Raw genomic sequence first — 72,089 nt, forward strand, 5'->3', positions numbered from 1 at the left:
TTGGTGATGTAAGAATCGTCTATCTAACACCTTCTTCATAGAATTTTCTACCAGGCTAGTTAATACTATTCTGCTAACTTGTTCTGTGAGATGGAGTGGAAGGATCGTTGAACTGTGACTCAAGAAAGACTGAGTTGTAGTTTCACTCAGTTTACCTAAAAATAGTTACCCTCTGTTGCCCTAAACAAACCATCTGAATAAACAAATTGGAGTCTAAGGTCTCTATCAGCTAAATCTGCGTAATTATTTTACTGGAAAGAACATGATACTCAGATTTATAAATATACACATATGATACACATATATTCACCCATATACAAGACATAAGTTGTTAAGTGCTAAGTGGATTTTTCTCCAAATTATAAACCTGTTTCACATTTGAAAAGAACTTTAAATTCTGTAACATTTGGAAGAAAAAAACCAATAAACATGAGTTAGAAAAACCCTGTGCCTGGTCTTCTGATATTAAGAAACACCTTTCTAATGAACAAAGATATTCAAAATATTCAAAACAAAAATATTATATAACTTTAGAATTATTTATTACAAGAATTAATAATCATACTTTTACAAAGATTCCCAGTTGTACTCAGACTATTGTCAAAACTTCAAGGAAAAAAAAAAAAAAAAAAACAACTTCAAGGAGTTACCAGATACCATACATCTATTCACTGCTGAAAAAGCCATTCATTTATCTGACATATAAAATTTGTTCAGAAAAAAGAACTTGAATACAAAGCCAGCTATTTTTAAACCAGGAAATCATAGTGAGATCAATAAGAAAAATATGCAAACCTAAAGAAATTTTCAATAGAGGTATTTAGAATTTCTTATTTTTTTCCTAAAAGAAAATAAATATATGTATACATATTCAAATATATGTGTATCATTCACTCAAAAGTATTTTTAATAAGCTTTTTATATTAGAACAATTTTAGACTTATTGAATCACTGTGAAAATACTACAGAGAGTTCCCATATACCCCATACCCAATTTCCCCTGTTATAAACATCTTACATTAGTATGGTACATTTGTCACAATTAATGAACCAATACTGAATCACTGTTATTAACTAATGTCCATACTTCACTCAGATTTCCTCAGTTTTTACCTACTGTTCTTTTTTTAAAAATTAATTTATTTTATTTTATTTTTTGGTGTGTTTCTGCTTTATAACAAAGTGAATCAGTTATACATATACAAATATCCCCATATCTCTTCCCTATTGCATCTCCCTCCTTCCCACCCTCCGTATCCCACCCTTCTAGCTGGTCACAAAGCACCGAGCTGATCTCCCTGTGCTATGTGACTGCTTCCCACTAGCTATCTATTTTACATTTGGTAGTGTATATATGTCCATGCCACTCTCTCACTTCGTCCCAGCTTACCCTTCCCCCTCCCCGTGTCCTCAAGTCCATTCTCTAGTAGGTCGGCGTCTTTATTCCCATCTTGCCCCTAGGTTCTTCATGACCTTTTTCTTTTTAGGTTCCATATATATGTGTTAGCGTACGGTATTTGTTTTTCTCTACTGTTCTTTTTTGATTCCAGAATCCTATCTAGGATACTAAATTACATTTAATGGTCATGTCTCCTTAGGCTTCTCTCGGCTGTGACATTTTCTCAGACTTTCTTTGCTTTTTGATGACCTTGACAGTTTTGAGGATTTCTGGTCAGATATTTTGTAGAATGCCCCTCAACTTGGGACATGAGTACACAGGAATAGTGTGTTTTAAGGAGGAAGACCACAGAGGCCAAGTACCATTTTCATCACATCATAGCAAGGGTATAGTATCAGCATAACTTATCACTTATCACTTGTTAACCTTGATTACCTAGCTTGATGTAGTGTTTGTCTGGTTTCTCCATGTCAAGTTATTCCTTTGTTTTCTCACTTTCCATACTGTACACTTTGGAAGAAAGTCTCTAAATGAAGCTAAAACTTAAGGAGTATGGAATTATGCCTACCCCTCCCTAAGACTGAAGTAGTTACATAAATTATTTGGAATTCTTTTCAATGGGAGATTTACCTATTCTACCTTATTAATTACTAACTAGCTAACTGATTAATTAATTAATTTACATCAGTATAAATTTATGGATATTTATTTTATACTTTGGATTATAACCCAATATCACTTTACTTATTCTGTTGCTCAAATTTTTCCACCTTTGGTCATTGGGAACTCTTTTGGATGCCCCTTGTATCTATTTGATATACTCCATCATTGCAGGTTTTAACATTTTATGATCACTTCCTTAGTTCCTGGCACACAAGATGATCTAGGCTCATCTTGTATATTTCCTGCCCCCATCCTAGATTCAGTTATTTCTCCAAGGAGCACTGGTTCTTTTCATTGAAGAATGGTATTAGAAACCAAGATCTAGGTGCTGGGTATCAAGAGAGATCTAATATGCAATTTTAAATGTCTTTCAAATATTTTAATCATAAAATTAATAATGGAAGTTTAGTTTCTATTCATAAGCTGCACTTATATAAATAATATATTATATAATTATTTAATAATGTTGGATCTCTATAATTTTCACCTGCTCACAATTCATCTAAAGCAAACCCCTCAGTGGGATGAAGAGCATCAAAGACTTCTAAATATTGAGGGGAGCTTCTTCAGTTACCCAAGAGCTACGTGTACACAGTGTACTGGAATATTTCCCTGCAGTGATTATTTTAGACCACATTCCAGGGAAATATGTCTTCACATACAGATATTGAGAGGTACCTGTTGCCTCTATGGGCACTGCATCCTATCACCTTGAATTAGGAAAACACTGACAATTTTGCAGAGTCCAGTCTAATTATTATATCTATTCAGAATTTATGCTTAATTCTCTTATACAGCTCTTTTATGAAACTACTCAAATATGCCAGGAAGTAGCACAATAGACTTATTTAAAAGTAAGTCAGAGCCAAATTTAAATAAATGGTCTCACAATATATTGGAATGTAGAAACTTAAAAGAATTTTTTTAAGTGTTTTATCAGAAATATTATATAACTAAGAGTTTTTTCATACACATCTGAATTTATGAAGTTAGTTTCTTTGCAAGCGTTTCTGAATGGATTTCACAATAATAATATGGAACTAGAAAGAGTGCTGGCTTGGAAATTAGGAGCCCAGGGTTTTGACCTGGAAATCTGGGCATTTTCAAGCTGGGTTATCTTCAATAAGTCCCTGAAACTCAGAGATTTTACTTTCCTCTGTAAAATGAAACAGCTGAACCAGATGATTTCAAAGTCCTCTTTAAGTTCTTAAATGCTATGATACCATTTTTCTGAAAATTTGCTAGATGTTAAACATGTCATTTTATGAGTAACATGAAAAGTCACAAAATCACAAATACACACACACACACACACACACACACGGTATTTTTCCTATCTTGGTGTAAGAGCCTGACTCCATTTTTGATGTTCGACCATTGACCTACTGACAAAAGCATTTAGGCTTCCACTCTTCCTTTCTCCACCAATACATATCCGGTACTTCCTTTTATACTTTCTTTATAAAAAAAGCTAGTCACTGGTGGCAAGTTTGAATACTGCAGCCCTTGCCTTGGATGGAACCATCGTCCAGCCCCACTCACTAGTCACCAAAAAGGCCCAACTCTTACTATGCTTTTTGCACATGCCTTTCCACCCTGTGTTGCACCTACCTTTCTCTCTCCAGAAGTCCCTTGTGTGAATAATAAACCTTCTTTCAAATTCTTTGCTGCTCGAAGTTGCATCAGCCTCTGCATCCAATCTATTAATTGGGATGAGATCCATTCCATATCTGTGGAGAGATCACAAAACATTTGTTAATAAATGTTATTTCACTTACCATTTAAGAACAATTATATAATCCACACTATGTTCTCATAAGATGGCCTTGTCTCAGCACCTTGAAATGAAAGATAATTTAACTACCTTTTCTACATCAGAAAAAAAAGTAATTACTTTGTTGTTGCAGTTGAAGTGTAGTGTAAGATTGCTTTTGAGAATGTTATTCTACTATCCACTCGATTCCACTCATGGTTACCTTTTTAAAATGTATATCATTAATAGATGAAAAAATGCACTCTGAAGAAGATTTTCTCCATGGAGCTTTATCTGGGAAATTACCCATTATCTTAGAGATCAATGAACAGGGTTTAATAAATATGTTTGTTGATGCTTTTATTCAAGGTAAGAGCATAAAACCAAGCAAGAAGTTATGTCACATTATTTCAATATGATTTTTCTGATCCTAGAATGTTATTCCTTAGGGGCAGGAGCACCATTATATGGTTAATTTTCATTTCCTTAAAACCAATAAGGACTTATACTAAATTTTCAACCACACTGGGAATTGTCAGGACTTTGATCAATAAGATACAGCTACTGTAATTAAAGTCTTCACACAACAATTCGTACCTCATGGTTCATGTGAAACTCTGGTACCTGACTCTTCAGTCAGGACCAGAAAGTAAAAAAATCAGAAGCTTTGTGGAACTTTTGATGAAATGCCACAAAGAAAAAAGCAGAGTAAGATAGCTTCAAGGTACTGTGAAAAAAATTCTATACAGCCTGACATGGATAGCCAGGGCAAACTAAAAACTGATAATGACTGATGATGATAGATAAAATATGACATCCTATAGGAGTATTCCTTCTAGTTCCTCACTGGTAAAAACATGGTAGGACCAAGGATTCATGTGAGTCTTAAAATGCTAAAATTTTATATGTTATTTGTTTTGATGTATAAGCATTGTTATAATAATTATTTAATTTGCACAAATAATTATAAATTGAGTATTTTAATACAGAAGTTATATGACTGGATCATGTTAATATATTTTTTAATTCACTGCTATGATTACTCCATTATTTAGCCAAAGTGCAACTGTTTTATGGTGATAGCTTCCCAAATTACAGGTTTGAGGTCTAAGAATGGTAATCAACTTGAATCTTACGAGTAGTGGATTTCAATCAGAATTTTTTAGTCAGTTCTTCTTGTTTGTATACTTACAATCAAAGTCCAGAGTCTATTTTCTGATTTTTCTCTTTATCTCTTATTCTGTTTTAATTTGTTTCATTAGATGGAGTCCATAAATGTTGTTCAAAGTCATAAACATCAAGAAAAGAGCCATAAAAGAATCATTTAATTGAACATAATGGTGAGAACAAAAGATTTAATTAATCCCATTTTTCTTCTGCATAGTATTGGTTACAGTAGACATAACCTGAATGTGCATTTATAGTGATTCAACATAAAACATCTCTGAAGTTTTTCTCCCTCTGTTCCTTGGAAAGATCAAATTACAAGTAAAAAGTAAATGTGAGAGTGCATATTATGAAGTTCTTAAGGACAGTAAATGAGTTTTTGGTTTTTTTTTTTAAAGGGAGTCAGGTAATGTAGTAGCAGGTAAAAGCTGGAGTTTATGAGTGACAACTAACTAACTGTAAGGGTCTATAATTACTTGTGGGCATGTAACGTATTCTTATCTTTAGCCTCCTAGGGAACAATATATTCCATTAGACTTACATGAAATTTATGTTTCACAAGCGCATGAAGGTCAATAAATTCAATAGATTACAATGATGCTGGATTTAGCAGAACTCATAGAGTCTGGGTATATAATAACTAGAAAAAATTTAATTTCTGCAAAATACCTAGTGCTATATATAAAGTACTACAGAACTAAGGTATCTTCAGTCAAAATCAATCATAGATTTCTTTTTCTAATTATGAATTCTATTATATTATCTTCCCTCAAGGATGGGCCCTGGAGACATTACTTGGCATATTCTGAAAATTTGGTGTAGTAAGTTTAAATTAGAGCACGAAACACATTTTTCCACTTAAAGTCAATATTGTTCATAAATACACACTATGTTTATTAAAGACATTTTTAATAAATAAATTTAAAATAAATTTTGTTAAAGATTAACAAACTATATATCATGTCATTGGTAAACTGTGCATGCATCATAAATTTATTTCTCCAAAATGGTAATCCACTCTGATTTATTGATACCATCTTATAATTCTTTCTTTTCTATGAGGTCAGTCATTCCCTCTCAACCTAACATCCCTTCTTGGAGAACCTGACCCACGCATCATCTGGAATCAATAAGACTGAATGCTGTACAACTTCTGCATCAATTCTTCCTTCCATCATCAACCCCATTCACGCTGGATCCAGATGGTTAGTTTATGATAAACAATTGACTGACACTGAGCCACCCAAACAAATTTTCTAGCCTAAGTGTTTGAAAATGAGACAAAGAGTTAGTTGGCTGTGATGCATTTACTGTGAGGAGAATCAAGGGTGAGGACTGCTGCTTTTTGGGCAGCAGTAATGAACTGGTCTGCAAAAAGACAATAAAGGAAGAATATGCACGAAAGGACAGTTTGAGATCAGAGCGAAATGAATCCTAGGAGAGAGAGCAAGTGAGTGGAAAAGAAAACTGCTCCACGACAGTCCAATTTCCACTAAAGTCAGCTTTCTTTCAGTAATTTTCTTTCATTATATTCTTTATATTCTTAAAATGAAAGTTTTCTAGACCTCCACTAAATAAGTTTTAGTCCCTGTATCCAAACTAAGGCTAAAATACCAAGATAGCAACGTGGTAACAGCACAATGTTTGGCCATTGTGAGGCTCATTTGTATATTTACTGCCTAGTTTGGTGTGAGTTATGCAATCAATAGAAAATAGAAATTGACCCTTCCTTTTGACTATTTGAAAATGTTTAAAACTTCTTCTCTGTTTTATCAGAAACATGTAAAGAATTATAAAACTGAGTTAATGAGGAATTTTTATCAGGAACTTTTTGGGAACTAAACTTCAAGAGCAAAATTGGAATATAGATCAATCTATACGCTAATATTTATACCTATATTAATAATTCATTATAATTTGAGTGATTCTATCTAGATACTCATGCTTTCAGTGCCACCCACCTTCTATAGACCTCAATTCTGCCATCAGAGGCTGACTAAAGCAGAGACCCTCAGAGACTCTCATTCTCCTAGAAAGTTACCACCAACACCCACAACTTCATAACAACAATTATTTCCTCTCTTAATCAGTCCTGTAAATGCTCTTGATGATTTCAATATACTTGGAAAGGATGCTTCCAATCTCGTATCACCATTTCCTGATCTCCTTCTTGCCAATGATGTCATCTCCAATCCCGTCTCAGGTATCTACCTCCATGGTCATAAGATGGGTTTTGATAAATATAGTCTTCACTCTTTCAGGACCTACACAGTTTATACTGTTTCTCACCTCTGTTTTGTTCTTAAACCCTCCACACATGGCTTAGGTTCCATGGCCCATTTTTGTAATAACATCCTCATACGCCTCCTCAACTCCCTTGCCAAACTCTTTCTTCATAACATTATATTGACTTTTCAGTCATGATTACCCAACATCAATTTTGCTGTTATTGCTACAAGCAATCCAACTAAATTTCCTTAGTCAATTCACTCTCTTACTCTCCATGATTTAATTTCATAGTTTCTCCTTCCATCTCAAATACCTGTTAATCCTTCCCCTCTCCTTGCTCTCAACTCATGAATTAGCCTCAGAAGCAATCAGAAGAGAATTGCTACATATTTTCCACCACACTCCTATTACTTTAATGATTCTTAAGACCCATGTAAAGCCAGCCTCTCTAATTAGATCCCACTCTTTTCCTGACTACCTAAAGGTATCAGTCTTTCAGGTTTCTCCTCTCTCCTGAAATGTCAGTTTTTCTTTATACTTAAACATTCCCATAAGCTTACAAAGATGCACAGTATTTTCCATCTTAAAAGTAAAACAAAAAGTGACCCCCCCAAAAATTGCAAAGGAAATGGCCTGAGGTCATTTTAATACTATATTTCCAAAGAGTAAGTTGAACCGAATTCTTCAAATAATAAAAAATAAGTTCCAGGAAAACAAAAGCTAGCAGACTGTGAAAATTATTCATAACCTATCTCATCCTATGAACACATGTTTTACATTTCATTCATATACCAGTAAAGTTTTATAAAGCATAGTAGAGAGTGATTACAAAATCAGCAGTCTGTAGAAATATAAGGATAACATGAAAGTTAGTAAAGGTATAACATGAATAATTTACTGGTTGTAAAAGGAAAGCATCATATTCTATGCCAATGCCTCTCTTTTCACCTTTTACTGAACTAAGATTAATTTTTTCATAACTTTCATATATACTTAGAGTGAACTGTGATGTTGGTCCAGTCCATCCACAATCTTGGTAAAGCAGTTTTTATTCTTTTAGAGCTGGTGACCACTGTAAGTAGCATATTTTTACGTCCCTATTAGTTTTGTTTGTTTGTTTGTTTGTTTGTTTTGCGGTACACAGGCCTCTCACTGTTGTGGCCTCTCCCATTGCAGAGCACAGGCTCCGGACACGCAGGCTCAGTGGCCATGGCTCACGGGCCTAGCCACTCCGCGGCACGTGGGATCTTTCCGGACCGAGGCACGAACCCGTGTCCCCTGCATCGGCAGGTGGACTCTCAACCACTGCCACCAGGGAAGCCCTCCCTATTAGTTTTGACAGGTTACATGTTTTGATAATTGATTATAAAAATAAAGAGATAAAAATAGATATGTAACAAAATTCAGCTTCTAGAATCTGAATCCAGAAGTAATACTTAGTACTACCTGCTTGCTTTGCTTACTTTGATTTTTTTCTTACTTGCTTACTATATTATTTGCTCACATACATAATCGTTCTGTGACAAATATAGTTAAGAAGAAAGATATATATGTTTGGATATTACACAGCTGGGATCTTGTTTGGAACACTAATCAGAGAATTTGATTTATCCAAATTCCCTCCAAGGATATTCGAACTTTAAATAAAGAATGTAGAATTCCACTCCATTTACACTTTCAAAGGTATTTCATAGCTAAATCAAAATATAACATAATTTTATATTTAAAAATTGTTCTATATTGGGTCCCGACTATATATAAAGAACACAAATAAGGGTTTGTAAAAAGCCTCTAAATGGACTCTGGTTTTGGGCTCCACATGTAAGGGATTTAGAAGTCACCATTCTGTCCTAACAACAAGTAAAAAGCTGACCAAACTGAAAAATCGATTTTTCTTGGAGCCAGAAGAGAGGTGAAGACACCGGACAAACCACTGCACCAAGACTGGAGAAACAGGTAAATACATGGCATCATGGCACACCTGAGCAGAGCTTTTGAGCAGAAGTGAAAACTGCCTTGCAAGAAATGTTAAAAGAAGTTTGTAGTTACCCCCAAAGCACACACTCACGCCCCCTCCAGTCACCTCCCCTTTCCACCACAATGGGTCCTAACTTCCAACCACATAGATTCACTTTGCCTGTTTTTGAACTTTGTATGCATGAAATTATATAGCATATTCAACTTGTGAAAACCCATTGAGCTACACGCTTAAGATTCATGTGCTTTTTAGTTTAGTTAACAATACTGTACCACTGTCAACTTCTTGGGTTTGGTATTTATCCAAAGGAGTTGAAAATTTATATCCACACAAATAACTGTACATGGATGTTTATGGCAGCTTTATTCATCATTGCCCAAGTCTGGAAGCAACCAAGATATCCTTCAATAGGTGAATGGATAAATAAAAGGTGGGTACATCCAGACAATGGAATATTATTCAGTGCTAAAAAGAAATGAATTTTCAAGCCATGAAAAGATACAGAGGACACTTAAATGCATATTACTAAGGAAAGTGCCAATATGAAAATACTATACACTATATGATTCCAACTATATGACATTCTGGAAAAGGCAAAATTATGGGAGACAGTAAAATAATCAATAATTGCCAGAGTTTGGGGGGGATAAAGAGGAAGAGCACAATTTCAGGGCAGCGAAAATACTATAACGATGTTCTATGCCTTTATATACTTGTCCAAACCCATAGAGTATACAACACCAAGAACCCTAATGTAAATATGTACTTTGCATTATTAAGATGTGTCAATATAGGTACCTCACTTGTAACAAATGTACCACTCTAGTGAGTGATGTTGATAATGGGCAAAGCTGTACTTGTGTGAAAATAGTGAATGTATGGGAAAGGTCTGTACCTTCCTCTCAAGTCTGCTGTAAACTTAAAACTGCTCTAAAAAAAAAGTCTTAAAAAAAGGAAAGAATGCAGGCAATTCTCCTCATTCATTTACAGGAAATAGCAATCATAACTCTGGTTTCAGCATTCTGTTTAGTGCACAGAGTAAGTCAAAATATGCAACATGGTGCCACTTTCTTTGACATATAGATTACTGTTAAATGTAAAAAAAGTCTCTGAAATCTTAAATTATATATTAATATAATCATTCTAACAATATTTATATGTTTTTAGGATAAAAGATTGCCACTTTGAACAATATAAATTATTTTCCTCATGAAATATTAAATAAAATCATTTTTCTTGGCATCGTGTCATCGTAAGTATCCACAGTACATCCTAAAACAGTGCTTAATTTAACACATCACTAGGCAAAAATCTTCCAAGTAAAGTTAAATATTAAAATTCAAAAAGCTTAAATAGGTAAATCCTAACAGGAACTGCTAGAAGAGACAGTCAATGTTTACAGTATTTTGAAAAATCATTAGTCATTAAACTCCTAACTTAAAACTTTAAATCTCTTTCTGAAGGATTACCTCAGAATGACCCTTTATATTTAATATGGCATTTTTTTTAAAGCTTGCACCCTACCCTATAAATATAAAAGGATTTACCAGCCAGGGAATGATTAAAAACTTCCAAAGAAAGGAGCAATGGGAAATTACAACGTTTTAAGATGTTTCAGCTCTTTATCATCATCATACTTTGTGTTGTCTTCCTAGTCATAAATACAAAAAAAAAAAAATACTTAATGCAATTTAAAATCAAACCCATTTGGGGACTTTATATAGCAAAATATATGCATTATATAAATAATCATTTTTATGCCAAATAAACTAATAAATTATTACATGACATTATTATACAACAAACTTTACACCTAAAAAATCTGAACATATTTAAAGTATTGTTATAATTTTCAAAGGAAGGGCTCCTTACAATCAGAGAGTATTAAAGATATATAGAATTTGTTGACTAAGTATCTACTATGAGTAGATACATCCCTACTTTGGTTAGTGATTTACCTCTTTCTAATAGATTAGATATAGTATAACCTATATAATTTCCTTTCAAGCATTTTTATTATGAATTGGCCAGTGGCTTGAAAAGATAAATTAAAAGGTACATTCTTATATAATTTCAGCATTCTTTTCATCTCAGTTTCCTTTGGAAACATGAGAATTTTTCACTTGAGACAATATACTTACAAAAATTATTTACAGCTCTGATTTAAGTTGATCTTACACAGGGATAAGGTTTTAAATAAAATATTTTCCAAATTATCTTTTTAAATATGCATTTAACATTAATTAGTTGAAGGTATTTTGGAATATTAAAAATTATAGTACCACTTTAGTACATAGATTTCATTCACTTCATTTTTAATTCATAAATGTTAATAATAATAATAGAACCATTTAACTTTTCAACCTATAATTCAAATATTTTCTGTATCTGTATTAAGGGTACTATTAAACCAATACCCGCACTTAACTGGTTTCTCCACTTCTAAATCCATCCTATCCAATTCTTCCCATAGTCCAAATCATTTAAATAATCCTGTCCATTAAAGAATATTTTGATTGTACTCTTTTCCTGATCAACTATGGCTCCATAATGTCTATAAACTTAGTCTGTCGTCTCAGTTTCTAAACCTGTCTAATTGAATCAAACTTCTGAAAGAAACCAGATTTGATATCATCTAAAAACATATTGGTTTCACATCCTAACTTCTACTTTTACCATTTCCCCGTTTTAAGTGTTTCTCTATTGTCTTAACCATGCCCATTCTTGAAAAAACTCAGTTCCCTGCTTTTTCATGAAGCACCTTTTCTCTATTACAGTATGCATTTTCTCTTCTTCTGAATTCTCACGACCTATATGAAGATCTTGGAATATGCATTATTATTTTGTTAATTGTTTTTTAATTTTACCACCAACTCCAATCTAATTTGAAAAACATTAAGATTAGATAATATGTCTTATATCTCTTCACGTTTGCATTATCAAGCTTTTAGTAGGACTTTATTAAGGTTAAATAATTGTTTAGTCTAATTAATTACCCAACTCATCTGTGTTTTGATGAATCCACTTTATAATACACAGTATTCTATGTGTGATTTGACTTCTAATGCTATTAATGCTATTCATCTAAAGGTTTTAACTTGCTAAAGAGGAAGTGTTTTAGTAATAAAATATAACTCTAAAAGTGGGACTCTTTAGCTTGTGATGATATAAAAGTCTTAATTATTACAAATATCAATCGTTCATTACAACTGGGAAAAATAAACAACCTTTAATTATAAGAATGATGAATGACTTCAACAATTGTCTAAGTTAGACAAGTTTTACAAAAGCAAACTAGATCTAAATGCATCCCATATGTCTTGATTCTAACACCAAAGAAAAAGAATTCTTAAAAAAGCATGTTTTATACATGGCCTCATGCTATACTAGTACTACCCCTTGAGAGTGAACTGTGATACTGAATAATGTTTTGGCATGGATTATGGAATGAGCTCATTATATTACACAAAACATACATCAGAAAAGATATTGAATTTCTTATTGGTTATAAGAAGCTACAGTGAATAGATGCGTCTTGAGAAATACCCTTAAAAAGTTTAAATTATCTTTAATCCAATCATTAATCCACAGTTAATTCAATTATAAATCCAAAAATATGGAATCATTCATATGCAAAGCAGGATAAAGAACACTGGAACAAAATTCACTTTCAATTCCCAAGCAGTAATTTCCAATACCCAAAGTCTTGATGTATGGACTCCCTTTCCTCTGCCAGTTTTGCATTTGTGTCTTTGACATGGGTTTTATTTTGTAATTTTTGACAAATTTTTGATTTTGCTAAAACCACTAAAAAATTCAGGTAGTCCTAAACATAACAGCTATTAATTTGAGATTTGTTAAGTATTTACAGTAGTACATTTGGGACTATATTATCTTACAGCTATGTTTTCTTTACATTTTATTTTCTAAATAATTTTTGTAAATAAGAGCCTTTTCCAGAGCATAGGAAACCACCCTAAAGTAAATGAGTTGAGACTACGCACATTTCACAGAAGAACCAGACAATATAGTGATACTTATTGACAACTGAATCAATTAAAGTTCTAGATATTTCTTAGGATGCTTATTCTGTAGACTGACTTAATACATAAGACAAGGACAAACAGAAATTATGTTGAAATGAGGCTCAGATTTCCATTCTAAAGAGAATAGACACAGCCAGTTTCAACATATATGTTATGATATATAATAATCAAAACATGACTGCCAATTTAGGGTTACGAAGACTATTTTAAAATCAAAGAAAGTGAATCTAAGGAATTTTGAATGATCCTGCCATGACCATAGAGCTGGTAGTGCATATACTTCCAGAAATAAGGTAGCCTTCTATTGATGAATGTGTTCAGGCTAAATGCTTCAACTTTTTTAAAGTGGAAATCAGCCTAAGTTGAAAATACTCAGCTCATCAGGGAATCTTGTATTTGGAACATATCTTTTTAGTGCCCTATAAAATGTATTTTATTAAGCTGAGCTTGATACTATATTATTAGCTTACATCCTAAGAAGTTTTGATAACCAACCAAGAAAAACCATGTTGTATTTAGTATAGGCAAACATTGCTGAGACATGTATTACCCACCGAGGTCATATGCCTTCTTATTTCCATTTGCCCTCTAAGTTTTCACACGTAGAACTCTATCCTCATCCTTCAATTCTCATGATAGACTTAACTTTCTTTATTGATGGCCTTGCAGCTAGATCAAAGAAAATTTGTTTTCAGTCAGCTGGAAGAGAGGCTTGGTGCTTTTTGGTTACCAAATCATATATATATATATATATATATATATATATATATATATATATATATATATTTTTTTTTTTTAAAGAACTCTATTCATATTTAAGGCAGCCTTTTAGGCTTATTTGTGTATTCAACTGACTATACCACTATACCACAAAACCAACCAATCACCTCTTCTCTCTGTGTATACTCTCTCATGAGTTTCTCTAATCAATTATCTAGCAAGTTTCATGTATCATGGTTTTTATTCCACAACTGTGACAAAAGCTAATAAACTTTGTTTTATAAAAGCACATTTGCATGAGTAGGTTTCATTCAGAGTACAGTTATTAATAAACAAGTGTAAATGTCATATCTGATCCTTCTATTTTGATAGGGAAGCAGCGGCGACATATCTAAATTTAAAAAGAGGACACTGGAATGAACATTGGTGTGCATGTACCCTTTCAAATTATGGTTTTCTCCAGATATATTGCAGCACTATTTACAATAGCGAGGACATGGAAGCAACCTAAATGTCCATCAACAGAGGAATGGATAAAGAAGATGTGGTACATATATACAGTGGAATATTACTCGGCCATAAAAAAGAATGAAATAATGCCATTTGCAGTGACATGATGGACCTAGAAATTGTCATACTGAGTGAAGTCAGACAGAGAAAGACAAATATATGATATTGATTATATGTGGAATCTAAAAAAATGGTACAAATGAACCTATTTACAAAACAGAAACTGAGTCACAGATGTGGAAAACAAACTTGTAGTTACCAAGGGAAAAAGGGGAAGAGGGATAAATTGGGAGATTGGGATTGACATATACACACTACTATATATAAACAGATAATCAACAAGGGCCTACCGTATAACACAGGGAACTCAACACTGTGTAATAACCTCCATGGGAAAAGAATCTAAAAAAGAGTGGATATATGTGTAAGTATAACTGGCTCACTTTAATGTACAGCAGAAACTAACAAAACATTATAAATCAACTACACTCCAATAAAAAATTAATTAAAAAATAAAAAGAGGACACTAGGGATACAGATATCCAAAGGACTCACTACATGGAATACAATCAATTCAATTTAGTACAGCTGGTTTAGGCCTAATGGAAGCTTTATCTGAGAGGATTTTTCTTTTCTAGAACTATAAATGTGAATAGCTTTGCTCTCAAATTTTCCTTATTCTTTTAGGGGGTGGTCTTAATTATCTTAATCATCATTGTGTGAAAGACATTGGTGTTATTTGTTTCACTCATTTCAACCCAGCACCTAATTTATCTATCAGCTACCTCCTCAAGCATAGTTTAAGACTTTCTCACAAAATAGCAAAAAGCAAAATTGGAGCATAAGAAGGAAACCTGATTAGAAATAGAAAGAACCTCCAGGATGCAGGTGATCCAGAAGAGAAGAGGTGACTCTATTTAGGAAAAGTATTGGTTAGTCATGACCCTGGTTATACTCTCCTGCTGCTGCTTCTCATATGCATAAAACAAGATGCTGCTTCCTTACGTGGGCAAGAATAGTCTTTTAATTGCTTATCCCCTCAATTTTTCCATCCATTAAACATGAGGCTCCCAGGATCAGCAACAGTAGAGGAAGAGAGTTGCTTGATATTCCAATGTGAACCACAATAGACCAATGTAGAAACAACACACAAATATCTCTTACTGAGTTATTAATGAAGGTCTAATTAAGCTTGCAGAAGACTTCCAGTAAGGTAGAGTATAAGTATAATGATATTCCATTTATGCAGATTATCTACTCCTTTGATCATAAATTCTAGGCCACAATTGGTAGAGGGGAGGGCACTATATTACAGTGATTTAAGCCTTCTAATGTAGCAAATCACAGGATCAATAATGGTAATAAGAAAATGGCTTATCCATTATACAATGAAAAAAGATAAAAGACCCTTGATCAATTTATGTTTGAATGATGGAATAATGATTATATGCTCTGATGTGAGAGCAGGCAGAACTCTATTGTTAGGAAACTAGGAGTTTCCTAATAGTGACTATAGTCAAAATTAGCCTAGAAAGAAGTTTTCACAAAACTTTATAAGGTTTACAACTAAAATCAGATTTCATCCATTATTATTTGTGCTATTTTTATTACATGGTTACTTATTTTAATTTGTTAGTTCAAAAATCCATTTTAGAAGGCACTAGTCATGTATAAAACATTGAAAGTAATCATATTTCAAACAGTCATATTTTAGCCTTTCCAAATATATTTATTTAACAGTAAAATAAATCAAAGAAAAACACAGTATGCTTTCACTTACATGTGAAATCTAAAAAACAAAAACTAATAAACTTAACAAAACAGAAACAGACTCATAGATACAAAGACCAAACTAGCTGTTGCCAGAGGATAGGGGGTGGGGAAATGGGGGAAATAGGAGAAGAGGATTAAGAAGTACAGACTACCAGTTTTAAAATAAATAAGTCACAGAGATGCAATGTACAGCACAGGGAATATAGTCACTAATATTGCATTAATTTTGTATTGTGCATACTGAATCATATGCTGTACAACTGAAACTAATATAACACTAAGTCAACCATCTTCAATAAAACATAAATTAATGAATAAATTAAATAAATAAATTAAAGGTACCAGGATAGTTAGACAATAGATGGATTTATTTTGAGATATTTGTTGAGCTCCCAGAAGTTTCTTCACCAATAGTTTTAATAGCGTTAGTGTGCTATTAAAATATAAAACAATATTCCTGGTATCATGCTCACTGCATAGACCTTCTCCTCAAACTCTTGCCAGAACTTTTTGAAAATTCTGTGTTTCAGGATTACAGCTATATTTCCTTTTGTTGAATTGTGCACGGCTTACCCTTCTCTTTTCAGTTTTCAAGAATTGACCATGTTTTCTTATGTTTCCTATTGGATTGACCTTATGCTACTTATAAACAGATTTTAGAAAGATCTATGTACAGCTGATTCACTTTGTTATACAGCAGAAACTAACACAACAGTGTAAAGCAATTCTACTCCTATCAAGATGTTAAAAGAAAAAAAGAATGATCTATGCACACAGAACATAGCTATATAACTGGTTGTGTTCTCTAATGACCAATGTCAGAGCAATACATAATGACAGCCTTAAAAATGTGCAGCTCTCATGGAAAATATTATTTTAGGAATTAAAATGTTGGGAGTAAGTAATTTTATATCTTAAACATCCTATTCCACTGAAATATTATTTACCCTATAAAGAACTCATTTTTTTACATGAAGTGTGCCACCTGAAATTCATTCATGTGTTAAAGTGTTCATTCAACCAACATTTATTGCGTTTGTTACTGAGCAAGTTGCTAAGGGCTTCAAAATTGAATAAGAGTGACATCAGGAAAAATGGCAGAGAAAGGACCTCCAAAATACATCCTTCCATGAAAGTAATTTTAAAAGGGCAAAACCTGTCAGAATCAACAGACCTCTAGAAAGTTGTCAAAAGCTTACATTAACCCAGGTAATACCCATTCAAGAAAACAGCTGATTCCAAGTAAGAATACTAAAATTGTGGCATTTTAACTTACCCTAGTCCCATCTTCCACTCCTCCGCCTAGCTGCAGGCAAATAATAAAAGTCCATATTCCTGGTACTAAAAGAACCAGGACCTCATTCACCAATGGACCTCATTCACAAAGAATTTTAATTAATTATTTATTCAGATCTGGCTGGTAGCTCCCTGGAAGAACAGCTCAAAAGACTTATCTTTTTTTTATGCCTAATTCAGAACTATTCCAGTGCTAAAGTCGCTTCCAGAGGGCAGGGGAAGGCCATTTTAAAAACATATTTACAGGTTAATTTTAATTTCTTAGATGCTGCTGCCAGAGGAAATAGATAACAGTTGATAAGTGATGCTTAGGAGGAAAGGCTGGGGAATGATATGTCTTTAAGGGCTTTGAAAAACTCCAACATATTCCTGGGAACCTGGAAGGTCACATGCATGTTAAGAGCTGTTAGCAAGCTCAGGAAAGACCTGATGAGGTTCTAAGGTCTCATCTTCTGCTGACCTTGAAGCAGCCAACAAATTAGATAACCTAGATGAAATGGACAAACTCCTATAAACACAAAAACTACTAAAACTGACTCAAAAAGATATAGAAAATATAAATAGACCTATAACAAGTAAATAAATTGAGTTAGTAATCTAAAAAAATTCCACTAGAAAAAGTCCAGGACCAGATAGCTTCACTGGGAATTCTACCAAACACCTAAGAAGAATTAACACCAATCCTTTTTCAAACTTTTTCAAAACAATAAAACGGAAAACATCCTGACTCATTCTATGAGGCCAATATTACCCTGACGCCAAAGTCAAAGACATCACAAGAAAACTATAAACCAATATCCCTTATGAATGTAGGTGCAAAATCTTCAATAAAATACTGGGAAACTGAATCCAGAAGCATAGCTAAAGGATAATACACTATGACCAAGTAAAATTTATCCTAGGAATGCAAGGGTGGTTCATTGTATAAAAATTAATCAGCATAATACATAGTATTAGTAGAACAAAGGCAAAAAATCCACATGATTATCTCAGTGGATACAGAAAAAGCTTTTGATAAAAATCAAATACCCTTTCACAATAAAATCACTCAACAATTTGAGTGAATAGAAGGGCACTTGCTCAATATAATAAGTGGATTTATTAAAAACCCAAACCTAACATCACACTCAACAGTGAAATACTAAAATCTTTTCCCCAAGAATCAGGAACAAAACAAGGATGTCCACTTTCACCACTTCTATTAAAACATTGTACTGAATTTCCTAGCTAGGGAGATTAGACAAGAAATAGAAATAGAAGGCATCCAGATAGGAAGAAAAGAAGTGAAAGTATCTATATTCACAGATCACATGATCTCATATATAGAACACTCTAAAATATCCAAACACACACCCACACGCAAAACAGAGTTAATAATGAGCTTGGCAAAATTACAGGATACACAATTAAAAGAAAAAAGTTTCATTTCTTACATTAACAATGAACAATCCCAAAAGTGAAATTTTAAAAACGATTCTATTTACAATAGCATCAATAAGAATGAAATAGGAATAAATTCAACCAAAAAAATGCAAGACATGTACACCAAAAACTATAAAACACTGTTAGAAGATAGTAAGCAAGATCTACATAAATGGAAAGACATCTCATGTTCTTGGATTAGAAGAGTTAATAGTGTTAAAATGGCAATACTCCCCATATTGATCTATACTTTCAACAAAATCAATACCAAAATTTCTACTTTTTGTTATTGTTTTTGTTGCAGAAATGTAGAAGCTAATCATGAAATCCATATGGAACTTCAAAGGATATAGAAAAGCCAAAAAATAATCTTGAAAAAGAAGAATAAAATTGGGCTCACACTTCCTAATTTCAAAACTTACTGAAAATCTATAGTAATCAAAATAGTGTGGCACTTGCATAAGGATAGATATATAGACAAATGGAATAGAACTGAAAGTCCAGAAATAAGCCCATACATCTGTGGTCAGTTGATTTTTGACAAAGGTGCCAAGACCATTCAACGGGGAAAGAATAGTCTTTTCAACAAATAGTTCTGGATATTATTATAAGCAATCTCCCTAAAAGGGAGTAATAAATATTTCTATTACATTTTTACCTAGCTCTTTTGTATTTATCCTGCCTGACCATTTTTCACTTCTTCACTAAATCCATTAATCCATCCTGGCTCTTATTTAACAATATAGGTTTTAATATCTCATTTGTGGAGGTGGAAGGCCTTTGGGGATTCCTCACGGTTAAATTACAATTTCTCCACACACTGAGGCATGCTTCTTCATGCTCAGTATTTTCCAAACTACAACTTGCCAGGTTGATTACTACACTCATCTCTCTTCATCTTTATTCTGAGACTTTAACTTTGGGCATGTCATCTTTATGAAAAACTATCAGTTATGTCCAAGTGTTATTTACTTCTGTGTTAAATATTTATCACTCATCTTTCTCTTTACACATGTCTGTCAGGCAGCACTAACTTCCAGTCATTTGCATTGCAGATTATTCATTCTTTTCTATTGTCCCAATGGTCAACTAAATACTGGATTTTTCCATTCCATTCCCTGCACCCATGCTGTATGATGCCTTTTTCCTTAAAAAGTAGAGAGGAGAAAATCAGTGATAATTTTATATCATCATATTACATTTTCCTTTATAAATTGGTATGTTCTCACTGACAATGAGTAGAAAAATGTATTTAGAACAGGATACTGACCATTTCAAAATGGTAGAGTGTGGATATTTTTATATAATTTTCACAGGAGGACAAGTATATATATTCATTTGGTGAACAATTTGGAACTATCTCTCAAAATTTAACATGATATTCATTTTGATCTAGTAATTCCATTTCTCGAAATTTATTTTACAAAAGTACACACAAACATTTACGTTGAACGTTTTGAACTTTGATTTTTTATAATGTAAAAAATTAAAATGACCTAAGTATCCATCAAAAAACAAATGATTAAATAAATTGTGGTATACCCACATTTTAAAATAAAACACTATGAATCCAATTAAGGAGTGTTATACATAATGAAGTGAAAATTTCAAAAATATATATTTTTTAATGCAATGGTTATAAAATAATGTATATAATAAAGCCCTATTTATGAAAAGCACTTAATTTCATGAAATGAAAGGTATTTAGATAATAGGATTTATATTAAATTGTTGACAATAACCCCTTTGGATAAGACAGTGAAATTGTGATGAAGCAGTGGTGAATAAGACTTTAGTATATCTTTATACTTTTAAATTATTTGAAAAGTTTTAAAATATTCATAAATTAATTAGGCTTGCTGAAATTAGATTAATAATAAAATATGTTGAAAGAATAAATATGCTTATGTGACATTAAATTCTGCTAGAGAAATATACATAGGCAAATAAGTATAGGCATTCAGTGTTTTCAGCTAAAAATTCAGTTGGTAATCATCACCCTAACTAAATTCAGAATAAATGGCTGATTCAGGTACTTTTCAAAACCAAGTCAATTCCTGTGACATCATGTAGTCATGCTGACAGACTCACTACAACTTTTCAAATAAGCATTTTGTTATAGTGCCAAGAAAACTTTTTTTTTCACATTCCCAATTAATGATCCATATAATTCAGATCCAGCAGAGACTGGATTTCTAAATGCACAATGAGTCCAACTGTCTCCATTTTCACAGATTACAAAAATGAAATTTCTAAAGCCAGGGTAGAAAATAAGATCCAGTGAAGGAGCATCAGAGAAAGAATCAGATTCCCAGACATCTCCCTGTATGTACAAAGCTTTTACCTCTGTCAGCAGTAGCTATCAGGAGCATGGTCTGACACTCCGTTCTCACCTGAACTTTTGGTGAGACAGGTAGGAAGGGATAGAAAGTATAGGAAAATGAAGAAAGAAAGTGTAACTCAGGAATAGCAGCAATCACGAACCAGAATTAAAGAAGGACACAAGGAATCTATCCTAGTTATAGGCATGTGTGATGTGCAAGGGAGAAATAAACGTTCAGAAAGTGTGTTTTCTGTTTTTACACAGAAAGTGTGTAATTACCTCTTAATTTCGAGCAAAGCAAGGGTACAACAAAAGAAATTTTCCCAAAAAGATAGAAGGGAGGTCTGTAATCCAGTTTCCCAAACTTAAGTTTTTGGCAGAAACCAGCTGCGAAAGCAGACCTCAGACTGGCTTTGATAGAGAGCACTATCCTCCTGAGATTCAGAGGCCCAGGTAGAGACTGGGGTGGGGACAGACATCGATACCCCACTATGGCCAATTTCACCCCAAGTAGCTGTGATAGGGCTCTGATTGCAGCAAAGAGTGGCAATCAACCTCTGACATGGGTCAGTAAAGCATGTAGGAAAATCTCTAGATGCTACCAAAATAATATATATGTATCTTTGGATGTACCATATAAGATTGGTAGTAAATCTAAAATTTAAACTAGTCCTTCATGCTCTCAGTATAGTACATATATTACCTTCTCTATTTAAATATATAATATAAATACTTAAAATATAAAAAACCCTTAATTCAGCACTTGGTTTATGCTGCAGCGAATCAATCCAACTGCTCTAGCATCTGATCAAGCCAATGAATGTTTATTTTGTTGCACTGAATAGGCCTTTTACTGTGAAGATCCAGTAACCAGCTCCTGGGTTTCTCCCACTCTAACTCCCAACCTGAGTAATTTACTCAATATGAGAAACATTTCTTTTAATTTAACTAAAGACTATGATTATTCTTCTCCCCTTGGTTCAAGGCCATTTCTCAATTTTGTAATCCTGCTGAAATACTACTTTCTTTTCCCTTTCTTCCTCCTGGTTTTCCTGATATTTTATGTCTTTAGATTTCCTACTCTAGTGTTCCAGCCAATATTCATTTGAGACATCCTAACTTAAGAGTTTCAAATGGTGATTGCTTGAATTTCCTTTGTCAATATTACCTCCGAATTTTGTATAAAAAAACTACGATAGACAAGGAATAGATATGAGCATGAAAAGGAGCCAGGTGTGTATAGTTAAAACAACAGCAACATCATGATGTACTTTCCTAAGTTTAAAAGAAAAGAGTAGAGTAACAAGCAGTTCAGTAAAATAGTTAACTTTATCTTTATAATAGGCTAAGTGCCACAAAGAAGGAAATACTAATGTAAATTACTAAATAAAAACATCCTCAGATAAAAATGTGTTAATTAATTTGAAGTTTTGCCTAACTCGTGACATGTGTGGGAAACAATCCAATTTGAAAGTTGTGGATAGAAATGAATTATACGAATTTTAAATAAAACTTCAAATATCTATATTTCAGGAGTGTCACTTAGTTATGGTAACTTTATAAAGAGCCATTTTAATTTTGAATAAGTTTAAGTATTTTGTGTCATATATCAATATTAAAATACTGATTCCTATCCAAATATACAAAATTATATATATTATACATATGTATATACTATTGTATGTACTATATATATAAATATATATTTCCAAGTTAACTTCAAAATATGAAAGATGCAATAAAATTGTAGAATTATGAAAATGTGTGGAAGTCTTTGATTAGAGGTTTCAATTTCTCTAAAAACTATATAGATATATAGATACCAAATATTCTCCAAAGCGCTATTTTGATTGATGGGCAAAAATAAAAAATTTTCAGTGTTAAGGGAATTACCTACATCAAAATTATATTATTCATATCTAATAAGAAAATATTTATCAAGGCTGGAAATTTCATATTAGTGATTAACTAATAACACTGCAATGTTCAGGTAGAATAGTGCTCTTTATGTTGTTTATTATAGATCAATTCTCATCCACAGTCGCCTTATCTAAAGCTTGAATTATGACATGTTAAAGAGAAAAAGGACAACGCAATGATATTTTAAAAATATGTCCAAAAAGATTTTTGACACTCCATGCTTCCAGAAGTGGGACTTAACTCCCCTAACTCTGCGTATGGGCTGGACTTAGTGACTTGATTCTAATAGAATGTGGCAGAAGTTATGGGTTGTATCGCTGCCAAGGTTAGATTATAAAAAGACTGCAGCTTCCATCTTTAGGGTGCACTCTCTTTTAGATCATTTTTTCTGGGGGAAGCCAATCACAACCTTGTGAGATTTAGGCAGGGATGGGGGGGGGGAAATGGAGACTTCCACCCAACAGACAGGATGACCTGAAGCTTGTCAACAACCACACGACTGGGCTTGGAAGCAGTTTCTCCAGTCCTAGTTGAGCCTTGAGATAACAGCAGTCTCATCTGACAGCTTGACTGCAACCTCCTAAGGAACCCAGAGCTAGAACCACCCAGCTGAGCTGCTCCCAGATTCTTGACCCACAGAAACTGTGAAATAGGTGTTTATTTTTTAAGCTATCAAATTTGGGGGGATGAAGAACTGTACTTTTTAGCTCATCAGGGATGAAAGCATAGTATTGTTATTTTTCAAAGTTGATGGATCATGTTTGGTGGGTTAGTACAGAGAAAAATACTTTTTTTATTAGTAATTTGAATTAGTTACCTGTTTAATTACCCAAGGCTTTATCAAACAAACAAAAAAGCAGGCAAAGGGCATTAAATATGTATGCAGTGGTATGCTATTTTGTTTACATGGGGCTTAGTACAAAATATTTAAGAGGCTGCAAATTAGTGATTTAAAACAAGGAACACAAATAAGCCCTGTTACCAAATACTTATTTTGAACTACACCCATGATGACCAATCGCAGAACAAATTGAAGGCCAAAGATAACAGACTGGATTAGATAACAGAAGGTGATTATTTATGTGAAAGATGTAGACAAGCACTTGGGATGTATTATGTGCCCAGAAAGAAAACAAGGTAGTTAACTATCCACACTATCCTGTACATTATTTTTTCCAAGTTTAAAACTTAGAGCTCAAAAACTTCCATCTCAGAGGTACAAATCTTCCTCTTTGTTTTAAAAAGAGCAAAATGTTTAATCATAAGAATGCAATATATACTAAACATTATTATCTTATATTGAATATTTTGATTTTTTTTCTAGAATTTTGCTGATAGAAACAATACCGCAAAAGTCCTTCTTAAATATTTATCTTTTGGGAATATATTAATTGGGCAAATACCCAGCTGTGCTTTGCTGTGAATAAATGTATATGGTTTATAAAATACGAATATTGTCAAAATGCCATGTAGAAGGACTGTACCAATTCATATTCCAACTACAGTGTGAGAGTGACAATTTCTCTACAGTTTTGCTATCACTTATCAAAACTCTTAGCATACTTGCCAATCTGATAGATAAAACCTATTTTAATTTCTATTTAATTATTAGTGGAATTAGTATTTTCTTTTATATGTATAAGCCACTGGAATCTCTTTTTCTATAAAGTGCCTGACCATTTCATCATTCACTTATGCTACTGGATTATTTGTTTTTGTCATATCAAGTTATATGAGATTTTTGCTTCATAAACTATTAACTGAGTTTCTTGCCAATCTTTAGCATTACAAAGGGTTTTTGTTATTATTTTTATTGTTTGATATACAGAGGTTTTTTTGGTTTGTTTGCATTTTAGTTGAATTGATCAATTTTTTCCAAAATGTTTTCTGAATTTTGGTATCTTGCTAAGAAATTTCCAAGCTCTGAGATTATAAATAAATAAAGAGAGAGAAGGGCTAGTGTTATATAGGACTAGGAATCCAGACCTGATTATATCTCATGGAAAGAAGTAGAGTAACTACTGATGCTATCTCTATCCAAGTAAATTTTATTGTCCCCAAGCACAAGAAGCCTGGAATTTTTTCTAGAACCTGCAGACTGTGCATTCAGCAACCAATGAGCACCATCCATCTCCAGGGCCTTTGAGTATGTCTGTAGTTCTATAGGCACTGGGGGAGGATCTCTCTTTGGCAGTTGCCCAGTGATTATCCAATAGGACTGATGATTACCACTGGCCCAATATTTTGCTCAAATTATTCTTTCTAGACAACCATCTTTTTCAATATCCCAGGAAATTCAAATTTTCCCAAAGTCAGTGATAGGACATAGACATCTAGACAGACAATGACAGTATTATAAAGAAAGCCTGAATTTTGTGGGAGTGAAGGAATCTAGCATATGAGGTCCAGCTCATTAAGTCCGTGTGTAGTGGAATACACAGTCTTTTCATAACCTCTTACAAAATATCAAGTACGTTAAAAATAATTTCTTCCTGTATTTTCTTTATTCTTCATATTTCTCTTGTCAACTGCCTTTTATCATTTTATTTATAATTTACCCCAGTTATGTTTTTTTCCATAATGCTCTCAAGTTCTGACAGGTGTGTCCATAGTCTCACTCTAGCCCTTCCTTCATTCCTTTCTTCCTCCTTTTCTTCCTCCCTCCATTTCCTTTGCTCTGATTTTTTTTTCTTCCAAGACAATATTAAAAGGTCCATATAGAGAAGAGCATGATAGGACACAGTGAAGTATCAAGATTAATATACATGATAAAACCTCATATTTCAGTCTAGGGCTCAGTATATTACTCCTTTTGTACCCAATATTTAATCTGAGGCAAAATAGCATGAGAGAAGAATAAAGGATTTGTTTAGACAAAATTAATCTCTGGGAGTCTATGCTGTCTTACCAGTGAATTTTGTATTAAAACAATGTCAGGACTTTGGGTGAGAATTAAGTAAGATCATACTATAATAAAGTGATAGCAGTTTTGAGAACTCAGGCCTTTTGATTCATAGTTCTATACTTCTGTTGCAAAACACAATTGAGTAGTCTAAAAATAAACCTAAGTAATCACCAATATTATTCTGTTTTATTAAATTTCATGGGCTCAAATTACAGAAAATATAAAAATTTTCTATTTAACTAGAGTATTAAGTAGTGCATTACTTTTTTTAAGTAGCTAAACAAATCTTATTTATTTAGTTGTTTTTAATTTATTTTATTTTTTTATTGAAGTATAGTTGATTTACAATGTTGTGTTAGTTTCAGGTAGTAGTGGCATTACTTTTAACAGAAGTTATTTTCCTAGATGTAAACAGCAAAATATAAAGACTCCTTAAATAATGATTTGCACTGAGTTTTTAAACGTGTGTATGTAATAGAAATACTACAAAATAATATTTAGTTCAAAAGTAAACATTTATTTCAATTTTGTGTTATATTCATACTGACATTGTAATTCAATTATTTTTCTAGATAACCATATGCTATTTTAAGATAACTGGATATACATGAAAATTTTTAAAAATCCAAGTCCCCTCAGTTCCAGAAAAACAACAACAAAACTTAGTGTGGAATAAAGGTAATTCCGTTTAAAAAATAGAGAAAATTGCCTTAGCAATTTTAAATTGTGAGAAAGTAAACAATCTTCATTTTCAGCAATTTCATTATCCAGTCAATTCATGAAAAGGACCACATGTAAACATTACCAAATGAATCCTCTGAAGTCTGACTGGACACACTGGTAACTGAGTCACTTATCCATGTTCTAAATTATGAAGTCTGGTCCTTAATTTAGAAACCCTTCCTGAGTGCTTCTTCAATAAAGAAAAGAGCCAAAGTTCATGTTTAATACACATATAGACTAGCCGCCTTCTCTTATTTTGAGAAGGGAATGAGAAGGCAATGACATTTGCACAAGAGCAGCTTTGTCTAATATTATTTAATCTAAGCAATTACCCTATGGGACATATTATTAGCCTCATTTTCCAAGTGAGGAAAGTAAAGTTAAATAATTAACTCAGGACAGTTTCTGCAGCTGCCTTCCAAAAACCTTTACAACATGATCCAATTACTAACTGGTTCGTTGCATTTATATATGTTTCTTTTGATGGCCATCTTCATGAGAGGCTGGAATTATGAGTGGATATAAAAGTAGAATTTGATGACAAAGAGAAAGCTGTACAGATGTGGAAAGGATAGAAAACCTTTTTAACACTACAACATTTGAGCTGTGATACTTAAGTAATTTGGAGAATAGTAAACGGCAACAACTAAAGGTCAGTTTTGTATTCCACTTGTTTTTCAAAAATGTTCCATTTGATCCAGTATTTTCACTTCTGGAAATTTGTTCTTATGAAAGTGCTTAAAATACAAAAATAAAAGGTCAAGTTACCCATTAGAGCTAAATTTGGAAATTCTTAAATGTACATTAGTACAAGAATTTTTAAGTAAGAAATTGTACTATGACATTATGTAACTATTTTAAAAGAATTAAAATAGAGTTAACATAGAAATGTTATTTTGTCATGTTAAGGTAAGAAGTAGGATATAAATTTATATATGAGGAATATCACAACCAAGCATGTAAAATAGTTTTAAAAGATTAAATGAAATATTTATAGTGGCTTTTTTCTGTTTTAAATCATTTTGTAATTCTTAAATTTTTCTGTAAAGGGAGTATGTTACTTTTAAAATTGGAATTTTTGTGTAATCAAAAGAAGTATCCTTTTTCTTTGTTTTTTTTTTTGCGGTAAGCGGGCCTCTCACTGTTGTGGCCTCTCCCGTTGCGGAGCACAGGCTCCAGACGCGCAGACTCGGCGGCCATGGCTCACGGGCCTAGCCGCTCCTCGGCATGTGGGATCTTCCCGGACCAGGGCACAAACCCGTGTCCCCTGCATCGGCAGGCGGAATCTCAACCACTGCGCCACCAGGGAAGCCCAAGAAGCATCCTTTTTCTTTATTTTGTAGATTTGATAAGGTGTTTAGAAATTTAAAAAAAATAAAATTGTCATTGTCATTGTCTTTACTGTCATTATTGTCATTCACAAATATAAACTCTTTATTGTCTTTATTGTCATTCACAAATATAAACTCTCTCTGAATTATTTCTTTCAGATCCTATGAAAAATTATTTTCCCAATAATTTTAAAATAAATAAAAAGTAATACATCACTTTGATTAATGAGTACAGTAGACTCATTAATCAAAGATGCTGTTTTCAAAAAAGAGTCCAAAGGTATGCTCTTTACTTTAAGACATGGACAGATAATAAAGACATGGACAGATAGTAAAAGTCCCATGCCACCAAAAGGATGTTTAATATAGAAAAACTGTGATGATTGTGACTGGCTTTGTGAATTACCACATCAGTATATTTTGTGATCTGTAATATAAATAAATACACATACACACACACACACACACACACACACACACACACTTTGTATTTCATTTGCTTCTTGTTTGCCCGTGAAACTGTCTTTTCTTTTTTAAAAGAACTCTAGGCAGTTCTTATTTTTCTTTTTAATTTTTAGCCTATTATTGCTCTGTGTGAAATAAGATGATGTGTGATCTTAAAATGCCTGTTTAATCAGAAATCCATAATTTTTCAAATTTAGAACTTTAATTCAAACATATAGGTCCTTGGAAATGGCTGCAGATATTTATGATGTCTACAAGACAGCTGTGGATATAGATAGATCGAGAAATAGGAGAAATTTCTCTGAAAATATTTTCAGTGCTATTTTAGATTCAAAGTCAACACATATTATATTCAAAAGAATAAAATTGACTTTCAACATGGGAAATAGTGTCAAAGGGAATTCAACCCCCCTTTCATAAGGTGCAGAAGATGTTAATCAACTTTACTGAACTCTAATTTACATATAATAAAATGTACCCATTTTAAATGCACAGCTTGAAGAGTTTCATCAAATATATATTTCTGGTACTCTTTACCACAATCAAGATATACATATAACATTTCCATCACTCTATAGGTTTCCTTGTGCTCTTTCCCTGTCAATCCCCGACATTCCCAGTCCTAGGCATGCACTGACCTGCTTTCTGTTCCTATAAACTAGAGTTGCTTTTTCTAGAATTTCATGTTAGAAGCATATTATATGTACTCTTTTATATCTGGCTTCTCTCACTTAGCATAATGATTTTGAGATTCATCACTGTTGTGTGTAGTTCAAACATTTTCATTGCTGGTTGGTATTCTTTTGTATGGATATACCAGCTTTTGTTTATCCATTTACCTGTTGATGGACTTTTGAGTTCTTTCCAGTTTTTGGCCGTTGTAAGTAAAGCTGCTATGACTATTTGTGTAAAGTCTTTCTATGAACATATGTATTTAATTCTCTTGCATTATAAGAGTGAATGTTTAACTCTAGGAGAAACTTGCAAATAAATCTGCAAAGTGGTTGTACCATTTTACATCACCAGCAGCAACGTACAAGAGTCATACATACTGGTAAACACATTTTAGCCATTCTAGTGAATACGCGGTGGTATCCCATTGCAGCTTCATTTGCATTCCATGATGTCAAACACTTTTCCATGTGCTTACTTGTACATCTTTTTCTATGAAGTGTCTGTTAGAATCTTGTGACCATTTTTAAATTGGTTTGTCCTTTTATTATTGAGCTGTAAGAGTTCTTTGTATATTCTAGATATAAGTTCTTTCTCAGATGTATGTGTTGTGAATATTTTCTCCTAGTCAGTGACTTGCCTTTTCATTTTCTTCGTGGTATGTTGTTTCAGTTGCCTTTGGCACTTAAAAATGATTTTTGTCATGTTGTGTGGTAACATTTCATGTGGTTTTAACATATTTTAAAATATTTATCATTAATATCTTTTTCTGAAAAGTGAAGAAAATCAAGTGTTGTGAAACATTCATTTATATATCATTTAATTCTTAAGATCTCATGGGGGTTATCCTGAAGTTAAAAACATAATATTGTGGTACTGAAGTGAAAGATTCAGGTATCAAATCATTGAACATATCTCTAACCTATATAGTACCTATTATTTCAAGCAATGGAATATATCTCCCTGGAGACTAGCTGCCTTAAGGCACAGTCACCATACTGTATTTCAAAGTTATCTGAAATAATGCATTCTCGTGCATGTTTACATTATGTGTTAGCCTCATTTTTTTCTTTTTAATTTTTATATATCAAATATATAAAATTTACATGGTTCTAAAGTAAAAATTCTATTAAGAATATTCTTATTTTTAAGACTCTTAAGACTCTCTTAAGGGTCTTATTTTCATCTCCAATATCATATTTCAATATTCACATATGAATAATCTTATTTTTCCTTTTTATAACAGAGCGATACCATTCTACTTTTTTCTGTTCTTGTGTATCTTATGTTTTATTCAAATAAATGCCCTTTCAATGAGTAAAGATTAGAACAATTACTTTGGAAAAAACAATACAGCATTTGGGCAACTCCTGGAATTCAATATTCATAAATTTTGCTGAATAACACAGTTTTGATAATTATTACAGATTCACTTTAACCTAAAATAATTGATTCTAAGGAGATAGTAAATTCTTACTTCACAAGAGGACACATGCAATGTAATCATAAAGGTAAATAATAATGACAGGTAACATTTTTGAGTGTTTACATACCACCCAGCATTCTAAATAGTTTATGTGCCTTATCACTTTGAATGCTTACAATCACACTATGATGTAAATGCTATGATTAAACCCATTTTCAGCTAAGTAATGAGAGGTTTAGTTACTTGCTCAGGGTCACAGAGTTGACCAGAATCTGAAGTCTCAACCTGTAATTACAGTGCTTAATGATCAATGCTAAGATACAGAAAAAATAAACATATTTTAAGATATATGTGGTAGTAGATTAAATATATATGGAATAGATTGGTAGCAACAACCAAAAGTAAGATTCAGAATTAAAATAACATCTTATAATTTTAACTAGTTTAAACCATTTTAAACCACACTGACAGATATTTATTGTCAATATAAATAGCAATTAAATTGCATATAAATATTATACATGTATATTTTATGAAAGATCTACACTCTTTTTACTATAGTTGAGTGTACATGTTCAACTAACCTTTTATACACACTCTCTAGCAAGTGCCAAATAAATCCAGATGTAAGAAAATTACATGATCAAAGTTTAAAGAAATAGAATTCTTAAATAATATACACAATAAAAGATAGAACACAGCTGTATGCTGTTGCAAAAGAAATGAGCACACGAGAATAGATTTTCTCCACTCTATTTTATTATTATTATTAACCCTGTAAAATGAGATTCAGTACTCCACCTTAATATTTATTTTCTTGCTAGAATTGTACCAGATGGAAGAATTTTATATAACTGAAAACACTGATTGGTATGTCCTTCTGTTAAGAGTATTGTCACCAATATAATTCTACTTTCTTTTGTATCTCAAAAAATATTATTTTTTCTTTTTATGTCATGCCATATAACACTTTTTCTATTGTTATTATGTCATACTACGTAACCCTTTCAAAATACTCCTTTCATATATTTTGCACGTCTTTACAAAACCAGGCCACCTATGAGTCATATGTCAACGCTGAATATCAAAAAGGATAACCCAAAATGTAGTCACATAACCTAACCAACCTGCCAAGCAAGAAATCAAGGATATAGTAAAATGGGAAAGGCCTGCTATTAGAATCTTAAATAAATATTTATGGGAAATAGTTTGGAGCAAGATGTTTACAGAGGCTCAAAAGGAATGATATAGCAGACATTAACCTTAACATCACTTTATTGTTCAAAGGACTATGGGGAACTGAGCAGTCAGTGCATCAACTGAAGGGTGCAGAAAGTAGAAGTAGGGATGTACTTCATGAAGCAAAAATGCATAATCACATATCAGAGGTTCTTTAAACTTCAGATGCAAAGGAACCTTTTCAAGTTCAACAGTGATGGAAGAATTGTTTGGCATGTGTCATCTTTTTTTTTTTTTTTTTAGGTACGCGGACCTCTCACTGTTGCGGCCTCTCCCGTTGCGGAGCACAGGCTCCGGACGCGCAGGCTCAGCGGCCATGGCTCACGGGCCCAGCCGCTCCGCGGCATGTGGGATCTTCCCGGACCGGGGCACGAACCCGTGTGCCCTGCATCGGCAGGCGGACTCTCAACCACTGTGCCACCAGGGAAGCCCGTGTCATCTTTTATATAATCCCTATGTACAAAAGATTCACATATGTGTTTGTAATTATGGGAAGCTGCAGATAGATTTATTAAAACTTTTAACCTACATTTGTTTCATCAATACTTTCCAACAGACAAGACTATACTACCCTTAACATTAGCAAACATAAATGAAGAATTCATACAATACCAGTGATGACTGGTGTTCAGGTATTTAGACTTCATGATATAAATTAACTGACTACATTTTTGTTTTGTTTTGTTTGTTTGTAGCTTATCTTCTTTACCCTCACCTACTCCTTTGCTTAACATAATTTATTATAGTTTGTATTATTTTCTTATTAAAAGCTATAGAGACTCACTAAAACAATGACAAGATGCAATAAATAAAGAATATATTAAACCCATCAATGTTAACACCTAAAGATAATTATTTTTAGTTAACAACCTGTTATATAGGCACATATATATGTTCATATATATGTGCGTGTGTATGTATGAGTTGCTACTATAAAAAGGTATGTATATATGTGTGTATGTATGTATGCATAGTCTTATTTCTAACAAGGAGATTATTCTGAATACATTTTTGATCATTTAAAAATGAACAGCATAACATGCACATATTCTCATGACAATAAATACAAATCAAACGCTTTATTCTTTAATAGCTTATAAACAATAGTGTACAAACTATTCCTATTATTAAACATGTTCTCAGAATAATTAAGTGAAATTAGAATTGTTAGATCAAGGGGTTTTTACGGCTTTCTGCACACTTCTTGGTTTTTTTTTGCTTCTTGAAAGAATTTGCCCTCCATCTTATCCCCTCACTGAAGGTGTAGCAGGATAATCTTTCCTCTGCATCCGTAATAACTCTTAACAATTTTGCCAATATAATACAAATAAAATATTTTACTTTAACTCATATTTTTATTATATCTTTTCAAGTATTTATTGACCTTGCTGTTCTATTTTTGGTGTGTTTATTAGTGTCTTTCACTCAAAAATTTTTTTTTTTTTAAGCTGGTCAGGAGTTAGAGTTTTATTATCAGTCTAGGCAAGACTAAAAATTCAAAGCAAATTCAATTTTGCTTAAGGGAACATTGTAAAGTAACAATTCTTCATATTACATGCCTCATGTGATCCATTTCAAACCACACAGAATTACACCTTTATGTGTCACTGTTCCAAGAGACAAACAAATGTGAACAGCTGAAACATTTAAAAAATGCACCAAGCTTATGAAGTCTCAAACAAAACTTGAATTTTCTGTACATACACCTGTCGAATGAAGTTATTTCCTGTGCACCACTCCTCTCGTAAAGTGGTCTTCTGTTCCCTTTCATTTGACCTGGATCGGCTAGGAGACCTACAGAAAGATCGGGATGGCTTGTGATTTCTATCCTGGGACAGTGATCCCTCTCTTCTCCTATATCTAGAAAGGGACCTGCTCCAGCTGCGGGAGAAGCTTCTCCGTCTTGGAGATCTGTGGCGAGGTGGAGGACTCCTCCTCCGATAATCATCTCGAGGTCAACGACCCCAAGAAGGAGGCGGCCACGATTTCGACTTATCTTTTCCCCATTCGACAGGTCCACTCTTACTCGGCAGCCACATAGTGTTCTCCCGTCTAGTTCTCGGACAGCATTGGCTGCATCTTGGGGATCTTCAAATTCAACACAAGTGAAGTCAGGAGGGTTTCTAGCAACCCACACACTTCGGAGTGGTCCATAATAGCCTACAGCTCATTCCAATTCAGTCTTGTTACCATTGTTTCCAAGATTACCTACATAAACTTTACACTCCAATGGACAGGAATCACGATGCATTTCGAGATCTTGGGTTAGAAATGCAGAGGCTCAAATCCCCTCCTGCGTGGCACCCGCAGATGCTCTTGCACACCCATCATCCACGAAATGGCCTGGCAGGCAGATTCTTAGCCACTGCGCCACCTGGGAAGCCCAGTGGTGATGTTTAAGAAGAGACTCCTCTCTTTTTAGAAGCACTTCTGTAGATATTTCAGTAATATATCTGGGATCTGTTTATCTTTTCATCCTCATCTTTCTCATCAGGAAGTTGTGGTTTTACTCTTTCAGGTTCTTTCCCTTCTGGTGTCCGTTTGCTAGCTAGATCTTTGGGTTCACTTCTATGCCTCTTTTCAACTTAGTCTTCTCCTTCATTCGTTTCAGGCTGAGCTCCTCCTGGCCTCTCATCTCTGTCTGGCTCCTCCTTAGATTTCTGTTTAGGTGTTAGTCCTTCGGTTTGACTTCTGAGTCTCTTTTCTTCCTGGAGGTGACCGGGGTTTACTTTATCATCTCTTTCTTCTTCCACGTGTGTTCCTGGTCTTACTCTTCCCGGTTCTTCTGCAGGGAGCGGTCCAGCAGCTCGCTCTCTGGATGTAACTCTACGTCTCTCTTCCTCCTGGTCTTTTTCGTCTTCATCGACAGAATAATCTGATTTTGCTTTTTCAGGGTCTTCCTCAGGTTTCTGTTTGGCAGGGCCCCTTGTGAAATGAGATGTGATGGTGGTCTGCCTGGTAGTTTGCCTTGTAATCCTGGGGCTACATGAGACTTCAGCTGATTTTGTTTCTCCATCGGACTTGCTTCTCCTGGACATGCAAAGTTTGGAAACAGGTCTGGGGGACTAGTTTTTCTCTGCTATTTCCACTCTGCAATCCTCACCACTTGTCTGGCTCCCGTTTTCTAGACATCCATTCACTTCCCGAATGAAACCATGAGCTCCGTTCTCAAGGACAAATCTTTATTTAAACGGGATTTGACTTTAGCCCGGTAGCCCTCCTCTGATAATTCTTCTTCATGTAATTTGGTTTCCAAGTCACATAACTGATTCTTTATTTCTGTCTGCAGAAATTCAGGCAAGAGATTCCATTTCTCCTTCACGCATTCCTTTTCTGTTAAACTATCTCTTTCCAAATCTCTGAGCCGGATGGGCGCGATGATTTCGTGAGCGGCATTGTGGAGTTTGTCGTAGACCGGCAGCGGCCACGGGTAGATGGCGGGCTCGGCCCCCATGGGCGACTTGAGCCTCAGCTCCAGCTTCTCCGCCATGTCTGCGCGCGTGGCCGCCGCACCAGGCCAGTCGGGCGGTGGTCGGAGGGGCGGGGCCTTACACTCAATTTTAACCTGGAATATTTGTCATTTTTTTTGGTTTTGCTTTGTGAGCGTTTTCAGAGACAGAAATTTATTGTTTACAATAAATTAAGCAAATGATTTTTCTAGTTAATTGCTTTGATTTTACACTGTTTGTAATTTTTTTGCACACAACTAATGTTAATTTTTATGTAGTTAAAACAATTAGTGTTTTCCTTAATGGTTTCTACTTGTCTACTTATGCAGTTATTCTTTAAAAGGCCATATATATATAATATTAATTTTGCTTAATCATAAATACTCTCTTCAATCATCTGGCGTAAGTTCAACTAAATTTTTCCATACATAATGTTGCCATTCTTTTAACTGTTTACTTACTCCTAATATGTACAATCTTGCTGGATACTGAACATCACATTATTATAGCTTTTATTGAAACTATTTATTTATTGAACACTTACATTGAACCAGGTTCAAAATTGTTCTAAATTCAATTAAAAATCCCCATAAACTATGAAGTACACAGTAAAATTCCGTTTCACAAATAAGGAAGCACAGAATCAGATTGAATAATTTAAATAGTTGAAAGAAGTTTTGATATCTAGTGTATTTAACTGTGTTTTGTTAAACACAAATACTGCTTTTTAAAGCTGTTTTAGGAATTTTTTAAAAAATCTATAAATGGATGAATAAATAAGTAAAATAATTCTAATGATGTATGCTATAATTTATTCAGTTAAGTCTTTTTTTTAGTCTAACACTGTAATTCTTCCCACCAAACATAAGGAATTGCCTTGAATGCCATACGCCTAAAGTTCCACACTAATTTTTAACATTAACCAAATAAATCTGCCAATAAATTATCAAATAAGAAAGAATGTTCCCCCATTGTGTGATAATTTACCGTAAACACAATTATTAAAAGAATATAGTAAAATTTGGAGGGCAGATTTTGCATAGAGCCTATTATTCTATAGTGCATAGTTTGTAAGCAAATAAGATTTGTTAAATCAGCAAATATGGAAGCATTAATGACTTTATTAATTTACGTAGAATACACCATTCTGAGAAAGCCAAATTCAGTTTTGACCCTTTACTCTCAATGAACATAGGTAATTTTAAGAAATAAATTAAAATAAGTCAGTGTTAAATACTAGGATATCATTTGTTTATTGGAGACTGTTGATCCAATTCCTTTCTCCTTTGTATCTGCAAAGCACCATTTCAGTACCTTTTAAAGTTAACGTGATGTAAGCTATCCACATGGCAGGGATATACAATAATGCAAAGCAGATGAATTTCAGCCCCATGGGAATTTGCAGTGAGTGAAAAAGGGTTTTATTATCCATCTAGGCAATTGCATAGATGAATGTCAGAAAAGCTGATAATTTTAAGCTCATAAATAAGAAAAATGTAAGTAAACAACTTTATCCCCAACCTTTTCTAGTGATGAAGCAAATTTTAAATGATTTAATAGATTTGATGCTTCATATCATTTTCTACAACTGGAAAAAACGAACAGTTGTTTAAAAATAATGTTATAGTGGAGAAGAGCAGAGAGAGCTAAATACTTGGCTATGACCACATGCATATTCTTAAATAGAAACCTAAGAATAAGGCAAGAAAACCCTACAAAAGAAGCCTGCATAACACAGGAAGAGATGCCAGTTTATAATCTACTTGTTTTAGAATAGTCAGTTACTGTTACTTTGCTTCTTACCTAATGAATAAAGAGATATGGGAAAGGAATTTTAAGTATAAGGAAGTTTAAAGATATTCGTATGCAATCCTAAAGAGCCGATGTTATTTTTTCAATTATTTTACTGATGAATAAACTAAAGTTCAAAGTCAAACAGCCATTAAGTGGCAAAATCTCAGCTCATGTCCATATTTGTTTAATTTAAAAATGTTCTTCCACTTGGCCATAAGAACACTTACAGAAGATTCCATAAAAAATAGAACTATGAATATTTGTTAGCTAAAACATACTCATTTTAATGACATTACAATAAATGTACATAAAATAATATCTATTATAATGTCTAAAAATACATTAAAATAAATGTGAACAATGAATTAGATTTTTTAAAAGCATCAAGTCATTATGGCAACCTTCAAAATTTACAGTCCTGGGCTTCCCTGGTGGCGCAGTGGTTGAGAGTCCGCCTGCTGATGCAGGGGATACAGGTTTGAGCCCCGGTCCGGGAAGATCCCACATGCCATGGAGCGGCTGGGCCCGTGGGCCATGGCCGCTGAGCCTGTGCATCCGGAGCCTGTGCTCCGCAACGGGAGAGGCCACAGCAGTGAGAGGCCCGCGTACCGCAAAAAAAAAAAAAAAAAAAAAAAAAATTTACAGTCCTTTACTTGCATGCAACTATTATTTACTACTGACTACTAAATATAGTTGCACTCCTCCCTAGAGCACTTTATTCTCTACATGCAAATAAACATAAAAACAATGTGTTTCTAACCTAAACATTCTGATAAACACAAACGAAGCACACCAAGAGCTAGGACTGGTTCTTCATCATTTAACTAAAATTTTGTAACATTTTAAAAACAACAAGCATAAAAATAATAGAGAATGTTCAGAGTTAAAATATCATAGTCATCTTTTAGTTTAAAGCTGTGGCTTTATGCTATTCTACATTATATTGTCAGATTCTTATTATAAAAAGGTCAAAGTCAGAAAGAAATACATATATACACATATATATAGTAGTCAGAAGTATGTACTTGTGCATAAATCTAATAGAAACATAATGTGTAGAATGTAAATTGTAATCAAAATGTAACATTTTTGTCTCCCATATTCCCTTCAAATTTATTTAATTGATAAATCTTGCTGTGCCACTGGGAGAAATTTAGGTAGGTCTCATTGACTTTTCTGTTAACTTTTTGGTCATCAAGGGTCCTATATTGATTTTTAGTCTCTGAAAACAAAGATTAAATCAAAAATTAAAAATATCTAGTCCAAGATGTCATTTAACATAAATCTTCACTATAAACTAAGACTTCTTTTCCACCTTGCCAGAAGTTGGCGTTCTCTGACATTTGGAAGAAGTGCTTGGCTTTTTTATCTTCCTGCTCTGCCTACCTCTAAGTATGGCAGAGAGAAGGATAAGGGAAACAAAACATTTTTCACTTGAACTGATCACTGTTGTTTCCTGTTATAAATTAGTACTGGGCCTAGCAAATGTTTAGAATTATCTCTTTTTCTACTGGGACACTAAAAGTTCTTCTGAGATTCCTGGGGTTTTCTCCCACCTGTGCTTCTTTTGACTCATATATAAGTAGTTCAGAAGGTGGTTTGCAATCCTTCAGAAGCCCCTAGAAAGCCCTTATATACTTCTGGCTTCTTGCTGCTTGAGTCTCTTTGTCTCTGTACGTAAGTGACCCATCAGCCAGGTCCCGAGAAGATTCCACAGTGGCGTTGGTCTTCTAGCGCATAGCTCACTTCTGGTTTATAGGAAATACACAACCTCTTCTCCAACAAACTCAGAGTACAGTCTGATTCCAACCTTAATGCAACTGACCTGGCCCTGAAACCACAGAACTGATTGGCTCTCTTTATCCTCAAGATTTCCTGGATCAGATAATCCCCAAATTACAGTGGTCACACATTAAGTTCTTAAGTGATCCACTTAAAGCACCACCACCTGCTAGGCTTCATGCGGCAAAGCTGGCAACTACCTCTTTGGGTGGAGGAGGAATACAGCTTATAGAAAAACTTCAGGAAATTCACTCTCTTCTACATGATCTAATCCAGGTTTCACATATTCTCGATTTCACTAAGTGGTCTAGGATTCAGGGACCCAGTTCTAGAAACTTTTCTGAGGCAAATCCTACTATTTCCCTGACTAATGGGCATTTCTTGAATCTATGAATATCTGTAAAGAGATAAGTGTGTATGCATAGATAGATAGTAGGTAGACAGAGTTGAGATTAGTTAGTAGTTGAGATTTCCTATCTTCTTAAACTCTTCCCCATCTAGAATCCTCTAGTTTTTTTAGAGTAGTTTAAAAAATAATTTTCAAATGAAATATGTGAGATATATGTTTTCTGAATTTTTAAAATTTCCTTAAATATGTCCACGTTTACAAGGAAAAATAATTTGCCTGGTATATGATTCTTGGTTTGCAATAGTGTGAAGATGCTATTCATTGTCTTCAAACTTTCACAATTTCAAACGTGAAGTCTGATGCCAGAAAGAGAAAATGAAGACTGATACTGTTTTCGGTTTAAGTAATCAGGAGAAGAATACAGTTGACATTTATTAAGATGAAGAAGAAATTCGGGAAGAGCAAGTTGGGGAGAAAGACTAAAGTTTTGGTTTTGGTTTTAGATGTGATAAGTTTGAGATATCAGACATTTACGTGAAGATTTAAAGTCAGCAGTAGGAAATCTGAGCTCAAAATGCATGAGAGAAATTCAGCAGGAAATATTTGAGATTTATAAGCCTATAGATAATATTGAAAGCCATAAGACTAAGTGAGATGAGTTACTGAGTGAATGATGATAGAAAAGAGTTGAGTTTCAAGGACTGAATCCTGTGTCATATCAATATTTGGGATTAAGAGGAAGAGCAGAAAAGGAGAGATCTGAGGAGAGGGGGCTAGAGAAAAACAGTTTAGGGCTGTGTACCAAAAAAAGCCAAGTGAATAAAGATTTTCAAGCACTTTATCAAATTATGCTTTTAGGTCAAATAAGGACAGATAATTGAGCACTGGATTTATTGACACAGAAATCATCAGTCTCTTCATCAAGGTCAGCCTGGGTAAGTGCTAGGGGGTGAAAGTGTAATTAGACAATGGTAGGAGGGAAGTTGGAGACAAGGAGTGTAGATAATTCTTTCAATGGGTGTTGATGTGAAAGGGAACAGAAAACTATGCCCTTAGATCCCTCTTTGCCAAGCTCAGAGGTAGCAGAATTTGCAGGTAGGTAAATCCTGAAGGAAATTAAATCAGCTTGGGAGTCAATTCCTGACTGGAAATTCTTTTTCTGAGAGGGAATTTGGGGCAAAATCTCATTAAGGCAAAAAAGTTTTTCTGAGACTTTAACCTTATAAAGTAAAGTGACTAACAAAGAGCAACTATACCTGCAGGAGGAAATCAGGTCGAAGTTGCATGGTGCAATTGTGCTAGAAGCTGGAAATATCAGAGGCTAATGTAGCTCCACAGAATTTTTTAAGTCCCCAGAGAAAACTCAATGGAAAATTTTAATTCTACAGATTAATAGTAGAGCCTTTTAACTTTCCAAGGGTTTTCACATAATCTATCCTATTTGTTCCCCATGACAAACTGTGAAACAAGCAAATTTTTATTTTTTCCATTTTACTAATGAGGAAATGAGACACAAAGAATACATAACATTTGTTCAAGATCACAAAACCAGCAAATTGTAGAACTGGGATTGAGACCAGGTCCCCTGATTATAAATCTAGCACTGTTTTCACTAAATGAAGTTGCAAGTCATAAATGAGAAATGAGAGACTGCCAAGAAATTGCATAATTTATATATCAATTGGTAAAAGTTACATAGGGACACTATGTCCAAAATTTAATTATGTTGAACTTGTAGCTATTCATCTTACCAACAAACTAAAATGATATATCAATTAAAGTTACTGTGCTCTTGTTTTCCACTCTGGAAGACAGACTATGACTGCCTAAGTAGTTAACAGGGCACTTTGTGTTTGTGTATTAATAATGCAGACTTGAAAGATTTCTCTACCACCCGTTTCCACACTATTTCACAATTTAATACCTGCATAGCTCTGGTGCATTAACTAATATTGACTCAATTTTCTAATCTTTAAGTTAGGGAAAGTTTTATCTACTACAAAACATGGATGCAAATAAGAATTGAATATTGAAAACTAAGTACAATGTTAGTTAAAAATGTTTATCAATAAATGTGTTTCAATTTGGATCCCAAGGCATACCATAGTGGTCATACTGGTTTAGCCTTAACTGGAATATTTTGAAGACTCTGCCCTATTTCATTCATATAAATGGTGAGTCAATCAGGAAGGAGAGTATAGAACAATGAAAATTTTAAATTGAGAACTTGAAAAGTAAATGCAGAACTAACAAAATTGCAAAGCAGGAAAGAAAAGATAAGCTAAACAACTCAAATATTAAAATACATGAGTAATAAAGGGAAAAATCATATACTGCCAAATGAGTTATTTCATCTCAATAATTTTTTCTGACACCTTCAGTCAGACTTTCCAGAAATTCAATGGGACAAGAAAAATATGTAAAGCTAGACCTCAATTGTATTTTACTCATGATTTACACAGATAAATAATCCAGGTTCTCTACCAAAATCCTGGTCACCCTGAATTCTTCTTTTTTTCTCATAACTTCCATTTAATTGTCAGCAAATCCTGTCAGGTGTAACTTCAAAGTTCAGTTGATCCTTGAACAACTCTGGGGTTAGGGGCACTGCCTTATGCACTGTTGAAAATCTGGATATAACTTTACAATTGGCCCTCTACCCCCACTTCTGCATCCCTGGATTCAAACAACCATAGATCCTGGAGTAGTAAAGTATATATTTAGTGAAAGAAATCCTAGTATAAGTGGACCTGTGCAGTTCGAACACTTGTTGTTCAAGGGTCAAATGTACATCCATAATAAGGCCATACCCACCTCACCACCTCCACTGCTAATAACCTCTTCCAAGCCACCATCACCCCTCAGTCTCCTGTGTGCTCTTCCTGTTAACCTACTCAACTCCAGCTGCTCTGGCCTCATTTCCCTCCTTTAAAATCCCCAGGCTTAGGACTTCAGGGCTTTTGAGTTGCCTTTACCTAATCTTAGAAAGCTCTTCCCCAGATGATTACATAGTACCTTGCCTCTCCTTCTGCAGATACTTGCTTCCCTGTGAGACGACCCTTGCCCCACCTCCTTGTTTGAAATTGCGGCACCACAGTCCCCTAATCTCTGCTTTAAATTTTCTCCTGAGTCATTAGTACTATACTTAAGTATTTATTTTATTTCCTTCTCTTTCTAGGATGTAAAGTTCTGTAAGGGCAGGGATTTTTGTCTACTTTTTAACTGCTATATCCCCATGTCATAGAATAGTACTTGCCCAGTAGTAGATAATGAAAAAGTATTCTAGGAACACATTACCCTTTTTAAATAATTAGAAAAAAATTAATTTATGAAATAACGTAGATATTTACACATCTATTAGTTTCTTTTCCCACTGTATTTTCATACCAAACTATCTGCCATTAAGTATTTTGTGGAAATAATCTTAAAGGAGACCTCTACAAAAAAATTAATTTGTAAGTAACTTATTTTTCTCAATATGTATAGTATATTTATATTTTTATCATATAAAATATCTTTAGAGGAATTTTCATCTTATCTCAATATTGTATATTAGTCCTAAACTAATAAACACCATCTAAACTATAAAACTATTAGGTCGGTGTACAAAGTTGTGGGAATATACCAAAAAGTAAATACCAGTGAACCAATGCCCCAACCTGAAGGCATAAATAATATTTCACAAAGGCTGTTTCATGCTTTCATCATTGATAGATTAGACATCATACACAATTGAGTTTCAGAGATAGAAGCAATGGTTGGCAGAACACATATTCAAAATTTAAATTGGTCTTCATTATCTGGAAATAGGATCATAAATAAATGTAACAGAATTAAGTTACAAGATCATTGTAGTACATCTTAGGGTGGACAAAAAAACTGAATAAAAGAGGACAGAAATATAATTTTTAAAAAGCAGCAAAATTGTTTAATTTGTACTTTATTTATTAGCCACTATCCTAGACAAAGAATAGGATAAGAAATGAGTAAGCCATGGCACCTAGCCTCAAATCTTCTTTCCCATTGCAAGGAGGCAGAAAGAAACACCAAAATAAAATGCAAACTGCAAGTTCAAAATGTCCATAAGTGCTGAACTAGAGTAGTGCAAACAATAGGAACACAGTGGGAAAAAATAATTATGAATGAGATCATCAATATGTGATCTTTCTCTTAGCTCCAGCACAATCAGTCATACCATTATCATCCCCATGCCCTTAATCCTAACTACCGCGGGAAGAAACAGATTGTTTCCATTAAGCAAAAGGATTGGATTCCTACTGTCCAGCTCTGCTCCAATTAGCAATGAGTAAGGAAGGGAAGAATAACACGAAATAGCATGCTCACAGAAGTAAGTTCCTGAAGGTGGATGGTGTGCAATTCTCCCAGAGAGAAGTATGAGCAAAGCAAACCCCAAGAATATTGATGCTTGAAAAAGTGCTTTTATGTATTATCTATGAATGCTGAAGAGAAGAGACAAGGAACTGCAAGAATTCAAACCATTTGCTTGCTTTTTCTCCCTTAATGGACACTTAAAAAAATCTGTATTCATGGGCTTCCCTGGTGGCGCAGTGGTTGAGAGTCTGCCTGCCGATGCAGGGGACACGGGTGCGTGCCCCAGTCCGGGAGGATCCCACATGCCCTGGAGCGGCTGGGCCTGTGAGCCATGGCCGCTGAGCCTGCGCGTCCGGAGCCTGTGCTCCGCAACGGGAGAGGCCACAACGGTGAGAGGCCTGCGTACCGGAAAAAAAAACAAAACAAAACTGTATTCATTACTTATTCAGTCAGTACCCTAGCTCAATTCTGCTGCCCACTTGCACAATCAGCAGACTCCTCAGCCCCTGAGAATGAAAAGATGTTGTGCTTGAATCATGGAGAATGCTGAAGTAGAAAAACAAATTACAAATTTTAAGATATTTATTTGAAACTTGAGAACAATCTTGGTTCTGTTCTTGGGAATGAGAAGCTTGACAGGGAAGATTCCTGGTTTTGACCTGAACCTCACTGTTATCTACATAAATAGATTTCACTTGAAAAAAAGAGATTTTTTTTCCTATAAGATCAAAAATATATTCAAGAGATAGTAACAATATCTAGTGGAGCTAACAGAAAATGAAGCAAGTATAAAATGTTAGACAAGTGTTTTGGACTGAAGACTATGTTTTTTAAGAAGTCATAAAGCAGACTTTATAAAGTTCAAGCACTTCAAATTCCCGTTAGCCTCAGGTAAGTCACTTAGAAATCTCAGCTGAGATGGTTTGTCATTCTGTTCAATCATGAGGAAACGACTAGATAATTCCTCAATGTTTCTACCAGAACTGTTATTTCTGTGAGGAAAAATTTAAAGTATCAAATCAATTCTTAGAGTAACAACTTACTCTTTACTATTATTTTAATTTTTGACTCTATAATAGGAAGTCTCCTCTATGGTTCTAAAAATATCTTACAACTGCATTTTCCATAAGTCGTTTGAAGACATTTATGTTTGGACAGTTAACAAGTCGCTAGGGAGTTTGTGGATAGGAAAAAGCACAACCCTAACAGTAAGCCCATGTTTTTATAAAGGATGCCTGGTGTTTTAAAGTTGTGGGCTGCAAAGTTGTGGTTAGTGAAGAAATTAGTCATGAAAACACAGCATAGCACAGCAGGGATTTATTACGCATGAACCACTTCCATTTTTTGTTTATTTGAAATAAGCTAGATGATGAAAGTGTTGAAATTTCCTCGTGGCGCATAACTTTAGGGGAGTGCCCCTCTCTCCTCCTCAATACATCATGCTGATTGAGATTATTCGGAAGATATGATTACTGCCCAAAACTGAAAGTAAAGCAAGGATTTCAACACATGGAAAATTCCAAATCTGCAAACTTGGAAGTTACCACACCCATAACTGAATATTCAGTTTGTTTTTCTGAAAATCAGCACACATGTACATGACTTTTAAGATTAAAGTAGACACCACTCCCCAAACATGAATGTGAAATGCAGAATTTGGTGCAAATAGGCTTACTCAGAATTACAAATACTAAATGGGAGAATTTAGGAAACATGTTCGTTTTCTCCAGAGGAATAAATTTGAAGTTCCTGTAATACTTTTAACATACTAATAAGCTTTGAGGAATTGCATAAAGGGCTTAAAATTTTTTAAATGCTTCAAATAACTCTTGAATTTGTAGCTAATTTGTTTTTCTCCTTCTGCACTCTCTGAGCAAAACATCTCCTTTCCAAGAGTGCATTTGTGCATCTCTGCTCTTTTATTTCAACACCACCTCACTATACTCAGAGAATAGACACCTTACTTTAGATAAGCATATGATAAAGGATTTGATATCACATTATCACCTCCAATCATATTTGGTATTCTGTGAAAGAAATTATTTCTCAATAGTAACTAATATAGGATAATAATCTTGAAAGTCTAACATATCTTTATGTTAGATGGACTGAATGTGTTCGGTCAGGTGTGTTTGAACAGATATCCCCCTCCCCCTGAATTATCCTCTCAGCTAGGAAGTGTCTTCCATTAAAATGAAGATATTATTCTAAAAGTTCCTTTTTAATTTTAGAGAGTATATATCTTACCCAAAAATGGTAACATTAAAGCAGAAAGACTAGGCATTAAGTTTATATGAGTCAAGGCTAGGGCACCATGAGAACATGAAAGACTGGAAGAGAAGAAAAACTGAAATGGGGAAAAGGTTTAGAAAAGGAAATTGAGGTATAAAAGGTTATAATGCAAGATTATTCTTTATAACATCTATTCCTTAATTGAGACAGTGCAATGCATCAATAAATCATGAGATATTAATACAGGAAATAGTTTAACAATGGGAAAAATAAGCTGATGATATATATGTAATGTATGTGAATCTCAAAGAAAAGATGTTGAATAAAAGAAGCTAGAAACAAAAGAGTACTTGGGCTTCCCTGGTGGCGCAGTGGTTGAGAGTCCGCCTGCCGATGCAGGGGACACGGGTTCGTGCCCCGGTCTGGGAGGATCCCACGTGCCGCGGAGCGGCTGGGCCCGTGAGCCATGGCCGCTGAGCCTGCGCGTCCGGAGCCTGTCCTCCGCAACGGGAGAGGCCACAGCAGTGAGAGGCCGCGTAACGCATAAAAAAAAAAAAAAAAAAAAAAAAAAAAGAGTACTTACCGTATGTTTTCACTCATATGAAGATCAAAAAGAGATGAAAGTAGTCAGTAGTGCCTGAATTCAGAAAAATCATTAACTTTGGGAGGGAGGATGATGACTAGAAGGGGTGGTGTGTTAGGGGCAGAGAATGTTATCCTATATAATGATGCATAGTTTTATATATATACAACACACACACACACACACACGTGTGTGTGTGTGTGTATAAAACTAATTTATCTTAAGTACTCTGACAGCCAAGTAAGGCAGACAGACTTTAAGATGTCCTCCTTTGGTCTCCACCTTCTGCTATTTATGTTCTTATGTAACTTTCTCCCCTTGAATATGGATTTAACCTATTGACATGTCTTTAATGAATAAAATACAGCAAACCACTTTTGTGTTTGTTACATAAGATTATGACTTTTGTCTTGCTAGCAGACTTGTTCTTTTGCTGACTTTGATAAAGCAAATTGGATGTTGGAGAGGCCCACTGGCAAGGAACTGAGTATGGTGCCCTCCAACCAACTGCAAGGGAAGAATGAAGCTGTCAGTCCCAAACCCCTAAACTATGCACAGATCCATGACCCACAGAAACTGAGATAATAAGTGTGTTGTTTTAAGATGTGTCGGGGCAATTTGTTATGTTGCAATAAACAATACATCAAGCAAAACAAGTCTTTAAGCCAAGTTAGCCAATGATCTACCAGTTCTGAATACCTGAAAAGTATAAAATGGTATAAAGCAGATTATTTGAAGTGCTTTTTCTTGCACTTATGTTATGACTGTTAGAGGTACGTGTACAAATAGTCATACTTTGAGTTTGCCTTGGACTAAGGAGTTTCCCATGATGTGGGTCTTTCCGTTTTAAAAGCAAGATAGGGCTTCCCTGGTGGGGCAGTGGTTGAGAGTCCACCTGCCGATGCAGGGGACACAGGTTCATGCCCCGGTCCAGGAAGATCCCACATGCCGCAGAGCGGCTAGGCCCGTGGGCCATGGCTGCTGAGCCTGCGCGTCCAGAGTCTGTGCTCCGCAACGGGAGAGGCCACAACAGTGAGAGGCCCATGTACCGCAAAAATAATAATAATAATAAATAAAAATAAACAAAAATTAAAAAAATAAAAGCAAGATAGTCTTGGGCAAAACGGGACAGTTGGTCACCATACAAATTGACAATATAATCTTTTTAGCTGTGTGCTTTGTTGTTAAAACATAACAGAGACTTAATATTTGTTATGTGACTTAATTTTCAAAATTAATATTTCAAAAATAAGTACTTCTAATCTAAACTTAAGAAAGGCATTAAAAGAAAGCTATAAAGATTTTTTTTAACTTTTTCTTCTCTCTTTTCTTCTTTTCGTTCTCTTTCTCTCTACGTGAAACCAAGATATGAGAAATCAATTATAATTCAATAAAGTAAAGCCTTGGGGCCCTATTTTAGAGAATCTGTCTGAATACATTGCCTTTAATGATGACAAAGCCTTGCTGAGATGTCATGAATCAAGAGAGTAAAGGTCAGTTTTGACCAGAGTTGTCATCGCTAGTCAGTCTCACTGCAACAATTTCCATTGCAGTGACACTTAAGGGAGGATGAGATAAAATAATGAGCTCTCCAAATAATTGGTCTTAAACAGTAAATGGCATCTTCTATTGTAAAACTTGTAGAAAAGACTGAGCCACTTTTTCAGGATCACCCCCATTAAAACACAATCTATCTCTCTGTCTCTCTGTGTCTGTGTCTCTGTCTCTTTCTCTCTCTCTCTCTCTCTCTCTCTCTCTCTCACACACACACACACACACACACACACACACAACAAAAGCCTACTTTTAATTCCACATACCTCTTTATTGCATGTTAAAAATATTGTACATTTTCTCTTGAAAAAGGTAGAAAGCAAACATTAATTGTTCAAAGATTGTTGTATATTCTTATTTATGGTGAAAGACAAAGTAAATCATAAATTAATAACTTTAAATTTATTTCAACCTTTCATACATACATGGTTTAATCTGTTTGTTTAAAGAGTAGTGTATATTATTAAAAATATTGAAGCTGATGACTTTCTAGGAGAGCTAATAATTAGACCTAATAATGACCATAAAAGTGTCCTTGCATCAGATGATTTGGGCAGTACTCAGTCTAATTTTTGGAAGTTATTTATCCCATTAACTTGAAATGGGTTGTCTGAAAGTTGTCTGAAATTACTACTGCTTTTTTCTCAATATCTTGGGTTGTGACATTAGAAATCCTAGAAAATTAGAAATCCCTGTTAAAATGCAATTAGATCACTTGAAAGAGAACACATATTTAGCCATTAGTATCCGTTTACCCATTAGCATACACTGCTAAACTTCTTATTTATAACCCAGAAGAGAACAAAGCTGGAAAACAAAACATGAGACCACTGCATTTTGCTGAGGAGAAGAAAAATTTGAAGTATGTGTGGTTTCTTTGCTGAAGGGTTAGATAAGAAGTACCAGGAATAGTCTGGAAACTGCTGAGGATGATCCATCCCAAAGGAAAGACAGTATAGAATATTAAAAATAAGCTGCAATATAAGTTGCACTATATTGTACTTGACTTTTAAGTTTCATTAATAACTTTTCTCAAATTAGATCTTCTGTGATATTAGACTCATTTATGCACAGATGGGAAAGCAGAAACCTAGTCTTGAGCACTTATATAGAAAAGTTCATTTGCAAGGGCTGACATCGCCTCAAATATAGTTCATATTTCAACATATCTTCATAACACCTTGTAAAATGAAAACAACCTTTGCTTTTGTTTAAACAAGCAGCATATTCTCTGATATTCATGGCAATCTGGTAAAAGAAAATCATTTCCCTGTCTGAACTAGATTTTAAGAACTCTAGAGTACACAGGGTTAACATTTAAAAAACAGGTTTATGTCCCTTGGAGGTGAAGAAATTAAAAAAGACAAACAACAGTAACATTCCAGCATGAATATATTTAAAATAATTCACAATATAATGATCTCAAGTAAAAGCATTTGAGTAACATCCTTGATGGATTGTTGTGCTTAGCTGTACCTAATGTAAAGATGCCCACATAGCTCACATTTGTGTTGCTCTATGAAAAGTAAATGATCACCATCATCAAGAAAGTGGTGGAGCACAGTGTTTAACTGTGTAGTATGTAGAGCCACACTGCCCAGGTTCAATGTCCAGATCTGTCACTTACCAGCTTTTGTAGTCTTAGGAAATTACTTAATCTCCCAATTTCTTCAACTATCAAAAGAACTATACAGGGACTTACTTCCCTGGTGGCGCAGTGGTTAAGAATCTGCCTGCCAATGCAGGGACATGGGTTTGAGCCCTAGTCTGGTAAGATCCCACATGCCATGGAACAACTAAGCCCATGTGCCACAACTACTGAGCCTGCACTCTAGAGGCCATGAGCCACAACTACTGAAGCCTGTGTGCCTATAGTCCGTGCTCCACAACAAGAGAAAACACTGCAATGGTCAGCCTGCGCACTGCAATGAAGAGTAGCCCCCACTCGTCTCAACTAGAGAAAGCCCACGTGCAGCAATGAAGACCCAACACAGCCAAAAAATAAATAAATACATAAATAAATAATTAATTTTTAAAAAACTACAGTCATTGTTAAAACTTTGAAGAGATACGGCGGCACATAGTAGAAGCTTTTAATTGGACAAAATGGCTGAAGGGGGGCAGTTTGTGAAAGACAGAAGTGTGTTCTTCCCAAAGCCTGATAAGTACACTCTTAAATGGAAAGACAGAGGATCTGAAGGAGTGGACAAAGAAATACAGCAGATTAGAGAATTATATTATGAAAAGAGTAATGGTACGGTTACTGCATATGGAACTGAGAATTAAACAGATAAATCTACTAAATTTTTTACAGAACTGTACTGTCAACAGAACCACCAGCTGAGACCATAAGAATTTATGCCTTAAATAACCACTGGGAAAATCTTCTAAGAGCCAAAAGCAGGCTAAGAAAGCTGGTCAGCCTCCAAGGAGCAAATAGTCACTTCACAGGTGGCTAATGATGATAATGGAAAAGGAAGAATCTCTGAGAGTGAATGATGAACAAGGAAGCTACTCCTGGGGAACAGATTTAGAGGCTTAACAAGGGACATTCCCCATTCCTACGAGGGCTAGCCCTTGAAGTATCTTCCCCAAAAGATTTCAGAATTTTCAATGATCAGTTTATGCTATGTTTCTCTGATTTTTCCCATTCACAATTCCCCAGAGGAGTATTTGTTGAATTTTCTCTGTCTCTGTTCCACCACTGTGTATATCAGGTGTACTGAGGACAGCACAACTTGTGTTTTTAGTTTAAAGTGCTCTAGTTCGGGGAACCTTCAAGATGGCAGAGGATTAAGATGTGGAGATCACCTTCCTCCCCACAAATACATCAAAAATACATCTACATGTGGAACAACTCCTACAGAACACCTACTGAATGCTGGCAGAAGACCTCAGACTTCCCAAAAGGCAAGAAACTCCCCACGTACCTGGGTAGGGCAAAAGGAAAAAGAAAAAAAAACAGAGACTAAAGAATAGGGATGGGACCTGCACCTCTGGGTCAAGGAGGAAAGGTTTCCACACACTAAGAAGCCCCTTCGCTGGCAGAGATGGGGGATGGGCGGGGCGAAGCTTCGGAGCCGTGGAGGAGAGCACAGCAACAGGGGTGCGGAGGGCAAAGCAGAAAGATTCCCTCACACAGGATCGGTGCCGACCAGCTCTCACCAGTCTGAGAGGCTTGTCTGTTCACCCACTGGGGCGGGCGGGGGCTGGGAGCTGAGGCTCAGGCTTCAGAGGTCAGATCCCAGCGAGAGGACTGGGGTTGGCTACGTGAACACAGCCTGAAGGGGGCTAGTGCGCCACAGCTAGCCGGGAGGGAGTCCGGGCAAAGGTCTGGAACTGCCTAAGAGGCAAGAGACCATTGTTTCAGGGTTTATGAGGAGAGAGGATTCAGAACACTGCCTAAACGAGCTTCAGAGACAGGCGTGAGCTGCGGCTATCAGTGCAGACACCAGAGACCAGAATGAAATGCTAAGGCTATTGCTGCACCCACCAAGAAGCCTGTGTGCAAGCACAGGTCACTATCCACACCTCCCCTCCCAGGAGGCTGTGCAGCCCGCCACTGCCAGGGTCCCATAATCCACGGACAACCTCCCCCGGAGAACACACAGCACGCCTCAGGCTGTTGCAACGTCATACCGGATTCTGTAGCCGCAGGCTCGCCCTCATTCCATACCCCTCCCTCCCGCTGCCCTGAGTGAGCCAGAGCCCCCTAAGCAGCTGCTACTTTAACCCTGTCCTGCCTGGGCTGTGAACAGACACGCTCAGGCGACCTACATGCAGAGGAGGAGCCAAATCCAAAGCTGAACCCCAGGAGCTGTGCGAACAAAGAAGAGAAAGGGAAATTTCTCCCAGCAGCCTTAGGAGCAGAGGATTAAATCTCCACAATCAACTTGATGTACCCTGCATCTGTGAAATACCTGAATAGACAATGAATCATCCCAAAATTGAGGCACTGGACTTTGGGAGCAACTGTAGACTTGGGGTTTGCTTTCTGCATCTAATTTGTTTCTGGGTTTATGTTTATCTTAGTTTACTATTTAGAGCTTATTATCACTGGTAGATTTGTTTATTGATTTGGTTGCTCTCTTCCTTTTTATATATGTATATACTTTTTTTTTTTCTTTTCCTCTTTTTGTGAGTGTGTATGTGTATGATTCTTTGTGTGATTTTGTCTGTATAACTATGCTTTTACCATTTCTCCTAGGGTCCTGTCTGTCTTTTTTTTTTTATATATACTTTTTAGTGCTTGTTATCATTGGTGGATTTGTTCATTGGTTTTGTTGCTCTCTTCTTTCTCTTTTTTTATTTTTAATAATTAAAAATTTTTTTTATTTTAATAACTTTATTTTTTCTTTCTTTCTTTTTTTTACTCCCTTTTCTTCTGAGCAGTGTGGCTGAGAGGGTCTTGGTGCTCTGGCCAGGTGGCAGGCCTGAGCCTACTAGGTGAGAGAGCTGAGTTCAGGACATTGGTCCAGCACAGAACTGCCAGCCCCACATAATATCAAACGGCAAAAGCTCTCCCAGAGATCTCCATCTCAACGCTAAGACCCAGCTCCACTCAACGACCAGCAAGCTACAGTGCTAGACACCTCATGCCAAACAACTAGCACCCCATGCCAAAAAACTAGAAAGACAGGAATACAACCCCACCCATTAGCAGAGAGGCTGCCTAAAATCACAGTAAGTTCACAGACACTCCAAAACACACCACTGGATGCAGTCCTCTCCACCAGAAAGACAAGATCCACAGTAAGTTCACAGACACTCCAAAACACACCACTGGATGCAGTCCTCTCCACCAGAAAGACAAGATCCAGCCTCATCCACCAGAACACAGACACCAGTCCCCACTACCAGAAGTCTACACAATGCACTACACCAACCATAGCCACTGGGGGCAGACACCAAAAAACAATGGAAATTACGAACCTGCAACCTGCAAAAACAGACCCCATACACATTAAGTTAAACAAATTGAGAAAACAGAGAAACACACAGAGGATGAAGGAGCAAGGTAAAAACCAACCAAACCAAACAAATGAAGAGGAAACAGGCAGTCTACCTAAAAAAGAATTCAGCGTAATGACAGTAAAGATGATCCAAAATCGTGGAAATAGAATGTGGAAAATACAAGAAATGTTTAAAAAGGACCTAGAAGAACTAAACAGCAAACTAACAGTGATGAACAACACAATAAATGAAATTAAAAATTCTCTAGAAGGAATCAATAGCAGAATAACTGAGGCAGAAGAATGCACAAGTGACCTGGAAAATAAAATATTAGAAATAACTACCACAGAGCAGAATAAAGAAAAAAAAATGAAAAGAATTGAGGACAGTTTCAGAGACCTCTGGGACAATATTAAACAAACCAACATTTGGATTGTAGTGGTCCCATAGGAAGAAGAAAAGAAAAAGGGATTGAGAAAATATTTGAAAACATTATAGTTGAAAACTTCCCTAATATGGGAAAGGAAATAGTCAATCAAGTCCAGAAAGTGCAGAGAGTCCCATACAGGATAAATACAAGGAGAAACATGTGAAGACACATACTAATCAAACTATCAAAAATTAAATACAAAGAAAAATATTAAAAGTAGCAAAGGAAAAGCAACATACAAGGGAATTCCCATAAGGTTAACAGCTTATTTCTCAGCAGAAACTCTGCAAGCCAGAAGGGAGTGGCAGGACATATTTAAAGTGATGAAGGAGAAAAACCTACAACCAAGAGTACTCTACCCGGCAAGGATCTCATTCAGATTCAATGGAGAAATTAAAACCTTTACAGACAAGCAAAAGCTAAGACAATTCAGCACCACCAAACCAGCTTTACAACAAATGCTAAAGGAACTTCTCTAGGCAGGAAACACAGAGAAGGAAAAGACCTACAATAACTAACCCAAAACAATTAAGAAAATGGTAGTAGGAACATATGTATCAATAATTACCTTAAATGTAAATGGATTAAATGCTCCCACAAAAAGACACACACTGGCTGAATGGATACAAAAACAAGACCTGTACATATGCTGTCTACAAGAGATCCACTTCAGACCTAGGGACACATACAGACTGAAAGTAGGGGATGGAAAAAGATATTCTATGCAAATGGAAATCAAAAGAAAGCTGGAGTAGCAATTCTCATATCAGACAAAATAAACTGTAAAATAAAGAATGTTACAAGAGACAAAGAAGGACACTACATAATGATCAAGGGATCAATCCAAGAAGAAGATATAGCAATTGTAAATATTTACGCAACCAACACAGGAGCACCTCAACACATGAGGCAAATGCTAACAGCCATAAAAGGGGAAATCCGACAGTAACACAATAATAGTAGGGGACTTTAACACCCCACTTTGACCAATGGACAGGACATCCAAAGTGAAAATAAATAAGGAAACACAAGCTTTAAATGACACATTAAACAAGATGGATTTAATTGATATTTATAGGATATTCCATCCAAAAGCAACAGAATACACTTTCTTCTCAAGTGCTCATGGAACATTCTCCAGTATAGATCATATCTTGGGTCACAAATCGAGCCTTGGTAAATTTAAGAAAACTGAAATCTGAAATTTAAGAAAACTGAAATCGAATCAAGTGTTTTTTCCAACCAGAATCTATGAGACTAGATATCAATTACAGGAAAAAATCTGTAAAAACTACAAACACATGGAGGCTAAACAATATGCTACTAAATAACCAACAGATCACTGAAAAAATCAAAGAGGAAATCAAAAAATACATAGAAACAAATGACAATGAAAACACAATGACCCAAAACATATGGGATGCAGCAAAAGCAGTTCTAACAGGGAAGTTTATAGCAATACAATCCTACTTCAGAAAACAAGAAACATCTCAAATAAAAAACCTAACCCTACACCTAAAGGAACCAGAGAAAGAAGAACAAAAAAAAACCAAAGTTAGCAGAAAGAAAGAAATCATAAAGATCAGATCAGAAATAAATGAAGGAAACAATAGCAAAGATCAAAAAAACTAAAAGCTGGTTCTTTGAGAAGATAAACAAAATTGATAAACCATTAGCCAGACTCATCACAAAAAAAAAAGAAGAAGACTCAAATCAATAAAACTAGAAATGAAAAAGGAAAAGTAACAATTGACACTGCAGAAATACAAAGGACCATGAGAGATTACTACAAGCAATTATATGCCAATAAAATGGACAACCTGGAAGAAATGGACAAATTCTTACAAAAACACAACCTTCCAAGACTGAACCAGGAAGAAATAGAAAATATAAAGAGACTAATCACAAGCTCTGAAATTGAAACTGTGATTAAAAATCTTCCAACAAACAAAAGCCCAGGACCAGATGGCTTCACAGGAGAATTCTATCAAACATTTAGAGAAGAGCTAACACCTATCCTTCTCAAACTCTTCCAAAATAGAGCATAGGGAGGTATACTCTCAAATGCATACTACAAGGCCACCATCACCCTGACCAAAACCAGACAAAGAGGTCACAGAAAAAAAAAAACTACAGGCCAATATCACTGATGAATATAGATGCAAAAATCCTCAACAAAATACTAGCAAACAGAATCCAGCAGCACATTAAAAGGATCATACACCATGATCAAGTGTGGTTTATCCCAGGAATGCAAGGACTTTTCAATATATGCAAATAAATCAATGTGATAAACCATATTAGCAAATTGAAGAAGAAAAACCATATGATTATCTCAGTAGATGCAGAAAAAGCTTTCGACAAAATTCAACACCCATTTATGATAAAACCTCTCCAGAAAGTGGGCATAGAGGGAACTTACCTCAATATATTAAAAACCAGATATGACAAACCCACAGCCAACATCGTTCTCAATGGTGAAAAACTGAAACCATTTCCTCTAAGATCAGGAACAAGACAAGGCTGCCCACTGTCACTGCTATTATTAAACATCGTTTTGGAAGTTTTAGCCACAGCAATCAGAGAAGAAAAAGAAATAAAAGGAATCCAAATCGGAAAAGAAGAAGTAAAACTGTCACTGTCTGCAGATGACATGATACTATACATAGCGAATCCTAAAGATGCTAGCACAAAACTACTAGGACTAATCAATGAATGTGGCAAAGTAGCAGGATACAAAATAATTGCACCAAAATCTCTTGCATTCCTATACACTAATGATGAAAACTCTGAAAGAGAAATTAAGGAAATACTCCCACTTACCATTGCAACAAAAAGAATAAAATACCTAGGAATAAACCTACCTACAGTGACAAAAACCTGTATGCAGAAAACTATAAGACACTGATGAAAGAAATTAAAGATGTACAAACAGATGGAGAGATATACCATGTTCCTGGATTGGAAGAATCAACATAGTGAAAATGACTATACTCCCCAAAGCAATCTACAGATTCAATGCAATCCCTATCAAACTACCAATGGCATTTTTCACAGAAGTCGTAAAAAAATTTTTCACAATTTGTATGGAAACACAAAGACCCTGAAGAGCCAAAGCAATCTTGAGAAAGAAAAACAGAGCTGGAGGAATCAGGCTCCCTGACTTCAGACTATACTACAAAGCTACAGTAATCAAGACAATATGGTACTGGCACAAAAACAGAAATATAGATCAATGGAACAGGATAGAAAGCCCAGAGATAAATGCACGTCGCTATGGTCACCTTGTCTTTGATAAAGGAGGCAAGAATATACAATGGATTAAAGACCGCTCCTTCAATAAGTGGTGCTGGGAAAAGTGGACAGCTACATGTAAAAGAATGAAATTAGAACACTCCCTAACACCATACACAAAAATAAACTCAAAATGGATTAAAGACCTAAATGTAAGGCTAGGCACTATAAAACTCTTAGAGGAAAACATAGGCAGAACACTCCATGACAATAAATCACAGCAAGATCCTTTTTGACCCACCTCCTAGAGAAATGGAAATAAAAACAAGAATAAACAAATAGGACCTAATGAAACTTAAAAGCTTTTGCACAGCAAAGGAAACCATAAACAAGAAGAAAAGACAACCCTCAGAATGGGAGAAAATATTTGCAAATGAAGCAACTCACAAAGCATTAATCTCCAAAATATACAAGCATCTCATGCAGCTCAACATCAAAAAAACAAACAACCCAATCCAAAAATGGTCAGAACACCTAAATAGACATTTCTCCAAAGAAGATATACAACAAATACATAAAAGTATGCTCAACATCACTAATCATTAGAGAAGTGCAAATCAAAACTACAATGAGGTATCACCTCACACTGGTAAGAATGGTCATCATCAAAAAATCTACAAACAATAAATGCTAGAAAGGGTGTGGAGAAAAGGGAACCCTTGTGCACTATTGGTGGGAATGTAAATTGATACAGCCACTATGGAGAACAGTATGGAGGTTCCTTAAAAAGCTAAAACTAGAACTACCATATGACCTAGTAATCCCACTACTGGGCATATACCCTGAGAAAACCATAATTCAAAAACAGTCATGTACCGCAATGTTCACTGCAGCTCTATTTACAATAGCCAGGACATGGAAGCAATGTAAGAGTCCATCGACAGATGAAGGGATAAAGAAGATGTGGCACATACATACAATGGAATATTACTCATCCATAAAAAGAAACGAAATTGAGTTATTTGTAGTGAGGTGGATGGACCTAGAGTCTCATACAGAGTGGAGTAAGTCAGAAAGAGAAAAACAAATACTGTCTGCTATCACATATATATGGAATCTAAAAAAAAAAAAAAATGGTTCTAAAGAACCTAGGGGCAGGACAGGAATAAAGATGCAGACATAGAGAATGGACTTGAGGACATGGGGAGGGGGAAGGGTAAGCTGGGACGAAATGAGAGAGTGGCAGGGACATAAATACACTACCAAATGTAAAAGAGATAGCTAGTGGGAAGCAGCTGCATAGCACAGGGAGATCAGCTCGGTGCTTTGTGACCACCTAGAGGGGTGGGATAGGGAGGGTGAGAGGGAGACACAAGAGGGAGGAGATATGGAGATATATGTATACGTATAGCTGAGTGACTTTGTTATACAGCAGAAACAAACACACCATTGTAAAGCAATTATATTCCAATAAAGATGTTAAAAAATAAAATAAAGTGCTCTGTTTCAAGAAGAGCTGTATGTGAGCCTGATTTTGAGACTTCTAGTCACCCCTCAGGCGGTGACTACTGAGAATTACCCATGGGTCTTGAAGTTTGATCTTGATACTGTGACTGAGTGGGGCATTTGTCTTTTCTTCTGAGGAGAGGAGAAGAAAGTGAGGAGAAAATGAGTATATGTGGCACAGAAAAAAAGGAAAACCTGATGCATTGATTATTCAAAAAATATTAGTTCACTAAGTTATGCAGATATTCCAAAGAAGAATATTGATACATTTTCTTATACAGCATTACAAAATCACCTTCTTTAATATCTCCACCAATCTCATCAGATAAATCTCTAAGCATTGAAAAGCTATCAAGCTCACAGTGGCAGAACAAGTTTCCTCAAATTTTAATTTTTGCTTGGAAGCCCAAATTTTATCATTGACAACAATTACGGCCAATAGTTTCCTTTGAAACTACAGGCTCATATCATTCATTTACAAGAATATATCTGCCAAATACCCAAGTCTAATAACCATGATTTTGTCACTCATTCTATCAGAAAAAAAATGTTTCATGAAAAAAGTATCTACTTGAGTTCACAACTCAATCACCCAAATGCTTTTCCTCAAGATTGTCTTCAAGGTTTAATATACAGATGAAATAATTTGTGTTTTTCTCAATTTTATCACACAGAATAGTAAGAAGATATAATCCAGGGTCAAAATTCAATGAAATTTAAAAATTTTGCTGCTTCATGAAGGACATGCTGAAGTGAAATTAGCTTGTTTGTTTATTTAGTTATTTGTTTTCATGTTCACTCCATTATCTGGACTTAATTATTTGATCCAAACTGCGAACCATAAAATATGCCAGACTGTTAAAGCCAGGCATGAACTTGCCTCCCTCCTGAGAACACAGTGATTGGCATATGAGGGATGGCCATACAAGACCATACGAGACCAAAAGTCTTTAAGGCAATACCATATGTAACCCTCAGATGACTGAAGCCATCCTTGGTTACCTACGAAAAGCTTGCTGTTGGGAGAGCTGACTTGTTATATTTACATACCCTTTGGGAAGTTAACCCTATAATGAGAATTATCCAATTAAAATACATGGTATAAAATTGGTCCCTGATTTTAAGTGATATGATCAATGATACCAACTCAGAAGCAGAAGACATTCAAGTCAGCCTCAACTCACTATCCAGGTTGTTTCTGATGACAGAATTGGCCTAGACCTCTTTGTGGGTTAAGGTGATATTTCTGTAATCATTAACATGTCCTGCTATATTTGCATTAAAACCTTTGTCCAAGTGGAAACAGCAGTACAGAAAATTAAGCAGAAAGACATCAGATTTTCTAAGGTAGACCCTGAGGATTTAGGATTTTTTTCAGCTTATTTGGGTATTGACCCTGGGGGCTATGACTGAGGTCAACATTGCAGGTTGGTTTCAACCTGCTGTTTGTAGTCATGTTGGTGGAAGCTTTAGTTAAATGTTGTATAAGACAGATGAAACAGCTTTTGTCACAGTCTCTTTACTGATCAGATGAATTATTATGGCCTACATCGTGTGTGTGTGTTTGTGTGTGTGTGTGTGTGTGTGTGTGTGTGTGTGTACACATCTTTCTGTGAGAGGAGACTTTGGGAGAAGTAGAAAGCCTAACTGTCTGGGACAAGAGGGTGCTAGATACAGGCAGATGTCAGCTGTAGTGGTGGTAAGAAGTCAGATTCTGGGCACTTTGAAGGTGAGCAAGCAGGACTTTCTTACAGAGCAAAGGGTGACTCAGGCAGAAAGATGAGTTTTAAGACAATTACTGGGGAGATAGATGGTGGCCCCAACTGGGACTCGCCTGCTACCCAATGTTCAGTGACCCCTGATGGGATATTGACCCATTAGGGCTGGGAATGAGATGGCAACTGGGCCTCCAGGGGTGCCAGTCCCAGCTTCTCCCTTCTAAAGGAAGTGGGGTCCACTGCCTGGCCCTGCAGGGCACACTGTTCTGAGGGCTGTGCCCCCTGCTTCCTTTGCAGGAATGACTTTCACAATCTGGGTTTCTGGGTCTCAAAGGCAGATATCTGAAAGGTGATGGCCATCAAGTTGGGGCCATCAAGAACATCTTGTGTGTGCTGAGGGAAAAGGTGGAGGACCATGACTGTCCAGGAAAATAACATGTTCATGGGGAAGTTTACCAGAAAGCAAGATGATGGTGGAGAGACAAGGGGAGTGATTGTTGGGAGCAATTACCCAGGAGCCTCTCACTTTCCTTCAAATTTTCTGAGACACTATTTCCCTTTGTTCTAGACTATCTTTTTTTTTTTAAATTTTTATTGGAGTATAGTTGATTTAAAATGTTGTGTAAGCTTCTGCTTTACAGCAAAGTGAATCAGTTATACATATACATAGATCCACTCTTTTTTTAGATTCTTTTCTATATAGGTCATTATGGAGTATTGAGAAGAGGTCCCTGTGCTACAGGAGGTCTATATTATCTATTCTATATATAGTAGTGTGTATATGTCAATCCCAATCTCCCAATTTATCCCTCCCCTCCTTTTTCCCCCAGTAACCATAAGTTTGTCTTCTACATCTGTGACTCTATTTCTGTTTTGTAAATAAGTTCATTTGTACCAGTTTTTTAGATTCTACATATAAACTATCTTTTCAAGTTTGGTTTTATCACAAAAATCCTTGGAAGATATAGACAGTGATTCCCTTTGGGCATAAAATGATTGAGTTTTGTGAACTCAGGATTCCTCTTGTGTGCAGGTATCATCTGGCCCTATTTACATTGCCTTGTGGGAATGGAGACTGGAGGAAGCAGTGCAAGCAAATGCTAATACTCTGCTTTTTGAAACTGCAGTGAGTAATCAACTGCACTTTGTCTCTAACCCAGCAGTTTTGTGTCTTCTACTACTTAAAACTGTGACTGGCTAACTTAGCTTTCAGGCCTGTCACAGATTACGACTGTTATATGTTAGGGCATAATTGATGCCATTGGGTAGGGCGAAGTATAATAATCTCATAATAAGTTAAGTAACATAAAATCATGTTTGCTGATTTTATCACCCTGTTTACCTATCTCATATGAACGAATTCATAGAGACATGGATTGAAACAAAAAGGACTACTTTACATATATATATGAGCTCAAACTTTATCAGTTGTTTTAATATTCTAATCTTTACTATTTAAAAAAAATTCTTTATCTATTCATTATTAGAGATGTTAAAATCTACCAATAAGATGTATTACCATAGTGCCCTTTATAGTTCTGTCAGCCTTTTGGATTAGTTGATATATAGAACTTTAAAACTTTTGTATTTCATTATTCAATTGAGTCTTTTATCATTATGTACTGACTGTCTTTATTTCTTGATTTGAAGTTTAAATATTTTATGCAATTAATATAGCTATACCATCCTTCTTTTGGTGAGTTTTTAACCAGCAAATATAAAAACTACCATATGATTTTATGTATGTATGAGTATGTATGTATGTACTTTATGTATGTATGAGTATGTGTGAGTGTAATTATTTTATTCTCAAACTTAGTTTACCCTTAGGCTATGTTTCTTGTAGGCACTATATTGTAGTTTTTTTGTTTTATTTAGTTCTAGTCAAAAAAAATTGTTTTTTGAGTCATTTATTTGATGTTATTTTACATTAACTTGGATTTATTTCCAAATTCTTGTTACATGCTTTTTTATTTGCCCTTCTTTTCTATTTCATTTAAAAAATTGTTCCTTATCTTCTTAGTGGTTGATTAAATCTTTTTTTCTCATTTTATTTTTTAATCTTCTAATTTTAGTGTTATACATTATATTTCTATTTTTTTCTTGGTTATCTGAGAAAATTTAGCATAGATATTTCACTCATCAATATTAGCTAATAATTTTACCATTTATCACACCAACTATAAGAATTTTACAAAACTTTATGCTATGTTCATTCCATCCCAGATCACATTATATTTTTTAGTTTTTTTCTGCATTTCAATCTTAAAAGGCTTTTAAAATTTTTTATATAGAAAATGCTTATTTATCTATCTCCCAATGTTTATCAGTTTCCATGCTCATTCTTTGCTCAGCATTGTTCCTTGTACCTCACATCTCTTACTAGGATTCCTATCTTTTTTTTTCTGAATTATAGCTTTTCGTATTTCTGTTATTGAGGGTCTTGTAGTGGCAAACCTTTTACGTTCTAGTTTTTTCTTGAAAATTTTTTTCCTCGTTTTGGGAAGTAAATTTTACAATATATTCAAAGCTAGATAATGGGTATTTTTATCTCATCACTTGGAAGATATTTTCTTTATCTTCCATTGTTGAGAAGTCAATAATTATCATTTATTTCTTTTTACGTAATATGCCTTCCTTTTTGATGCTTTAAGATCTTAAGATATCTATTTCTTTGAGATTTGGTACAAACACTATGCTCTTTCTATAATTGTTTGTGTATGTGTGTGTGTGATTATCCTGCATGGACATTATTTGACTTCCTATATCAGAATACTGGCATCTTTTATTGATTTTTGAAATTTACCAATACCTCTTTAAATATTTCCTCTCTATCATTTCATCTCTCCAGGCTTTGGAACACTGAGTAGATATTAAAATTTTTCACTCTATTCTCCTTGTAATTTAATATCTCCATATTTTACGTGGTAGGCAGAATTCTGACAGCCCCAAGATCTGAGACCCCGGGATTACACACAACCTGTATAAGTCCATGGAATAATCATTGGCATGATTAGGAAATATTAAACAAATTGACTTCAGAAAGAGAGATTAACCTGGGTGAAACTGACCAAATTAAATAAGCCCTTAAAAGGAAACAGGCTCTCCTTGAAGAAGAGATATAAGCTTCAGAGGTACTGGACACAAAGAAGATTCTCTGTTACTAGCTTTGAAAATGGAGGACGCCATGGTACAACATATATGGGGAGACTTTAGGACCTAAGAGAAGTCAAAGGCGGAAGCCAGCAGAAAACTGGGTACTTCAATTCTTATTTCTGCTAACAACCTTAATGAGCTTTGAAGAAGACCTTATACTCCAGATTAGAACACAGCTGGCCAACATCTTGATTTCAGCCTACTGAAACTTGAGCAGAGAATGTAGTTATGCCGTGATTGAACCGCTGACATACAGACTGTGAACTAATACATTAGTGTTGTTCTGAGCCACTAAATTTGTGGTAATTTCTTACTCAGTAATAGAAACCTAATACATTACCCCTTTCCTCTTTATATATTTCTTTATGGATAATTCCTTCACAGCTATATGCCAGCTCACTAATTATCTTTTCAATTTTATCTCATACCCTGCTAATCATGAATGTTGAATTCTTAACACCAATTATTATACTTTTTCATTTCAAAAGTTTTATATATATGTTTATTTATTTCAAATTATATAATCTCTTACACTTTAATGATATATTTTCAATTTCTTTAAAATTTTATTTTTAAACAAAGAACTTTATCTACAGAAATCTTGAGACTTGGATTGAAGATTGGTTCTTCAGAGAAGAATTGCTTGTTCTTTTGCCTAATGCCTGAGAGAACTATCAGAGTAAAAATGATTTCACCTGAATTTTGGACTTAAAAATTGGGGAGGCTACTTAGGGGCTGTTGATTCTGACTGAAATCCTCTGTGGAGATTGGCTAATGGTTACAAATTTTCAGGGGACTCTATTGCCTCTCTAAGCAATACAAACATTTGATAAAGACAATCCTCATCACTGCCCTGATGGCAGGATAGGAAATAGGGTGAGGAAGATGTATTCCCAGTTTATCCTTACAAAGAGCATACAGCCTTTTAGCCTCCAAGCTTTATGGAATAAGTTATCTTATCTGATTCTTCACCTAGGATTTGTTTCCCACACCCTATATTCTAACTTGTTAGGTTGTAAAAACACAAGCTTAGGTCAACAAACTTGGGAGGCTGAGAAAAAACAAAATCAGGCAAATGGGCAATTACATGAATGAATTCAGATTTCTTGCTTTGTTTATCACTATGGATTCTATTCTCTATTAGTTGCTTTTTAGAGGATTCCTCACTTTATTTAAATGAAACTACCTATCTTTGAATATTATCATTATATTTCTAGGTTTACAAAATTCATGAGAATTATCTGCAAGCTTTCAAACTAATTCCAGCAATTTATGTACACCAAATATTAACTACATAATATTGCAATGCCTTGAAAAATAATACTGCTTCTGTAAGGCAGTATGTTTTAGACGTTACTTAAAAGTAACACATATAAAGTATGCAATTAAAAATTGTGACATTAAAACCATTACCAAAACCAGTCATTGGCTAACAATATTTTTCTATCTAAAGGTGATAGGATACTGCATGTCAAACTGGTATTGCTAATTTTAAAAGGGAAAATATAAAATAATTTTAATAAGAATGAATTTGAATTTAAATGTGATACTTATGAGCAAAATGAAATTGTGATTAGTTTTAATATTAAAGTCCTTCAGAAATGTTTGCCCAATCACATAGCACACTGATTTTTAAAATCTGGAATGTTTAAGAAATGTAGGCTATACGTCAGTACAGTTGACCCTTGAACAATGTTGAGGGTTAAGGGCACCGACACACCCTGTCCAGTCGGAAACTGAAGTATAACTTATAGTCAGCCCTCAGTATACATGGTTCCTCTGTATCCACATCTGCAGACTGAACTAACCATGGGTCATGTAGCTCTGTAGTATTTACTGTTGAAAAAAATCCAGGTATAAGTGGGCCCATGCAGTTTAAACCTGTGTTGTTCCAGGGCCAACTGTATATGGTTTTAAGGCATTCATTCAGTTAAGCATAGCTTAGCATTTATTGCTTATTATAGAATATTACTAAAGTAATTAATTTATTACCTGTAAGGTAATCTATTTTTTTTTCTTTTTAGGGTATGTTCTATAATTTGTAGATAAATAAATGAATTAGACAATTAATATGTTAACAATTAGTAATCAAAATACAATTCAATAGTAAAAATATCATGGGCCTTATTCTTACATAACTTTGGAAAACTACTATTTGTATATTCTCCATATATTGGTAAGTTAATGATTTTATTGCTCTTGCATGCCAATATTATTGATGGAGTGTTTCCAATTTGCAGAAATATTGTTAAAATAGATAATTAGCATCTTTAACAAGAAGTAATCAAAATATGAAACTATAGTTAAAATACAGTGGGTCCTATTCTTACCCCATTTCATGAAAATTGTTTTTTGTATATCTCCCACAGCAACGTTGTCTATAGTGAGTGACTATACATTTTTTTTTATTAATGAATCTTACCAAGCCAATTTTCATTACCCTAGAAATGAAAAAAGAAGAAAATTGTTGGAAACCATATCAAAACATTGAAAAAAGAAAAAGAATAAATGTCTCATCTTTGACCAGGTCAGTCAAAAGATGAGTCTCTTTATGTTTGCAAGAGCTGGACAGTTAAGAGAGAGAACTTCTGCTATAATAATATAGACATGGTTTTGAAACAATACCCTTCCTCTTCAGTGAATAATAAGTACCAGAAGATTAACAGTCCGTGAATTAAGAACTAAGTTATACACTGAGTGTGCTGCATAGGAGTCCAAAGTCTACTATAGGATAAGAAGAGTTGTTCAGTATTTTAGAAATGAAGTATGAGAAAAAGAAAGAGCCCAGCTACTCTTGGTCTTCATGATATCCTTAAGATGTGAGACTACCTAGAAGGTCCTATCTGGAATAGCTCAGCCTCTATTGATAAAATACTAAGACTGGAAGAAAGAAAAATTGCAAGATTGTCCCTGTGATTAATCTGCTGCGGTGAACACAGAGAAAGGGAGGGGATACAAGTGAAGAGAAGGATCCTTCTTGAAATAGGGATAGTTAAAGGAAGAACTAAACAGGTGCTTAGAATCGACTGCTTTAGTCAGAAGGTCACATTTTAAAATGGTTTTATTTTCCTCTAATAATTACAGAATTATCCTTGTAATTATTTGGATTCTGGTTGTTTTTTATATTCCATTTCAATTTATTCTGTGTGCATAACCTGGGTAGGTAGGTAGATACATACATACATACATACTTACAGGCCTTATACATATGCATATACACACATACAGAAAGAGACAGTAGAAAAGCTGAAAGGCTAAAAAGAGACATCAGTACTCTGTATGGGACTTTAAAATCTCAAAAGGAAATGAAATAAAAGACTAGAAATTTATATTTTCAAAGTTACAGAACAAGTTTCAGTCCTAATATTAAATGCCATCTGCCTCTTTCCTTTTCCACTCCCTCTCTGGGACAGTCTGAGAATTTCTCACATATTCAAATGGCAGATTTGGACATCATATCTGCATTTTATTTCCTCTTAATCTAATGGTTTGAATTTACTCTGATACCCTGCATTTGATTTTCATAACAGAGAATAAAACTATTTCCTGAATTATTTACCCACAATTCTTTAATACCATATAATTTGTGGAAATTCAAGAGTTTTAACTCACAAAAATAATAAAATTTAAAGTAAATGAAGGAATTCCTCTCATCACATATAATACAGTCTAGTTGAAGTCTTGGAGAGTAATGACACTGGATGATAGATAACAAAATATGTCAATATTTTGGAAATATCAGTGCAGTAGTATCATTAGCATTTTAAAGTTGCATATCAAAGGAAAGGTATCAATTGCCCAAGGGCATTTAAATACCTAACCACATAGCTAAAGTTATGATATTTTATTCACATGTTGCATTCCTTTGACTTTTGGCTTTGTCTATTGCTAAAAATATCTTCCAGATGCCATCTTTATTATTATACATCCATTTGACATTTTAGACTACTTAGGCTTAAGGAGAAAAATGTTTTAAAATCAGAAAGTTTAAGGCATGAGCAAATCCTTGGAGGAGAAAATTTGAGAAATTGTCTTACATTTATTTCCAATTTTATAGCAATATGGAAAATACAAATGCATTAGCTGCTTTTACAAATTTTTTTGAGGCTGTGATGTACGTTTTCATATTTTTTGTCATTGAAAATAAATTAACAGGGTAAAATAATTTTATCTAAATCATCTATGTGAAGAGTAATAAAATGTCTTGTTCCTTTAAAAGTGAAAATAGAGTAAAAAGACCATTAAATTTGTATTACACAAAGTAGAATATCAAAGATGCGCTATTGCTTCACCTTAAACACTATAAACCATGGTTGAATTTTTTTATTATTTACTCATAATAAGGATTTATAGGTTGATACTATAATCTTGGTATTAGATGACAAGAAAATCCTTTTACATTTAGAGAAAACACTAGACATTACAGTTGTAATAAATACACTAGTGGCTAGTCTATTTAAACTCTTTGACTTGTATTATTCCTCATATATATTTTGGCATATACAATTCTAATATTAAAAAGAGTTGGAATTAGTTTTCATTTATTAGGACTTATCTTTTTAAATAGTAATTTAAAATAGTCAATATAAAGCACAAAGTAATGTTAATTTTATTTTTTAAATGATTAACTCAAACTAGTTTTTATTATGTATCTATCTACAAAGAACCCAGTACTATGCAAATCTGAATAAATTCAAATAAATATTTGAGTAATAATAATCAAACAAGTCCACCTTTATTGAACATTTAATATCTTCCAGGCACTGTTCTAAGTTCTTTAGGGGTTCTAACTCACTTAATTATCATAAAAACTCGTTGAGGTAGTAATTCTTCTTTCTCCCATTTTACAGATGAAAAACTAATACTTAAGCTCTGCAATTGTTTATTAAGTAAACGAAGTGAATTTATGCTCATATAGTACTTATTTTGTACTTTGCAGGTAAAATGGCATTTCAATTCTATCTCAGATATAAAAAGCCATTAAGTTTGACCTACTGAGGATTTGAGTGAGAGACTGAGGTTGTAACTCATTTCTTTTCTACAATCAGGCAAAATTATACACATATTTCTACAATGCAAAATTATACAAATAAAGGTATCAGATGCTTTTGTACAAAATATATGCTAATAATGTATATGGCAGTATGGGAAACTAAAGAAAAAGAAAACATATCTCCTGCCATAAATGATGATGAAAGGAAGCTCAAAACAAATAAAACAGTGGGACCTGTGATATCAGTGGTCTAGCCAAGTAGCAGACTGTTCAAAACAGTAACATTTAGGCATCTTTGCAGGTGAATTCTGACTAGTAATGGAAAGCCCAAGAAAATACCTTAAATGGTGACATAGAAAGGACAGGTGGCCTAGAAGTACTGTGATTTCAGTAAACTAGAGCTTTTGGAAAAAAAGAAAAGGCCCCAGTTTTCGAGAAACCAGGATAAAGCATCAGTTACTAAGGCAGGAACTAAAGCATAAGCATACAAATTAGATAATTAAGACCCAGAAACTAAAGGAAGGGACTGCATCACCAGAAAATCAATTCTAAAGCCCAGTTTTTATATATGAGGTATAAGCTCAGAGTTGCACTCAATATACAGTGGACTTCATTCTAGGTCACCAAAGATTCTGAAATTAGAGTCCTTTAATTACCAGAAAGCGAGGACAATGACTACAGCTGAGCCTGCTGGAGTGCTCAGGTGGTCTCATATGTGGTAAAGAGAGGAAGTCAAAGGTGTATTTATTATTTGGGTATAAAGGAACTATAAAATTAAGATTAGCACAAAAATTATGGCTTTCAATGAAATATTTCTTTCTTATAATCTGATAAAAAACAAAATTATATACCTATATAACCAAAGAAATTAAAAAGAATAGAGCTAAGGTAAAGGTAGGGTTCCTATACACATAATCAAACTATCTTCCTAACTTTTTACACGTTCTCCCATAGATCTGTAGTCTTAATTAGAGGGAATGTAGAATGTGAACGGGTGGGTTATGGTGATTAAGCTGCCATTCATTCCTCTCACTTTCATTCACATATTGAAGAGTCAATTCATCTGAGTATTAATTTAGCAACTGCCAACCATCCTTTCAGAATACAAACTTACTATCAGTGGAAAGAACTGGCATTTAGAGTCAGAGAAAAATGGAACTGAATCCTGATTCAGCCACTTACTACTTAGGTAACAAGTTAGCACCAAATCGAGCAAATTACATGACTTCTGTAAGAGCCAGCTTTCTTATCTGTTTAATGTTAATACTAATATCCCCCTCATAGCATTATTTTGTGAGGACTGAAAAAGATGATGTATACCAAGAAAGAAAAGCAGGCTCTTTATGAATTAATCATAGTCATTATTACAGAGATAGCCAACTCTGAGTTTCCAACTCATTAGATATGACTTTATTTTCTGATTTACATTAAAAGATATTTTTGGTTTTTTTCTCTCTATTTTGTTGGAGTGAACCAACTTATTTACTTCTTTTATTGAAAACATATACTCCATTCTCAAAAGTGCACCATCTCTAAACACTTCTCTTACCACAACCCACATATCCAGTTAGTTGCCAAAGTTAATCATATGCAACTTTTACATAAGTTATTCCTACAAATCAGTAATAAAAGACAAACGACCCAGTTTTTTTAAATTTGCAAAAAACCCAAACAGAAACTTCAGAAAAGGGGTTCAAGGAGAGGCAAGATGGTGGAAGAGTAGGAGAACGTGGAGTTTACCTCTCTCCACAAATGCATCAAGAATGCATCTACAAGTGGAGCAATTCTCACAGAGCGCTGGCTGAACACTAACAGAAGACCTTGGGTACTTGAGAGGACAGGAAATATCCCTGCATAATGAGGTAAAATGAAAGAAAGAATGGAAGGAGAAGAGGAGAGGAAGCGTGACGGTACTAGCTCCCCTGGTGGGGGAGCTGAAGGAGAGGAGAGGTTCCCACATTAGGGGAAGCCCCCTCACTGATGGGGAGATCAGTTGGAACAGGAGGGGAGCAGCTGGGGCTATCAGAGGAGAGTGAAGTGGCTGGCCTCTGGCAGGTGGGACAGAATGAAACCTGCCCAGATAGTCCATGCCACAGCCCTGTGCGCCCCAGTCTGAGACATGTGTCCACCAGTACGCACAGGAGCTGGGTGCCATAGAGTGATAATTAGAGACCAAACCCGGGAAGGGGCTGCTGTTGGCTGCGAGGAGACAGCCTGAGGGAATGGGAGTAAGGAAGTCCACAACCAGGAATGCCTGGGGAGGAGACCCGGACTGCCACAGAAGCAAAGTGCCATTGCTGAGTGAAGTGCAAGTGGTGGAGCCACCGTTGCAGCCTCTATCCCCATGCGCCAACCTCTGCCTCCCCAGGCACTAGGAAAGGGCTCCTCTGGGGCTTGCCCTCTGGCGCCTTTGGCCAAACGTTAGGAAAGGCCCCTGCCAGAGCTGGCCCACTTGCGCCTGTGTTTGGGATCTAGGAAAGGCCCCAGACAGGACTGGCCATCTCGTGCCCCGTGGCTGGGAGCTAGGAGAGGTCCCTGCTGGGGCTGGCCCTCATGCACCTGCAGCCAGGTGCTAGGAAAGGCCCCTGCCAGGGCCAGATCTCTCACACCTGTGGCCACTAGCTTCCCTGCGTGCTTCATCACTGCTGGGGCTGGATGTCTTGCAGCCACCAACTCCCCATGCACCTGTCCCCGCCAGGGCTCCCATGACTCCAGCAGCTGGGCCACCTCTGCACCCTAACCTCTCTGGGGCAGACTTGTATGCTCCAGGGCAGCCTCGGGAGCAGACCCCTGTGGGTGGCCCACACGCAGAGGTGGGGCTGAAACCACAGCTGAGCCGCAGGGGCTGTGCAACTAAGGAAGAAAAGCTGAAATCTCTCCTCGCACTGTGCAAACCATGAATTGACACCCCTGCAACTGGCCTGGTAAAAACTCAGAGTCTACAAAACATCTGAACAGATGAGTGGTCCTGCAGCCAAGACAGGCCTAGCTTCAGCAGCTGTAGACTTTGTGGGCACATACACGTGGGGATTGGGCCAGACTAGAGCCTGAGCTGCCCCCATAACATCCACAAAAGGTCCAGATCCATGATTACTGCAATCCTGGGACCTGACTTCAGTGGATCTACTCTGGTGAAAAGCAAGGTCTGAGAGACACCAGAGAGCCAATTGCCAGCATACCCACAGTTAAGGTGGGGCCGAGAGCAGTGCCAACATCAGCGTAATCTGAGAGCTCACACAACAGGTGGAAGGTGACAAAACAGAGCACACCCACAGATGAACAGCTCCAAAGGAGGAATACTTAGTGCCTTCCCTCCCAGGTGGAGTGCTCCAACCTCATCTACCTTGCACCACAGATCAGAAACACAGATAAGAAGCAGATGTGGGGGCATCTACTCCAACAACTAGGGAGCAGATGCTGCCCCTGACATGGCAGTGACAACCACAAAGCAAAGGTGAGGCCCTGCTTAATATCTAGGGCAGGCCCTGATCAACACAACACCAATCAAACCCCCTATCAAGGGGATAATGGCACAAGCCTCTGGACCAACCTCATCCACCAGGGGGCAGACACTAGAAGCAAGAGGAACTATGATGCTGCAGCCTGCGGAAAGGAGTCACAAACACAATAGGTTTCACAAAATGAGACAACAAATATGTTGCAGATGAAGGAGCAGGATAAAAACCTACAAGAAAAACTAAACGAAGAGATAAGCAATCTATCTGAAAAAGAATTCAGAGTAATGATAGAAAAGATGATCCAAGATCTTGGAAACAGAATGGAGGCACAGATTGAGAAGATACAAGAAAAGTTAAGCAAAGACCTAGAAGAACTAAAGAACAAATAAACAGAGATGAACAAAACAATAACTGAAATGAAAAGTACACTAGAAGGAATCAATAGCAGAATTACTGAGGCAGAAGAACAGATAAATGACCTGGAAGACAGAATGGTGGAAATCTGTGCTGTGGAACAGAATAAAGCAAAAGGAATGAAAAGAAATAACAACAGTCTCAGGGACCTCTGGGACAACATTAAATGCACAAACATTTGAATTATAGGCA

The 72,089-nt window shown here is 35.2% G+C and overlaps 1 pseudogene; it reads right to left on the minus strand.

The window, feature by feature from the left end:
- Positions 1 to 33,624: 33,624 nt before the first annotated feature.
- LOC116759163 lies at positions 33,625 to 34,211 on the minus strand (annotated as a pseudogene).
- Between the last annotated feature and the right edge of the window lie 37,878 nt (positions 34,212 to 72,089).

Source organism: Phocoena sinus, chromosome 9 (assembly GCF_008692025.1).
Source record: "Phocoena sinus isolate mPhoSin1 chromosome 9, mPhoSin1.pri, whole genome shotgun sequence".
In the NCBI taxonomy this organism is placed as follows: domain Eukaryota; kingdom Metazoa; phylum Chordata; class Mammalia; order Artiodactyla; family Phocoenidae; genus Phocoena; species Phocoena sinus.